The 68,503-nt window shown below is 32.9% G+C and overlaps 1 protein-coding gene across 1 annotated transcript; it reads left to right on the forward strand.

Annotated features, from left to right (window-relative positions):
- The first annotated feature begins 1,268 nt into the window (after positions 1–1,268).
- LOC134718361 (uncharacterized) lies at positions 1,269–46,659 on the forward strand. The gene is made up of 11 exons (XM_063580858.1): positions 1,269–1,512; positions 19,660–20,139; positions 27,071–27,177; positions 29,712–30,165; positions 35,689–36,461; positions 37,635–37,665; positions 40,654–40,925; positions 41,083–41,110; positions 42,414–42,737; positions 43,966–44,256; positions 45,277–46,659. The coding sequence occupies exons 1-11, from the start codon at positions 1,299–1,301 to the stop codon at positions 45,609–45,611; spliced, it is 3,309 nt and encodes a 1,102-aa protein (XP_063436928.1). The 5' UTR covers positions 1,269–1,298; the 3' UTR covers positions 45,612–46,659.
- Positions 46,660–68,503: the final 21,844 nt, after the last annotated feature.

Genomic DNA, 68,503 nt, shown 5'->3' on the forward strand with positions numbered 1-68,503 from the left:
TGAATATCAACATCTTACCAGACTCAAACATAAACACATTGACAGATGAACACATTAACAGACTCATACATTGACACATTGACAGATCTACACATTAACAGACTGAAACATTTGCATATTGACAAATTGACACACTGACAAATCAACACATTAACAGACTAAAATATTCACACGTCGGCATATTGACACATTGACAGGATCATGCATCAATACATAGACATATAGACACTCTTGAACATATTGAGCCACAAACATATTGAAAAACTCATACATTAACACATTGACATATTGACACATTAACAGTCTCTAACATCCACAAGTTGACATTACGACACATTAACAGACTCACACAGCAACACATTTGCATATTGACACACTGACAGATAAACACTATTACAGATTCATAAATCTACACATGACATATCAAAACATCAACATATCAACACATTAACATACTAAAACATCTACACATTGATACATCGACACACTGACAAATCAACCCATTAACACTCATACATCAAAACACTGACAGATCTACATAGAACTAGACTCATACATCAACACAATGACATATTGATACCTTGAGAGACTTAAAAATCAATGCATTGCCATATAAACACACTGACAGATTAACACATTAACAGATTCAAACATCAATGCATTAACACACTGATATATCAATACATTAACACTCATAACTCATACATCGACACATAAACATATTGACACACTGACATATTAACTAAAATTTCAGACTCATACATACACCTTTACATATTGGCACACTAACAGATCAACAAATTAACAGACTTGTACATCAACATGTAGAAATATCAACACACTTATAAATTAACACATTAACAGATAAATTCATCCACACAGAGATATCGACAAACTGACATTTTAACACATTATCATGCAGACTCATACATCGACACAGACATATTGACACACTGAAATTTCAACACATTAAAATATTCATGTATCAACACATTAAAATATTAAAACACTAACAACTTAACACATTAACAGACTTCTACATCATTACACCAATAATTCAATACATAAACAGGCTAATACATCAACACATAGACATACAGACATTGTGACATATTTAACACATTGACATATCGAAAAGATGACATATCAACATATTGACCAACAAATGAGGAGAAATTATCTATGAGCATGATGAGTGTTTGTATGGATACATTTTTTTTTTCACAACATGAACAAATCAAAACTTTCGCATTTTTTTTTTTTTTTTAGATTCCATCGGAAAAGGGCAACAGTCTGCCATGTTAAATCGTTTATTAGGGAAGGGCAGCTATGAATCTTTTGATATGAGATGCATGGTAACTGGCCAATTTTCTGTTGGGAAGTCGACTCTTGTTAAGCTGTTAGCTGGAGAAATTATACCTGATGGTCGACACCCGACAGATGGGATTTCTCTGGTAGAAGGTCGCTGTGGCCTAGATATTCTTACAAAAGAGTGGATTCTTGTTGATCCAGGTGAGAAAGAGGACAAGTACAAACATCTGACCACATTTAAAAAAAACTCTATTGCATGGACTGCACTATCAGCAGAGATGTTATAGCACTGATTTAAATTAGTTTCACATTGTAGGCATTTTTTTGTGCCTTCTATTCACGCACCATATATAAAATCAATATCAAATCTTATTTGTGTATGAAAATTTTAACATCATTACTAATCTCATTAGAAGGATGTTAAGGTTTTTATATTACCGAGAAAATTGATATGTTTTGGTCGTATATCAGTATATTGGTATCACGTTGGTGTCGTTGTTGTCCGTAGTCGTCGTCGTCGTCCGAAGACATTTGGTTTTCGCACTCTAACTTTGGTAAAAGTAATTAGAAATTTATGAAATTTAAACACAAGGTTGATGACTATGATAAAAGAAAGGTTGGGATTGATTTTTTGGTGTTTTGGTCCCAACAGTTTACAAATTAGGGGCCAAAAAATGCCCAAATAAGCATTTATCTAGGTTTTCGCACAATGACTTTAGTATAAGTAAATAGAAATCTATGAAATTTTAACACAAGGTTTATGATCACAAAAGGAAGGTTTGGATTGATTTTGGGAGCAAATTAGGGGCCGAAAGGGTCCAAAGTTAAACTTTGTTTGATTTCATCAAAAAATGAATTATTCAGGTTCTTTGAAATGCCAAATCTAACTGTGTATTCAGATTCTTAATTTTTGGTCCTATTTTCAAATTGGTCTACATTAAGGTCCAAAGGGTTCAAAATTAAACTAAGCTTGATTTTAACAAAAAATGAATTCTTGGGGTCTTTGATATGCTGAATCTAAACATGTACTTAGATTTTGATTATGGGCCCAGTTTTCAAGTTGGTTCAAGCAGGGGTCCAAAATTATTATATTAAGTATTGTGCAATAGCAAGAGATTTTTAAAAGGTACAGTATTGCGCAATAGCAAGAAATTTTCAATTGCACAGTATTGTGCAATAGCAAGAAATGTTCATTGCACAGTATTGCGCAATAGCAAGAAATCTTCAATAGCACAGTATTGTGCAATAGCAAGAAATCTTAAATTGCACAGTATTGCACAACAGCAAAAAATATCTAATTGCCCAATATCTGCAATAGCAAAAATTTTTCAATTGCACAGTTTTTATACGACTGCAAATTTTGAAAAAAATTTCTTCGTATATTGCTATCACGTTGGCGTCGTCGTCTGCGTCGTCGTCGTTGTCGTCGTCAGAATACTTTTAGTTTTCGCACTCTAACTTTTGTAAAAGTGATAGTTAATAGAAATCTTTGAAATTTTAACACAAGGTTTATGACCATAAAAGGAAGGCTGGTATTGATTTTGGGAGTTTTGGTCCCAACTTTTTAGGAATTAGGGGCCAAAAAGGGCCCAAATAAGCATTTTCTTGGTTTTCGCACTATAACTTTAGTTTTAGTGAATAGAAATCTATGAAATTTTGACACAAGGTTTATGACCACAAAAGAAAGGTTGGGATTAATTTTGGGAGTTTTGGTTTCAACAGTTTAGGAATTAGGGGCCAAAAAAGGGCCCAAATAAGCTTTATTCTTGGTTTTTGCACAATAACTTTAGGTTAAGTGAATAGAAATCAATGAAATTATAACACAAAGTTTATGACCACAAAAGGAAGATTGGTATTGATTTTGGGAGTTAAGCTCCCAACAGTTTAGGAATTAGGGGCCAAAAAGGGACCCAAATAAGCATTTTTCTTGGTTTTCGCACCATAACATTAAACATGTTCTTGGATTAATTTGCACTTCTCATAAGTGCAAATTGGAACCACACTTTTTTTTGTCGTAGAATCATCAAATTTGGCAAAAAATGTACCTCTGGGGATAAATAACACAATACCAAAAAAAAATTGGTGTGGCTCGCCCGGTTCGGCAACTGGAGTGAAAATAGTGACAAAATCCTGTAGGATATTTTTTTCTCCCATAGGATTTTTAAAAATCCTACAAGATTTTGAGAAATCCTATAGGATAAAGTCATAATCCCATAGGATATTTTTTATATCCTACAGGATATTTAAATCTATAAATATATAAAAATATCCTATAGGATATAGTTTCTCCCTTAGGATTAAAAAAATCCCTTAGGAAAAATAAAAGCATTTCCTATAGGATATTTTTTATCCTACAGGATATTAGTCTAATAAAATAATCCCATGGGATTAAAAATATCCGATAGGATTAATAAATATCCTAAGGGATTTCATAACAGAAAAAATATCCTGTGGGATAAAAAAGAATCCTAAGGGTAATAAATAAATCCTAAGGGTAATAAATAAATCCTAAGGGAGATTAAAAATCCTAAGGGAAATTAAAAATCCTATGGGAGATCAAAGCAACTCATAAGAGAGAAAAAAATCCTATGGGAGAAAGAAATATCCTATAGGAGAAATAAATATCATATATGAGAAACAAATATCCTATGGGAGAATGAAATATCTTATTAGATAAAAATCTATTTGTGAACAAAACCAAAGAACAGAGAATAGTTTTATATGTTGTTGTAGTAGGTAAGGATATTATTTTATTGGAGCAGACCAAATATTCCCAGATATTATTGTTTAAGAATTGTTAATTTTTCTACCAATGACACAAATTACGGATAATTGTACTTCAAACATGGAGCTTGCATTGAGTTACTGCTACTGGTCCGTTTGTTATTTTATGTTTATTATTGCCATTTGCGTAGTTTCTTCTGTTACCTATTTCTACATCTGACTCTGGCTTCTTTTAAATCGAGTTTTTTCTTGTTAAATGCATTGTGGTTGTTTATTCCTCATTTGCTAAAGGAATAGGGGCCGGTTGAGATATCAAAAGTCATGAGTATACATCCATCGCCTGTCTCAAAGCAGAAACCTTTATCCTTTGGTAATCTCATGTGCTTTTTTTCAATTTAAGTTCAAAAGTGCATTTTAGTGTTTAGTGTAGCAACCATTTCTCTGAACTATTATACATTATTGTTAAGTGACCAAAAGAGGCCCGCCTCTATGTGCGGAATTTTCTTTCTGCATAGAGGACTCATCATTTTGAACTCATCAGGGTTCCTGTACTCAACCGACTTGTTGGGTACTGAGACATGACTGTGACACCATCTGAACAAAAACTGCGAATAAAATCAGAAGCAGTTTTTAAACAACACATGGTGTTAGGGCTAAGAATACCACCAGCTTTTCATTGAAAGTAATGACAAGACAGAAACATGCGTCCAACGGGTATATCCAATACACTACAATTACTTAAACAACTTTGAAAATCGTACATAAGTGTGTTTTTTATTTTTTTATTTAGTATACACGTAGCTTGCTTTCCGTGAAGATATTTTTATTTTGGAGATGCCTGGATAGATTTGCCAGTAACCATACTTCTTCTATTGTGTCCTCAATATGCATGTAGTATTTGCAACTGAACATTAACATTAACTTTCACCAATAGATTCTTCAACAAAATTTGATTATAACTGAAATTTTATGGAACTAAACACTAGATGTAACTAAAGACAGTATTGTTCACCTAGGTCTATGTGCATCTCTGACAACAGACACACCAACACGTTAGGCTAGAATATCACGGTACGTCTAAACACTGTTAAGGACTCCTTAGTGCACTAAGGACTATACAATGCCACTAAGGACTAGAAGGAGTGCTGTTGTGTGTATTATTTTTACATATTATGTTAGAGATTGATATTTCATGCATAAATTTTCAAGTCAAATTTTATAGAAAAATAATCATAAATAAACAAGATATTCAACATTATTTAGGCACGTGCCCGTTTTTCTTTGATATGCCGAAAATCAATGAACCGTTTGACACGTGCCAAATGACAAAACAATTGATTAAACAATCATAATCTTTTTATTTTAGGTAATAAACAATTGTATCTAAAAAATATTTATGCTTAATATTTATAATTAAATGTGTTGTTCTTATGAAAATTGATTTTCAGAACAAATAATTTTGTTTTTGTTTTACTTCTTTCACGACAAAGTTATTTGCCACAGGTGCACGACTTTGATGTGCGCCTACTAAATGACTAATAAGTTCGAATGTGGTCAGCTTCTTATGTAAGAGATATGAAGACAAAATAAATATATATATATTGATAAGTGTTTTGTTTTTATTTTAATTTCGACAAAGATGCGTGTATATATACAAATGGTTTCACTAAAACAATACGATGGAATTGAGAGAGAGAAATTATGTGGCGTTTTTGGTGTTTATCCAAACCACTAGTTTTCAACCAGCTTGATATTTGTTTACAAAGGCTTCATACGGTACTTATTTGTTTGTATATTTCGACATTTTATTATTCTTCTAAAAGTAGAAGAAGTTAAAAAAATCATTTCCCGATTTTAAGTCAGATTAAGTTTCATTTTCAGTTTTTAGTAAAGTATTCACGATTTTTTTTCAGTATGTGTAAATTTAGAGCTAAAGATATAATTCTGACAGAGAAAGAGAATGCTTCGTATGAATGCCTTGAAAATATGCCTTTACCACATGATGTGTAAATAATTATTTTTTGTAATACAATATAATCAGAATATTTAAACCTAAATCTATCACGCGAAAAGAAGAAAAAGCCAACAGAAATATTTTCAACTATAATTTCTTTAAATCTACTTTTCTTAAAGAAGAACAAGTATCACAGGCACTTGTCTCAGAAAAGGTATATAGGAATTTTTTTTCTTAGACAAATGCCTGTGGCAATTATGTCAGAAGGAAATCCGATTTGTATTGTTTTTAACAAATTGTCTGCTTAACATATCGTACGAAATAATTTATGAAATAATGACTATGTGCTATGCGCTTTACTCACTGTTGAAGGCCCGTAATATATTACTCAAACGGGTCATATATGAATTTAGTGTGTTGCATGTAGTAAAAATGCATTATCTTATTGGTTTCGTTTTGTCCAGTTATACATTTCTTAAAATGTCTTCATATATGAAAATAATTTTTGAACTGTGCACCATAAGAAACAAACTAAAGTGTTCCAGCTCCAAACCAGTCTATTGTTCAAACGCATGTCCGTCGTCGCCTGTCACCACATTAAAGCACGCTTGCAAGAAAAAATAAACAGAATAGAGATACGGGTACAAAACACATTATAGATAATGTGTCCGACCACCTGAAAAATAAAATTGGTTCAAAAGACAAAGAACGCTACGAAATATTAGATTCATTTTTCGGTACTACCGGGCTTATCACAGCCCAATGAATAAAAAGATGAATTTAATGAAAACGCAACAAGCATCTGCCGGTTATCCAAATTTCAACACGTACTTTGAAAAAAAATATAAATGTGAATTAAATATCTATAAAAATTTGTATTTCAGTCACTTATTAATATGAACATCAAATAAAAATCCGACATTAGATATATTTCTCTGGTGACAAATTTATTATTTACAAGAAATATACACTTGATAAAATACTTCTTCATTCAGATTTTTTTGTTAATAAAATTTCAACAACAATTCATTTATAAGTAATCCAATCCAACTTTACCAAAAGGATTCCCGTGTAATCAATTATGTAATTTGACACGTGTCAAACGGTTCATGGATTTTCGGCATATCAAAGAAAAACAGGCACGTGTCTAAATAATGTTGAATATCTCCCATATCTCCTTTATCTATTATTATTTTCCTATAGAATTTGAAATTTATGCAATTATCAATTTCTACCGTAATATGAAAAGGAATTGCATGTAACAGCTCTCCATCTAGTTCTTAGTGGCATGTTATCAGTCCTTAGTGCACTAAGGACTCCTTAGCAGTGTTTAGACACACCCAGAATATCATTCGTAGCTAAAACTTTAAAAAAAAATCATTATTGCTGATAATTTCAGAGATTAAAAGGACAAATCATTTTGCTTTTGTTTTATTTCTCTTCCTATAAATATTTTCATGTGCATGGCTTTGATGGGCGCCAACTCTTAAATAAGAATATGTTCAGCTTGTTAAAATGTTTATACAAAAAAAAAGTCATGTATTTAAAAGTTTTATCAAGAAAATGTAATAGAAATGTCGACAATAACAAACTGAGATATTCTATTCTTAAAATAGATATAAATATAATTAGTGGTATGAGTGCTAATATTACAGTTGATTTGGCAATGGAGAAAAAATGTTCCTATCCATCAAAATTTTTAAAACTTTACACACTCTGTGTTCTCTTTGATTATTTTTTTTTATAAAAACCTATCTCCATTTCCAAGTTGTGGTCCCTTATGCGGAATTTTGTTGAAATTTGAAGATTATTAAAAATTTAATAGGTCAAAGAATTACCTTCAACATTTGAGGCTTTTTATAGCCAAGGCTGCGTTTAGTTTAAACATATTTTATTTAAAAATTGAATAGGCCAAAGCCTGAACAGCCTTCAACACGGATCCTTGGAAATAAAAAAAATTGCAATTAGAGGCCGCAAGAATAGTAACAGGTCTACTAATATTTACAAAACCTGAAACTTTATATTCTGAGGTTGCCTGCTCTTTTTGAAAGAATAAGGATGTAGTCGTAATTGCGTGTCGATATCTTGTCAATCGTACTGTTGTTTTATTCGACTAACTAACTTTTTTATACGGAAAATTTTTGCATTTTTTTAAATTACCATGGTCTGTTGTTTTTAAACTGTTAATATTGGAATTAAGTAAAGAGTCAAAGTTGAAATCATGAATAAGTGTTCCGTGAAAATTGTTTTCGAAAATCTAATTTGTTCATAATTCTTTAAAGTAATAAACTTTTTTCAAATAAATTCTGATCTTCCCTCATCTGATCACCAGCATGCCTAAATGTATTACTTCCAAAGGTATAGTAAGGGTTGTGAGGTGACACGTCCAGGTATTCCAGCGATTTCCTGTCGGGCTTGCAAGTTCATGCATCGTTTCACTTCTGCAGGTAATATTCAGTGTACACGGCCGATAACTTATAACTTTCCATTTTGAACTATCAGATGTATAATATACAACTCTGTCTTACTTGTCATAACTAAACTCATACGCTTGTTTATAAATAACATTTCTGGTGTAAAATAAAAACATAAATAATACCCAAAAAATAAGATTTGATGAAATTACAATCTATTTAAATATTTTTTCCAAGGTTGACTTTGGGAAAATGTAATATATACTCGATGTCAATAGTGAAGGACAGATTGGAACATACCAGAAATATTGATTTAAAAAATGTACGCACTTGTCGATGATTTGTCTATACGACTGGGTATAAAGTTACGGAACTATAGCGCAATTTAAAATATATACATGTATACATTAAACATAAGAAAAAAACATATATTTTGAATAAATTGGGGTAAAAGTTTTGTAAATAGACTAGTCCACGTATGCCAACAGTATGTAATCATCGAATGTCGATAGACTATTGTATACCAAAAGAAGAAGACGAAGAAGAAGAAGAAAACCAATTTGATTTAGATACAGGTCGATGTTTAACTTGCTTTGGTTCCTCGAAGTTGTGGACATAGTAAAATCACAGATTTATATTGACGTTACGCACGGTATTGGTGCCACTTAGCGTTACACGACGTTCCTAATAAAACAATGATTTTGACGTTGTTCCAAAAAATGTACGCACTTGTCGACGATTCGTTTATACGACTGAGTAGAAAGTTACGGAACAAGACTGAAAGTTACGTAACAAGACGGAACAAGACTGAAAGTTATGGAACAAGACGGAACAAGACTGAAAAAGTTTCAAACGTTGACCTTATATTTTACTCATGTGAAAATGCCTCTTAAAGTACAGAGAATTTCGATGTTACTTCTTTATATGTTTTTATTTTTTTCAAGCGGGTGCAAATGCAAAATTCCATTTAATTAAAATAATTTTTAATATTTGAAAAGAATTGTCTGCAACAGTAACACAAAATAACAATTTGATGTCCTGTAAAATGATTTAAATATATAAAAAAGATGTGGTATGATTGCCAATGAGACCACTTATCACAAGAGACCAAATTGTCACAAAAATAAACAACTATAGGTCACTGTACGGCCTTCAACAATGAGCAAAGTCCATACCGCATAGTCTGTTTTACAAGGCCCCGAAATGACAATGTAAAACAATTCAGTCGAGAAAACTTACTGCCTCATTCATGTTACAAAATGAACGAAAAAGTCTGTTTTGTATATTTTTTAACTTTTTTTTTTTTATCTTCGAAATGTTTTAAAACTTTCAAATGTGAGGCTCTTATTTTATCAACACTTTTAATACTTACGTTAATATAATAGTCCCAGAATTTTTTTTTAATTTTTCTTAAACAGTAACTTATATATTGTAGGCAAATAATTAAGAAAATTCAGGTTATCAAGGAATTTTCACATTTTGTACATAAATCAGGCCGTTAATTTTCTCGTTCGAATTGTTTTTAAATTTGTCATTTCGGGGTCTTTTATAGATGACTACAAGGTTAGGGTTTTGCTCATTGTTGATTGCATATTGAAATAAGATTGTTATGTATGCCACTGGACGAACACTAATTGTGAATATTTTGATGGGAAACTATTGAGTATCAAAGTTCCAAATTAATTTCGGGATTTATTTTCTTTCTCGGTATTCAATAACAGAAAAGAAAAAAAAATGGCTTTTCCGCTAAATAGGAGTTTTCTTGTTAAACATCGTTAAAAAGATGTGTGTCTAAGGTGAACACTACAAGAACCCTGTAATACTAGTACGAGAGTATAGCATGTAAACATTCCTTCTTAATGATATGGTTCTGGAAATCTTTTCTTACAACTCATGTCGGCGCTAACATGTCCTTTAGTAGTTATTTTTTTTTCCAAAAATCTAATTTCACGTTTCCTTATTTTTGTGCATTACTTTTCCGAAATAAGTAGCGGCGTTTTTACGTTTCCGCAAATTGGTATTACTTTTCCAGAAAAAGAAATTACTATTCCGGAATAAATTTAATTAAGGTATACCTGTTGATTGAAAAAATAAAAAATAAATATTTATTAAGTTAAAGGTCATCATAATAAAGTCTACAGTAGTACAAATACATTCACCGTTTACTAGTTTTGTATTTTGGTCAAGAAAGAAGTCCATCTTTTCCTTTTCATATTTCTGAACGTTTTTTTTTTTTAAGTTAGAGTTATCATCTTTATGCAAAATTGTATGATTTCGTATACTAGTAGTATTACGTTTTCTGTGTCTCTTAGATTTTTTAAGAATACATTCTCGCATGCTTAAACATGATAAAGAAAGCACGTCAACTGTTGGACTCGTGAAAATATTTTTCAACTTTTTAAAGCTTCAACTGTGTGATCGAAATTGTCGAAAGATTCTGATGAAAATTTTAATAAAAAGTGTTGCAAGTACAAGGGACCAGACGATATGATATAATTGGCACTAGGGAATGAATTATAGAAGTAAACTATTTCAAAATAAATAATTCAATATTTTATATTAAAGTAACATCTTTAAGAATTACAAAATTTAATGTTTTATCGGCACATGCCACGTTCAATATTGATTGCAATCTGTGTAATCGATTGAAATTCATGATCATTCAACCATGGACGCTAATCATGCACGTGTGTACAAAAAAAATATTCCATTTATCATAAAAAGCTTCACAAGTTCCAAGAAATGGTTTGACACGAAATAAAGATATGTATCTGCTTTTAAGCTATTCTATAAAATATATATATTATAACGTTACTTAAAACTGCGAAAAAAAAACCTGAACCATTTTCGATAAAAACGGACGAACGAAATTGTTAAAAATATATATTATCTTTAAAAATTTTTAGTATATTTATTCTAGTTTATTAATCAAAGGTTGATCACCAGCAGTATGTGTGCCTTACTAGTTTATAATGTCGTGGACTGTGATGTATGCTGCCACCTTCGAGACGTATTTCAGAGGCGGATTTAGGGGGGGCGGGGGGCCCGGGCCCCCCCTTTTTGGGAAAAAAATTGGTTGCTTATATAGGGAATCACTGAAGCGTGACTGAAGTGGGCCCCCTCTTAGGTCAGTCAGTGGGCCCCCACTTATGAAAATTCCTGGATCCGCCACTGTATTTGCTAACGGTTCATTAAAAAAGAGGGTCAGGATGGGGTCTATGAATAGAGAATAATGGGTTAAAAGTGCCGAATAAAGGAAAATAAATAATGACTACAGAAACATAGAGAAAAAGATAAGGAATAAAGAATGACGAAGTGCTAATATATATAAAGAACACAGAAAAAGACTGAACAATTATAGAATTAAGGACCCCCGTACAGGTCCTCATAAAATTGACATATCTTATTTTCACACCTAGCAGTTTCTTGGTATATACACATAGTGGTCAGCGTACATCTGCAATGTTCAATTAGGTGTGAAATTTTAATCTGGTAATTGAGATTAAATATAAAAGATGAATATAATGATTATTTCATTATAGTGCCGCACATTTTAATGTTGATGTGCGCCTAACTAATAAGTAAGAGTGTGGTCAGCTTGGTAAAATGTTTATGTGAGAGACATGAAGACAAAATGAATATATATATTTATAACTTTTTTGTTTTTATTTTAATTCCGACAAAGATGCGTTACAAATGGCTTCACTAAAACATGAGTAAATTCCGAAAAAAAAACACCCTATAAATCATGATTTTTATTTGTCCACTTTCTATTATGAATGTTCCACAGTGTTTAGTACATTATTTACGAATAAATTCCTGCATTTGTCAATTTAAAGTTAAAGATATAATGTTGACAGAAAAAGAGAGTGCTTTGTAAAAATTACTCACTGTTGAAGGCTGTATGGGTAACTTAAAGTTATTAATTTCTGTGTCATTTTGTCTCTTGTGAATAGTTGTCTCATCACCAACCCGGTTTTTGGACAATGAATCGAAGTTAAAAGCTACTACATACTTTAAATTTGGAAGTACCCATGCAGCAGCAGTAAGAAAAACAAGTTACAATGCCTGTCCCAAGTCCGAATAAAGGGTAGGGAAGTGATTTTTCTTTTAACTGGCACAATCGTATGTTTTATTTTTGGCGCAATTGATACCATCTAATTTTAAAACATGTGGCGCAAGCGTAACATTTGAGAAAAAAAGTTGTGGCGCAAAAGGACGCATTTTTGGCGCAAACGGATATCTCCCACCAATCCTACCACATCATTTTTTTTATATTGGTTGCAAATTTTTTTTATCGTATTGAACTCGTATTTGTCCAGAAATATATTGCTCAAACGTGTTCTTCATATGATAATAAATTTTGAAAATGAACCATTATAGCATACGCACAAAAAAATAATTTCTGTCTAAATCCGTCTGTTTACTTGTAGCTGGCATTAAATAAGTTTGGTTACATGTAGTAAATTTTTTTTATCAGATGGTTTATTTTTGTCCTGAAATACATTGCTCAAACGTCTTCATATGTAAATTAAAAAACCAGATTTTTTTTTGAAAAAGTACCATAGCAAACGCACAAGGGTGGTTGCATGTAGTAAAAAGTTTATTATCTTATTGATTACGTGTTGTCCAGTAATACATTGCTTAACGTCTCCATATAAGAAAATAAATTTTGAAAAGTGCACCACAAGAAACAAAATAATGTGTTTCGGCTCCATACCTGTGCGAACGCATGTCCGTCGTCGCCCGTATTCTGTCATTTATTAATATGAACATCAAACTAAAAAACCTTCATTAGATATAATATATTGTTCTGGAGACAAATTTATTATTTTCAAGAAATAATTACAAAATACACTTGAGAAAAAAATACTTCTTCATTCTGAAAAAACCCACATTAGGCAGCAACCATTTGATTTTCGGGGGGGGGGGGGGCTATAAAGTTGTTTTTTTTGTTTTGATAAAATCAATTCAATATTTGAGAAGCTATTTACAAAAACGTTAAATACACTTTTCGTTTTGTTTCAACTTTATAATGAAACTCGTCCTCAATTTCACCTAATTTTACATAAAGTATATATGATAAATAAAATGTTCTCTTTAACTATTTTGCCATCTAACAATTTCAATAGACATTTTTTTAATTGTGTTCAAAGTTCTAAATCTACAAAAGAATAACTATTTTTGTATAATTGAATACCAAAGAAAGCTTCGCAAGTTAAACTGTTTTTTGGCATAATTGTTTTATTCCCCCTTTTCTGAAACTCCTGATAGAATAGAACATCACAAAACAACTTACACATGCACATTTGTTTAAAAAAATATTTTTCGCCATTAAAACTCATTCTTGTCCCGTATGACATTTCCTGAACGAGTGAAAATCTGAAATAATTATTTTATTAAGCTTATATTTTTATTGCGGTAGCCTATTATTGAAAAAGGGTATAATTTTAAATTTCATGAAGTAAGATTCATACCACCAGAGACATTCAATATACTAGTAAACAAAAGAAACGACACAAGGCAATACATTAATCATTTTAAATGAAATGTATAGTTGTTAATTTCTATGTCATTCGTCTCTTTGGCAATCATACCACATCTTATTTTTTTTTATATAAATTTGCGTTCATCAGCTTCATGTGGACCTTGGTGGAAAGCAATAGTTAGTTTAAACATATGTATTTAGAGTGGATTCGGAAACAAGTTTTGCAACTTATATTAATCCCTTTCCACTTTGCGGGTGCGAGTGCTGCCTTGTAGCGGCATTAGCCTACTCTTTTTCGAAATCTACAAGGGTGTCTTTAACGTGCAAGAGATATGGCTCTATATTAACACGGGTCAGCCATCTATCGTCCCTTCCGACGGACTATCATCGTTTCCTTAAGACCATACTCGCAAATGGTGTCAAGGGAGAGCCGAAAATTGAGTTCCTGAAATTTTCATCCCAAACGGGAATCGAACCAGGAACCTTTGTGTTAGTATTCCGATGCATTAACCACTACACCACGGCTCTCTTAGCAATAGTTTGAAGTTGTCTCATTCACAATCGAACCACATCTACTTTTTATTCTGTCCAAAACCGGGAATGATAGCTGCAATAGGCAGCGATTAAAAAACAACAGCATAAAGCATCGTAGTGGCCATCTTAGTCTGTTAACTAATTTTCACGTTGGTAGGAATAGGGGGGGGGCTTTACTTTTTCAACAAGGTTAAGTTGAAAGTCGAGCTGACGAAGTCAAGAGTGGACAATATTTCTGTTCTCAAGTCTACCCTTTGGGTTCGAAAAAGGGATTAAGAGTAAATATTGACGAGACAACAACCCAACAACACAGACAATCAAGATATTGAAAGTTTTTTTTACAGTCTTTTGTTTGTTTTTTTTATTATAGAGAGATCCATATACACCTTATCAAGCCAAACAAAAACGTTCCATGTATAAATAAAGTAAGGAGCTAATTTCATATTACCTGCCATTAAAAATATCACAAAAGGCACATACATATTTTGTGAAAAGTTTAACCATACCATTTTTATAATATCAATTAGTGGAAATGAAACCAAGTACATGAAATAAAAATCAGTACAAGGTAAATACTTCTCTATTTATCAACGATTTAGTAGATATATAATGAACGTTGAATATGACTTATATCCAGACCTGTCCAGAGACAAATTCAAGTTCCAAATGTTATACTGAATATGAACCCTGTTCTAGACTGATAGTGTCGAGAAAGATTTTTAACGTGCTAGTTCACAAGGTAACACTCCGCATTTGGACATCATTTAGCCACTCGAGCATACCAGTCTTTTTTTTACAGATATATCATGTAATGGAGGAGAGGTGTAATTAAATTATTAATTCCACTTGCGGAGGAACAGCAATTTTAAATGTTGACGTATTTGGATTGACCAGGCCGGGATTTGAACCCACGATTTCCTGCACTAAGTGCAAAAACATAACCAAGAGAAATCTGAAATATAGTATCATACCAAAAAAACTAAAGTGCTACAAATAATCCAATCTAAAAGAACTCTCCCTTTTATTTAAGCCATCAAAATGCATTTAACCAGTTGATATTATTAAAAACTGTACTTGAAAAACGATGGTCGATTTAAGCATAGATTTCATGCACGGAAGACTTCTGCACATTTGGTACTCTTGCACAATTAATTGAGGCAGTTCTGTTTTTTATTCAATATATCCTCATTTTGCATTACCATTCCAAGTTCCATGTCCATTCTCTCAGTCGACCTTTTATATTTGCTATGAAAAGCCTACCTATTGTGTTCTCGTTATGAACATACATGAAATATTTGCCACTGACGTAAAACAAACAACATTTATTAAACAGACTCATTAATAATTAATATCATGAAAACCATATACGAAGGCAAGATTTGCACAATCCTATAAAGTAATATTTCCATGTATCCGTTTCGATAATTATTGAAACTATAACGACCCTTTTCAGGGTTGCGTTCAATATCGTAGCAGCTACGTAGTGCGACGTAAATTTATGACTATTGAACGAGAAGCTAGCTTAGCTGCTATTAATATCTATGTAGCAACTAGGCTAGCCACCCGTTCAATAGTCATAAATCTACATAGCCCTATATAGCCGATAAGATATTGAACACAACCCAAGGTAGTGTTCAATATCGTAGCGGTTACGTAGATGGGTCGAGTTCAATATCGTAGCAGCTACGAAGTGCTACGTTGATTTTGACTATTGAATATGTAGCTATAGACTAGTTGTTACATAAATATTGATAGCAGCTACGTAGCTACGTAGCTGCTACGATATTGAACCCAACCCTGGTATCAATATCTATGTAGCAGCTAGGCTAAATACAAAGGTTGAGTTCAATATCGTAGTAGCTACGTAGTGATCAATATCTGTGTAGCAACAATTGTTAACGTTTGTAAGATACCAACAAAACTGACGAATCCATCTTAGCTGACAAAACGTATCAAAATTTAATCCTATGGGAGAAAAAATAATCCTATAGGACAGAGTTAATCCTAAGGGAAAACAAAATATCTTACAGGACAAAATTTATCCTAAGGGAGAGAAAAAAATCCGGTAGGAGAAAAAAATATCCTATGGGAGAAAAAACATCCCACAGGACAAAATAACTCCCTTAGGAGAAAAAAATATCCTAAGGGACATTAGTTTCTGTCAAAAAAGTCTTTCATGATTATCCTATAGGATAAAAAAAATCCTATCGGATTTAACACTTTTTAGCTCACCTGACCTGAAAGGTCAAGTGAGCTTTTCTCATCACTTGTCGTCCGTCGTCCGTCGTCCGTCGTCCGTAAACTTTTACAAAAATCTTCTCCTCTGAAACTACTGGGCCAAATGTTACCAAACTTGGCCACAATCATTCTTGGGGTATGTAGTTTAAAAAATGTGTCCGATGACCTGGCCATCCAACCAAGATGGCCGCCATGGCTAAAAATAGAACACAGGGGTAAAATGAATATTTTGGCTTCTATCTTTGAAACCAAAACATTTAGAGCAAATCTGACATGGGGTAAAATTGTTGAACAGGTTAAGATCTATCTGGCTTTATATTTTCAGATGAATTGGACAACCCGTTGTTAGGTTGCTGCCCCTGAATTGGTTATTTTAAGGAAATTTTGCAGTTTTTGGTTATTATCTTGAATACTATTATAGATAGAGATAAACTGTAAACGGCAATAATGTTCAGCAAAGTAAAACCTACAAATAAGTCAACATGACCAAAATTGTCAGTCAACCCCTTAAGGAGTTATTGCCCTTTATAGTCAATTTTTAACAAATTTTCGTCAGTTTTTGTAACTTGTACAAAAATTTTCTTCTCTGAAACTACATGGCCAAATTAAACCAAACTTGGCGATAATTATCATTGTGGTATATAGTTTGAAAAATGTGTCCGATGACACCTCCTACCAAACAAAATGGCCGACATGGCTAAAATTAGAACAAAGTGGTAAAATGCAGTTTTTGATTTATATCTTTAAAACTTAGACATTTAGGGCAAATCTTTCAAGATTTAAATGTCCATCAGAATAAGATCTATCCCCTCGCAAATTTTCAGATGAATCTTACAACTCGTTATTGGGTTGCTGCCCTAAAATTGGTAATTTTAAGGAAATTTTGCAGTTTTTGGTTATTATCTTGAATACTATTATAGATAGAGATAAACTGTAAACAGCAATTTTGTTCAGCAAAGTAGGATCTACAAATAAGTCAACATGATAAAAATTGTAAGAGTACCCCTTAAGGAGTTATTGCCCTTTATAGTCAATTTTGAACAAATTTTCGTCATTTTTGTAACTTGTACAAAACTCTTATTTTCTAAAACTATGGGCCATATTAAACTAAACGTGGCCACAATCATCACTATGCTATCTATTTAAAAAAAAGTGTCTAATGACCCCACCTACCAACCAAGATGACCGACATCAGTAAATACAATAACAGGTGAGCGACACAGGCTCTTGAGAGCCTCTAGTTTTGAAAATCCTACAGGATTTTAAATCCCATAGGATATTAATTTAATCCCATAGGAGATAAATTTTCCTATAGGATAAATAAATCCGATAGGATTTATATATCCCATAGGATATTTAAAATATCCTACGGGATTATGACTTTATCCTATAGGATTTCTCAAAATCCTGTAGGAGTTTTAAAAATCCTATGGGAGAAAAAAAAATCCTACAGGATTTTGTCACTGTTTTCGCTCCAGTTGCCGAACCGGGCGAGCCATATCAAATTTATTTTTGTATTGTGTTATTTATCCCCAGAGGTACATTATTGCAAAATTTGATGATTCTACGACAAAAAAAAGTGTGGTTCCAATTTGCACTTATGAGAAGTGCAAATTAATCCAAGAACATGTTATTAGTATAAGTAAATAGAAATCTATGAAATTTAAACACAAGGTTTATGACCATTAAAGGAAGGTTGGTATTGATTTTGGGAGTTTTGGTCCCAACAGTTTAGAAAAAAGGGGCCCAAAGTGTCCAAAATTAAACTTTGTTTGATTTCATCAAAATTGAATAATTGGGGTTCTTTGATATGCCGAATCTAACTGTGTATGTAGATTCTTCATTTTTGGTCCCGTTTTTAAATTGGCCTACATTAAGGTCCAAAGGGTCCAAAACTAAACTAAGCTTGATTTTAACAAAAATTAAATTCTTGGGCCTCTTTGATATGCTGAATCTAAACATGTACATAGATTTTTGATTATGGGCCCAGTTTTCAAGTTGGTCCAAATCAGGATCTAAAATTATTTTATTAAGTATTGTGCAATAGCAAGTCTTTTCAATTGCACAGTATTGTGCAATGGCAAGAAATATCTAATTTCACAATATTGTGAAATAGCAAATTTTTTTAATTAGAGTTATCTTTCTTTGTCCAGAATAGGAAGCAAGAAATATCTTATTGCAAGATTTTTTTTAATTAGAGTTATCTTTCTTTGTCCAGAATCAACTTAAATCTTTGTTATATAAAATATACAATGTATATTCACTTTTTACTACCAACTGATAAATTTAAATAATCTTTACCATTCAGTGATAACAAGCAGTTTTTTTACATCTTAATATTTTATGATGTATTTAAATGAGTAGTTATTGTTGCAAACTCAATTAGAATATTTTAATTGAGATCAGTTTTTGAATAAGGGAAAGGGGGATGTGAAAAAAATGGGGGGGGCAATGTTTCTCATTTCAGATTTCATAAATAAAAAGAAAATTTTTGTAAACATTTTTTTTGAGAGGATTAATATTCAACAGCATAGTGAATTGCTCAAAGGCAAAAAAAAAACAATTTGAAAGTTCATTAGACCACATTCATTCTGTGTCAGAAACCTATGCTGTGTCAACTATTTAATCACAATCCAAATTTAGAGCCAAATCCAGCTTGAATAATGTGTCCATACTTGCCCCAACCATTCAGGGTTCAACCTCTGCGGTTGTATAAAACTGCACCCTGCAGATCATCTTGTTATATTTTTAAATTGAATTTAAATGTTAAAATTATGCAATGAATTAACATTTATTTTCCATAATCAATAATTTCATCAATCAATCAGTTAAAATATGACTCTCTTTAAAATGTGTTAATAGCATTATATGAATGTTACACCTGATAAGATATGATTCTTATTTTAATTCTGATTTTTCTTACATTCTTCACTTGGTTTTGACAGCCTGCAGCTGTTTTGGATTTGATTTGCCTGATGTATTAAATATAATTTCAGACTCTTACAATGCCCTGGATGTTGTGTACCATAAGGTTTTAATGACCTCTCTGGAAGAAGAGGAGGAGAGTGAACTTACCAACAAAGCTTCAGATACAAGCCCAACTGGTTATGCCAAAGCTGCACTTTCCTCTTTGCCCTCAGAACAGGCTGCAGCAGCACAATCTCTACCATCTACGAAATCCTTCAATGTGCCTCACACGGTAAAACAGATGGAAAAGAAAATGAGAACAAGAATGACTAAAGAAGAAATAAGAAAGAAAATGGAAAAGGTCCTCAAAAGTGGGAAGTATAAGATGAAAGTTGGACGTCTTATTTTCTGGGATTTTGGTGGACAATATGTTTATCTAACAACACATCAGACCTTCATGACATTCCGGGCATTGTTTATTGTAGTATTTGATGGGAGCAAAGATTTGCATGAACAGGTCCCTGATGTGATGTGTTTTCCAGGGCAGCACATGACGCCAACTCCAGCAGGTAATATGCATGTTATTTACACTAAGATAATGAAAACAGGATACATTTCTATAACAGCAAGGTGATAATTCAAAAAAACAATTAAATTTGTCTTTTTAGCTCACCTGGCCCGAAGGGCCAAGTGAGCTTTTCTCATCACTTGGCGTCCGTCGTCCGTCGTCGTCGTCCGTCGTCCGTCGTCGTTAACTTTTACAAAAATCTTCTCCTCTGAAACTGCTGGGCCAAATCAAACCAAACTTGGCCACAATCATCATTGGGGTATCTAGTTTAAAAAATGTATGGCGTGACCCGGTCAACCAACCAAGATGGCCGCCACGGCTAAAAATAGAACATAGGGGTAAAAAGCAGTTTTTGTCTTATAACTCAAAAACCAAAGCATTTAGAGCAAATCTGACATGGGTAAAAATGTTTATCAGGTCAAGATCTATCTGCCCTGAAATTTTCAGATGAATCTGTCAATCGGTTGTTGGGTTGCTGCCCCTGAATTGGTAATTTTGAAGAAATTTTGCTGTTTTTGGTTATTATCTTGAATATTATTATAGTTAGAGATAAATTGTAAACAGCAATAATGTTCAGCAAAGTAAGATCTACAAATAAGTCAACATGACCAAAATGGTCAGTTGACCAGTTTAGGAGTTATTGCCCTTTGTAGTCAATTTTTAACCATTTTTCGTTAATTATAGTTATCTTTAACAAAAATCTTCTCCTCTGAAACTACTTGGCCAAATTAATCCAAACTTGGCCACAATCATCTTTGGGGTATCTAGTTTAAAAAATGTGTGGCGTGACCTGGTCAACCAACCAAGATGGCCGCCACGGCTAAAAATAGAACAAAGGGGTAAAATGCAGTTTTTGGCTTATAAATCAAAAACCAAAGCATTTAGAGCAAATCTGACATGGGTAAAAATGTTTATCAGGTCAAGATCTATCTGCCCTGAAATTTTCAGATGAATCTGTCAATCGGTTGTTGGGTTGCTGCCCCTGAATTGGTAATTTTGAAGAAATTTTGCTGTTTTTGGTTATTATCTTGAATATTATTATAGTTAGAGATAAATTGTAAACAGCAATAATGTTCAGCAAAGTAAGATCTACAAATAAGTCAACATGACCAAAATGGTCAGTTGACCAGTTTAGGAGTTATTGCCCTTTATAGTCAATTTTTAACCATTTTTCGTTAATTATAGTTATCTTTAACAAAAATCTTCTCCTCTGAAACTACTTGGCCAAATTAATCCAAACTTGGCCACAATCATCTTTGGGGTATCTAGTTTAAAAAATGTGTGGCGTGACCTGGTCAACCAACCAAGATGGCCGCCACGGCTAAAAATAGAACAAAGGGGTAAAATGCAGTTTTTGGCTTATAAATCAAAAACCAAAGCATTTAGAGCAAATCTGACATGGGGTAAAAATGTTTATCAGGTCAAGATCTATCTGCCCTGAAATTTTCAGATGAATCTGTCAATCGGTTGTTGGGTTGCTGCCCCTGAATTGGTAATTTTGAAGAAATTTTGCTGTTTTTGGTTATTATCTTGAATATTATTATAGTTAGAGATAAATTGTAAACAGCAATAATGTTCAGCAAAGTAAGATCTACAAATAAGTCAACAGGACCAAAATGGTCAGTTGACCCGTTTAGGAGTTATTGCCCTTTATAGTCAATTTTTAACCATTTTTCGTTAATTATAGTTATCTTTAACAAAAATCTTCTCCTCTGAAACTACTTGGCCAAATTAATCCAAACTTAGACACAATCATCTTTGGGGTATCTAGTTTAAAAAATGTGTGGCTTGACCTGGTCAACCAACCAAGATGGCCGCCACGGCTAAAAATAGAACAAAGGGGTAAAATGCAGTTTTTGGCTTATAAATCAAAAACCAAAGCATTTTGAGGAAATCTGACATGGGGATAAAAATGTTTATCAGGTCAAGATCTATCTGCCCTGAAATTTTCAGATGAATCGGTTAATTGGTTGTTGGGTTGCTGCCCCTGAATTGGTAATTTTGAGGAAATTTTGCTGTTTTTGGTTATTATCTTGAATATTGTTATAGATAGAGATAAACTGTAAACAGAAATAATGTTCAGCAAAGTAAGATCTACAAATAAGTCAACATGACCAAAATGGTCAATTGACCCCTTAAGGAGTTATGGCCCTTTATAGTCAATTTTTAACAATTTTCATTAATTTGGTAAATTTATGTAAATTTTTACCAAATATAGTTCTCTGTTTCTAATGGGCAAAGTTTATGATAGATATAATTGTAAGAAGCAAAATCGTTCAGTAAAGTAAGAACTTCAAACACATCACCATCACCAAAATACAATTTTGTCATGAATCTATTTGTGTCCTTTTTTAATATGCACATAGACCAAGGTGAGCGACACAGGCTCTTTAGAGCCTCTAGTTTAAATATTAAAGCCAACCTAAATGTTTACGTAACTTGTTTACATTTCCACTATAAGCTTGTCACAAACTACCATATTAACCTCAATATGTCTCGCATTTTGAAACATTGATATGAGGTAAGACAATAATATTTATCAAAGATACCAGGTTTAAATTTTTGAACGTCCGAAAGTGTTTTGTATACACAAAAATCATCATTTATTGTGATAAAGCGCTTTCCTGAAAATTTCTTTAGATTTTGAATGAGTGAATTCTCACAAAAAAGGAGCTGATGATTTTTTTGTTGCATTTATTGACAGGCAACATCATATTTTTAAACGACTGCAAAAAGATTTTGAGGTCGTATATTGTTATGACGTTGGTGGTGTTGTTGTCGTCCGAAGACACATTGGTTTTCGCACAATAACTTTAGTTTAAGTAAATGAATCTTTATAAAATTTTACGATCTATACAACAAAAGAAAGATGGGGATAGATTTTGGTACTAACAGTTAAGGAATTAGAGGCCAAACATAAGCATTTTTGTAACTTCCAGACAATAACTTCAATAAACTTGTTTGTTAGTGTATGGATCTCTCTGGCATTGTACCACAAGGTTTTTTTGAAAAGTTTTTAGAATAGATTTTTAAGGTCTTTTACCACATTCATTTTGTGTCAGAAACCTATATTATTTCAAAAATTTGATCACAATCGAAATTCAGACAGCATCAAGCTTAAATATTGTGTCCAACTTTACCCAGATACCATATCACAAAGGGAATGCTGGGATTCATTCTGGGGGTAATTGCCGCAAAACTTTAGGAATTAAGGACCATAAAAGAAGCAAAAAAAAACCAAGCATTTTTCTAGTTTCATGACAATAACTTGTTTGTAAGTGTATGGATCGTTGTGAAATTGTACTACAAGGTTCCTTATCACAAAGAGGAAGCTGGAATTGAGTTTGGGGGTAATTGCCCAAAACGTTTAGGAATGAAGGGCCAAAAAGGGGCCGAAAACATGCATTTTTCTAATTTTCAGACTATAACGTGTGTTCAAGTGTATGGATCTCTCTGAAATTGTACTGCAAGGTACCATACCACAAAGGGAAGGCTGGGATTGATTTTGGGGGTAATTGTCTTAAAATGTTTAGAATTTATTCCAAAATTTTTTGAAAAGTTTTTAGAATAGATTTTAAAGGTCTTTTACCACATTTATTTTGTGTCAGAAACCTATATTATTTCAAAAATTTGATCGCATTCGAAATTCAGACAGCATCAAGCTTAAATATTGACTCCAAATTTGCCCCAACTGTTCACGGTTTGACCTCTGCAGTCGTATCAGAATGCGCTCATCAAGCATTTAATTTGATAAAGTAGGGATTTGGTCCATTTTGAAAAGGCCAAAAATTAGTATATCTGAAGCTGTTGCTGGTTCACTGAATTATAGACCCTCTTAACCTTAAATTGTCCACATTTTGAGTTAGAGCTGATGGATATCTCAATAATTTTGACATAAGTTGTACCAAAAGTAGTACAATGTACACTATACTATACAAATCTTTTTGGATAGAGCAGGTGGGATTTTTTTAAATTGCATTTTTGTGTTTAAAAGAAATGCACTATGATAATTCAAAAAGCAAGATAGCGGTTAGAACAAACACAAAATCCAAGGGCTGTTCCATAAAATCTTACACAGGACCTCAACTTCAACTTTATTTTGGTGGTGTGAAATATGAGTTTGTATAAGTTTAAATTGTATGCAGGTCTTAAGCATTGTTACCTTTTTTAGCTAACCTGACCTGACAGGTCCAGTGAGATTTTCTCATCACTTGGCGTCAATGGTCCCGCGTCTGTCATCTGTAAACTTTTACAAAAATCTTCTTTTCCGAAACTACAGGGCCAAATTTAACCAAACTTGGCCACAATCATCATTGGGGTATCTAGTTTTAAAAATGTGTGGCGTGACGCTGCCAACCAACAAAGATGGCTGCCATGGTTAAAAATACAACATAGGGGTAAAATGTAGATTTTGGCTTATAACTCTGAAACCAAAGCATTTAGAGCAAATCGGAAATGGGGTCTAAAAGTCAATTGGTCAAGATCTATCTGCCTTGCAATTTTCAGACAAATCAGACAACCCGTTGTTGGGTTGCTGCCCCCAAATAAGTAATTTTAAGGAAATTTTGCTGTTTTTGGTTATTATCGTGAATATTATTATAGATAGAGATAAACTGTAAACAGCAATAATGTTCAGCAAAGTCATGAAAGTAAGATCTACAAATAAGTCAACATGACCAAAATTGTCAAGTGATCCATGAAAGATTTATTGCCCGTTATAGTCAATTTTCAACCATTTTTCTAAAATTTTAGTATTCTTTTTAAAAATCTTCTCTGAAACTACCGAGCCAAATTTAACCAAACTTGGCCACAATCATCATTTGGGTATTTAGTTTAAAAATGTGTGGCGTGACCTGCCAACCAACCAAGATGGCCCCATGGCTAATTATAGAACATAGGGATAAAATGTAGATTTTGGCTTACAACTCTGAAACCAAAGCATTTAGAACAAATCTGACAGAGTGGGGGGGGGGGGGGGGGGGGGGGGGTTAAATTGTAGAATTAGTAATTTTAAGGAAATTTTGTAGTTTTTGGTAATTATTATCTTGAATATTATTATAGATAGAGATAATAGCAATAATGTTCAGCAAATTTAAAGTAAGATCTACAAATAAGTCAACATGACAAAATTGTCAGTTGACCCCTTAAAGAGTTATTACCCTTTATAGTAATTTTTTAACAATTTTCATAAATTTTTGTAAATTTTTAGAAAATATTTTCCACTGTAATTACTGGGCCAAGTTCATTATAGATAGAGATAATTGTAGCAGCAAGAATGTTCAGTAAAGTAAGATCTACAAACACATCACGATCACCAAAACACAATTTTGTCATGAATTTATCTGTGTCCATTGTTTATTATGTACCAAGGTGAGCGACACAGGCTCTTGAGAGCCTCTAGTTTTAATATGTCTTCCTTTAACTATGCGCTAAAGAAATAGTCTGAAGAACAAATACAACAATATAGAATAAACATATACACTGAAACAGTTGTCACTTTTTGACAGAGAATCCAACTTAAAGGAAGACTATTATTATGCAGCTGTTTAAAGAAATGAGGTTGATAAAGTACCTGTTTAAAGAAATGAGGTTGATAAAGTACCTGTTTAAATAAATGAGGTTGATAAAGTACCTGTTTAAAAAAATGAGGTTGATAAAGTACCTGTTTAAATAAATGAGGTTGATAAAGAACCTGTTTAAATAAATGAGGTTGATAAAGTACCTGTTTAAATAAATGAGGTTGATAAAGTACCTGTTTAAATAAATGAGGTTGAAAAAGAACCTGTTTAAATAAATGAGGTTGATAAAGTACCTGTTTAAATAAATGAGGTTGATAAAGTACCTGTTTAAATAAATGAGGTTGATAAAGAACCTGTTTAAATAAATGAGGTTGATAAAGTACCTGTTTAAATAAATGAGGTTGATAAAGTACCTGTTTAAATAAATGAGGTTAATAAAGTACCTGTTTAAATAAATGAGGTTGATAAAGTACCTGTTTAAATAAATGAGGTTGATAAAGTACCTGTTTAAATAAATGAGGTTGATAAAGTACCTGTTTAAATAAATGAGGTTGATAAAGTACCTGTTTAAATAAATGAGGTTAATAAAGTACCTGTTTAAATAAATGAGGTTGATAAAGTACCTGTTTAAATAAATGAGGTTGATAAAGTACCTGTTTAAATAAATGAGGTTGATAAAGTACCTGTTTAAATAAATGAGGTTGATAAAGAACCTGTTTAAATAAATGAGGTTGATAAAGTACCTGTTTAAATAAATGAGGTTGATAAAGTACCTGTTTAAATAAATGAGGTTGATAAAGTACCTGTTTAAATAAATGAGGTTAATAAAGTACCTGTTTAAATAAATGAGGTTGATAAAGTACCTGTTTAAATAAATGAGGTTGATAAAGTACCTGTTTAAATAAATGAGGTTAATAAAGTACCTGTTTAAATAAATGAGGTTGATAAAGTACCTGTTTAAAAAAATGAGGTTGATAAAGTACCTGTTTAAATAAATGAGGTTGATAAAGTACCTGTTTACATAAATGAGATTGATAAAGTACCTGTTTAAATAAATGAGGTTGATAAAGTACCTGTTTAAATAAATGAGGTTGATAAAGTACCTGTTTAAATAAATGAGGTTGATAAAGTACCTGTTTAAATAAATGAGGTTGATAAAGTACCTGTTTAAATAAATGAGGTTGATAAAGTATCTGTTTAAATAAATGAGATTGATAAAGTACCTGTTTAAATAAATGAGGTTGATAAAGTACCTGTTTAAATAAATGAGATTGATAAAGAACCTGTTTAAATAAATGAGATTGATAAAGTACCTGTTTGAATAAATGAACGTTATCAACCTCATTTTTTAAACAGCAATTCAGCCTAATTTTTTATACTTTTTTTATGACAGATTTTGATTTTATTTTGTAGTATTCTTGCAATATTGGGTCAATTCCATCCTGACCTATTGTAAGGTTGTATATGCAGGCATTCCAAAGATCTTGTTTGTTGCCACTCACAAGGACAAAGTACCAACGGTGAGTAATCTAATATTAGATATATAGTAGTAAGTCATTGCCATTTGAAAAAACTGCTTCATAAGAGCTATAATGCTTACATATTGATAATATGCCAACATGTCTTAACTTGACCAAACTTCGTATACAGCTACACTTTCGAAAGAACAAGATCCTAATTGATTTGTGGGTAATAGCCTTAAGATCAGATTAAAGGGCCTATAACTAGAGTAGAATATATGAAGAACCACTTATAGATCAGAAAATGATATTGGTTAGCATTTGTATTAATATTCAATTTGATATATCTCATTGTCATGGAGATTCTTTGCCGTGTTACTCTTGGGCATGGTCTATTGAGTTTAAACAGTTGCTCAGTTTAAATGTAAAAGTTTGTATTTTCTTTGCCGTATCACTCACGGGCATTGTCTATTGACTATAACAATTGCTCAGTTTAAATGTTAAAGTTTGTATTTTCTTTGCCGTGTCACTCTCGTGCATGGTTTATTGAATATAACAATTGCTCAGTTTAAATGTTAAAGTTTGTATTTTCTTTGCCGTGTCACTCTCGGGCATTGTCTATTGACTATAACAATTGCTCAGTTTAAATGTTAAAGTTTGTATTTTCTTTCCCGTGTCACTCTCGGGCATTGTCAATTGACTATAACAATTGCTCAGTTTAAATGTTAAAGTTTGTATTTTCTTTGCCGTGTCACTTTGGGCATTGTCTATTGACTATAACAATTGCTCAGTTTAAATGGTAAAGTTTGTATTTTCTTTGCCGTGTCACTCTCGGGCATTGTCTATTGACTATAACAATTGCTCAGTTTAAATGTTAAAAGTTGTATTTGAGTCAGTTTTTAGAAAGTTTAGCATTTAGTGGTACTGCACCAGATGAAGGTCTTAACAATAAATGTATCTTCAGTGATGTTAGAGGCCAAAATATTTGAAATTCCAAAACGTAATACAAATGTTGATGAGTTGGTGAAATCAAAAATCGGGACAGGGAATGCATGGGGACGATTCATGCTAAGTTCAATTTTTGTCGAGCCTTCGACTTTAGTCGAAAAAGCGAGACTAAGCGATCCTACTTTCCGTCGGCGTCGGCGTCGTCGTCGGCGGCGTCCACAAATATTCACTCTGTGGTTAAAGTTTTTGAAATTTTAATAACTTTCTTAAACTATACTGGATTTCTACCAAACTTGGACTAAAGCTTGTTTATGATCATATGATAGTATCAAGAAGTAAATTTTGTAAAAATAAAATTCCATTTTTCCGTATTTTACTTATAAATGAACATAGTTTTTCTGCAGGGAAACATTACATTCACTCTGTGGTTAAAGTTTTTAGAATTTTAATAACTTTCTTAAACTATCCTTGGTTTGTACCAAACTTAGACAGAAGCTTGTTTATGATGATAAGATAGTATCCAGAAGTAAATTTTGTAAAAATAAAATTCCATTTTTTCCGTATTTTACTTATAAATGGACATAGTATTTTTCTGCGGGGAAACATAACATTCACTCTGTGGTTAAAGTTTTTTAGAATTTTAATAACTTTCTTAAACTATCCTTTGTTTGTACCAAACTTGGACAGAAGCTTGTTTATGATCATAAGATAGTATCCAGAAGTAAATTTTGTAAAAATAAAATTCCATTTTTTCCGAATTTTACTTTTAAATTGACTTAGTTTTTCTGCGGGGAAACATTTACATTCACTCTGTGGTTAAAGTTTTTAAAATTTTAATAACTTTCTTTTACTATCCTGGGTTTGTACCATACTTGGACAGAAGCTTATTTATGATCATAAGATTGTTTCCAGAAGTAAATTTTGTAAAAAGATAACTCCATTTTTCTGTATTTTACTTTTTAAATGGACTTAGATTTTCTTCCAGTTAACATTACATACAGTCTGCAGTTCAAGTTTTCAAAACATTTATTAGATTCAATAACTATCCTAGATTTTTACCAAATTTGGACAGAAGCTTCTTACAATCAAAAGATAGTATCAAGAGGAATATTTTTATTGATTTTTTTCCTCATTTTTGTTGAGCCTGTGATTTACAGCAATAGTAGGCGAGACACTGGGTTCCGCGGAACTCTTACAAATTTTTATCAACAAAAAATTGAACTTTAACAATATTCATATGTTCATGCAAATACACTCTCGACCTGTTTTAGATTGATTGCCAACTTATTAAATGTGACTTATTTTGTTAACTTGTGTTTCTTTACTAGGTAGGTAAAGTGAATTACCAAACAAAAATATCAATAGCAAGTTTTTCTTTCAAAAGACCCTTTTCATTTTATTCCCCTTGGAATGTAAGATTGAACAACTGATAACAGTTTCAGTCTGTTATCTTTGAAAGTATAAGATCTAGGTAAAAAGTGTAAAATTGACCTGTAAGAGAAGATGTATGTCATTTGAAAATTTGAGATAAATCAAATTGTAGTATGCGTTGGAATATTCCACCATTGAAGATGCATATAAATCATCAGGTGTGCGATACAGTATCTTTACAGTGTATTATTCTGTCAACTTTTAATGTTTAACAGGAGAATATTGAGACCAGACGTGAAGAGCTTTACAGAGGAATTGAGGAGTTGTTTAAAGACCACGAGGGAAAACATCATCTGGTCCTTAGACCTCTAATATTTGTCAATGCCAAAGATCAAGCTGACCCAGAAATAGAAGTTCTGAAGAAAACAATAACAGAACTTACATTCGACCACCCATGCTGGGGTGAAAGAATGCCCAATGCTTGTGTTCCATTAGAGCTAGAGATCGCTGAACTAGTGGCAGAAGGAAAACAAATAATGTCATTGGCTGAAGTTAAAGAATTAAATGCTATCAGCGAGGTGTCTGTCCTGTCCCCTGAGCAGTTGACTGATTTCCTACATTTTCATCATTCTCTGGGGAAGATTGTTTATTTCGATACCCCCCAGCTGAGAGATAATGTAATGATCAACCCTCTTCTTATGGTGGAAGTTATGAGATCTTTTATCACAGGTGTGTATGTATATTCATTGTGTGGTGATGGAATCAATGCAGAATTTTTCGTTTCTGTTCTCTTTCTTAAGTTTATTTCATAAAAATTTTATGAAACTTAAATATAATATATTTTTTTCAATTTAAACTGAAACAGATATTTATTTAGTACAAAGGTATCGGTATAACTATAGAACTACATGGTTTCAAAATATAAAATATATTTGAACAATGCTAAAAAAAACTTTGAGAATGCAAGTAGTTCTATCTCGTTTTGAGTTGATTAACAACACAATTATGTTTTGAGACAATGTGTAGTTGTTATATATTTTTAAACTGAAACTCTTATGCTAAGCTTTATATAGAAGGTGAATGTAGATGTGGTTAGTGTGACATTCAGTTTTACTAAACTAACATACATTATTGTTTAGGGACAAGCTGATGCACCCCTAGGGTTGCGAGATTTTTTCGATGTGTTGGTGTCCTTTGACTGTTTTCTGCATTTTGGTCAGGTAGTTGTCTCTTTAGCGTATTCCATGTTTTTATTTTCAATTTTGTTGCAGGATCAATGCATTTTGACCACAAATGAAACACAATTGCAAAATGGTATAAGTGCCCATATTGATGCCTAGTGTTATAAATTATTCATTGGTTCCCATTTTTGTCGAGCCTTCAACTTTAGTCGAAAAAGCGAGACTAAGTGATCCTACATTCCGTTGCGTCGTCGGCGGCGGTGGCGTCCACAAATATTGACTCTGTGGTTAAAGTTTTTGAAATTTTAACAACTTCCTTAAACCATACTGGATTTCTACCAAACTTGGACAGAAGCTTGTTTATGATCATAAGATAGTATCCAGTAGTAAATTTTGTGAAAATAAAATTCCATTTTTTCCGTATTTTACTTATAAATGGACTTAGTTTTTCTGCGGGAAAACATTACATACACTCTGTGGTTAAAGTTTTTAAAATTCAAATAACTTTCTTAAACTATCCTGGATTTCTACCAAACTTCTACAGAAGCTTATTTATGATCAGAAGATAGTATCCAGAAGTAAATTTTGTGAAAATAAAATTCAATTTTTTCCGTATTTTACTGATAAATGCACTTAGTTTTTCTGCTGGAAAACATTACATCACTCTGTGGTTGTAGTTTTTTAAATTTTAATAACTTTCTTAAACTATCCTTGGTTTGTACCAAACTTGGACAGAAGCTTGTTTATAATCATAAGATAGTATCCAGAAGTAAATTTTGTAAAATGACAAATCTATTTTTTCCATATTTTACTTTAAATGGACTTTTTTTCTGCCAGGAAACAACACATTCACTCTGTGGTTAAATTTTTAAAAATTTTGATAACTTTCTTATACTATTTTTTATTTGTACCAAACTAAGACAGAAGCTTGTTTATGATAGTATCTAGAAGGAAATTTTGTTAATATTTTGTACCTGTGTATCTGTATTTTACTTATAAATGGACTTAGTTTTTCTTCCAGTTAACATTACATCCTGGGTCTGCAGTTAAAGTTTTTAAAACATTTATTAGATTCATAAACTATCCATGATTTTTTACCAAACTTGGACAGAAGCTTCCTACAATCCAAATATGGTATCAAGCGGAATATTTTTATTGATTTTTTCCCTCATTTTTGTTGATCCTGCAATTTACAGCAAAAGTCTGCAGACATTTATTCTTCATAATCATGAAATATCAACTATTAATACTTAGTTCTCCCATCATGTTGTAACTGCGTCACTTTCTATTTATATAAGGGAACACATTTCACCCGGAAATCTGAACCTCACCAATAGAGCAGAAATTCCTGCTAAATTAAACCAATAGTTCCAAACGGTGAAGTTGAAAGTAATGTTTACGGACACCATCACGAGTTGGTTGACTGTTATGAAATATTCGTTTCGCAGATGATAACGGATTATGTCGTATCTATGGCAATGTCAGTTTTTGAATTTGAATGTCCCTCTGGTATATTTCACCCCTATTTCATAATATCATATTTGTCTGTTTGTGTTTTTCTTTGTTAGCCATGGCAATGTCAGTTTATGAGTATGAATGTCCCTCTGTTATATTTGGCCCCTATTTTATAATATCATATTTGTCTGTTTGTCTTTTTCTTTGTTAGCCATGGCAATGTCAGTTTATGAGTATGAATGTCCCTCTGTTATATTTGGCCCCTAATTTATAATATCATATTTGTCTGTTTCTTTTTATAAAACCGCAAAAATTTTAATTTTTCGTCATATATTGCTATCACGTTGGCATCGTCGTCTGCGTCGTCGTCGTTGTCGTCGTCGTTGTCGTCGTCCGAATACTTTTAGTTTTCGCACTCTAACTTTAGTAAAAGTGAATAGAAATCTATGAAATTTTAACACAAGGTTTATGACCACAAAAGGAAGGTTGGGATTGATGTTGGGAGTTATGATCCCAACATTTTAGGATTTAAGGGCCAAAAAGGGCCCAAATAAGCATTTTGTTGGTTTTCACACAATAACTTAAGTTTAAGTAAATAGAAATCTATGAAATTTTGACACAAGGTTTATGACCACAAAAGGAAGGTAGGGATTGATTTTGGGAGTTTTGGTTCTAACAGTTTAGGAATTAGAAGCCAAAAAAGGGCCAAAATAAGCATTATTCTTGGTTTTTGCACAATAACTTTAGTTTAAGTAAATAGAAATCTATGAAATTTAAACACAAGGTTTATGACCACAAAAGGAAGGTTGGTATTGATTTGGGGAGTTGAGATCCCAACAGTTTAGGAATTTGGGGCCCAAAGGGTCCAAAATTAAACTTTGTTTGATTTCATCAAAAATTGAATAATTGGGGTTCTTTGACATGCCGAATCTAGCTGTGTATGTAGATTCTAAATTTTTGGTCCCGATTTCAAACTGGTTTACATTAAGGTCCAAAGGGTCCAAAATTAAACTTTGTTTGATTTTGACAAAAATTGAATCCTTGGGGTTCTTTGATATGCTGAATCTAAAAAAGTACTTAGATTTTTAATAATTGGCCCAGTTTTGAAGTTGGTCCAAATCGGGGTCCAAAATTAAACTTTGTTTGATTTCATCAAAAATTGAATAAATGGGGTTCTTTGATATGCCAAATCTAACTGTGTAATATGTAGATTCTTAATTTTAGGTCCAGTTTTCAAATTGGTCTACATTAAGGTCCAAAGGGTCCAAAATCATAATGTGACATAAACCTATGTTGTGTCAACTATTTAATCACAATCCACATTTATAGCTGTATCAAACTTAAAAGTTGTGTCCATACTTGTCCCATCTGTTCAGGGTTCTACATCTGCGGTCGTATAATGCTGCGCCCTGCGAAGCAACTGGTTTAGCCATGGCATTGTCAGTTTATGAGTTTGAATGTCCCTCTGGTGTATTTCGCTTCTATTTTATAATATATCATATTTGTCTGTTTGTCTTTTTCTTTTTTAGCCATGGTGATGTCAGTTTATGAGATTGAATGTCCCTCTTGTATATTTAGCCCCTATTTTATTATATCATATTTGTCTGTTTGTCTTTTTCTTTTTTAGCCTTGGAGATGTCAGTTTATGAGTTTTATTGTCCCTCTGGTATATTTTGCCCTATTTTATGATATCATATTTGTCTGTTTGTCTTTTTCTTTTTAAGCCATTGCTATGTCAGTTTATGAGTTTCAATGTCCTTCTGGTATATTTCGCTCCTGTTTTATAATATCATATTTGTCTGTTTGTCTTTTTCTTTTTAGCCATGGCTATGTCAGTTTATGAGTTTGAATGTCCCTCTGGTGTATTTCGCTTCTATTTTATAATATATCATATGTGTCTGTTTGTCTTTTTCTTTTTTAGCTATGGTGATATCAGTTTTTGAGTTAAATGTCCATCTGGTGTATTTGGCTTCTATTTTATAATATATCATATTTGTCCGTTTGTCTTTTTTCTTCTTTAGCCATGGTGATGTCAGTTTGTGAGTTTGAATGTCCCTCTTGTATATTTCGCCCCTATTTTATAATATCATATTTTTCTGTTTGTCTTTTTCCTTTATAGCCTTGGCTATGTCAGTTTATGAGTTTCAATGTCCCTCTGGTATATCTTGCTCCTGTTTTATAATATCATATTTGTCTGTTTGTCTTTTTCTTTCTAAGCCATGGCTATGTCAGATTATAAGTTTCAATGTCCCTCTGGTATATCTCGCTCCTGTTTTATAATATCAAATTTGTCTGTTTGCCTTTTTCTTTTTTAGCCATGGCTATGTCAGTTTATGAGTTTGAATGTCCCTCTGGTGTATTTCGCTTCTATTTTATAATATATCATATTTGTCTGTTTGTCTTTTTCTTTTTTAGCTATGGTGATATCAGTTTTTGAGTTAAATGTCCATCTGGTGTATTTCGCTTCTATTTTATAATATATCATATTTGTCCGTTTGTCTTTTTCTTTTTTAGCCATGGTGATGTCAGTTTATGAGTTTTAATGTCCCTCTGGTATATTTTGCCCTATTTTATGATATCATATTTGTCTGTTTGTCTTTTTTCATTTTTAGCCATGGCTATGTCAGTTTATGAGTTTCAATGTCCCTCTGGTATCTCTTGCTCCTGTTTTATAATATCATATTTGTCTGTTTGTCTTTTTCTTTTTAAGCCATGGCTATGTCAGTTTATAAGTTTCAATGTCCCTCTGGTATATCTCGCTCCTGTTTTATAATATCAAATTTGTCTGTTTGTCTTTTTTTCTTTTTAAGCCATGGTGATGTCAGTTTATGAGTTTTAATGTCCCTCTGGTATATCTCGCTCCTGTTTTATAATATCATATTTGTCTGTTTGTCTTTTTCTTTTTTAGCCATGGCTATGTCAGTTTATGAGTTTGAATGTCCCTCTGGTGTATTTCGCTTCTATTTTATAATATATCATATTTGTCTGTTTGTCTTTTTCTTTTTTAACCATGGTGATGTCAGTTTTTGAGTTTGAATGTCCCTTTTGTATATTTCGCCCCTATTTTATAATATCATATTTTTCTGTTTGTCTTTTTCTTTTTAAATCAAGGTAATCATGGTAATAAACATTCAAAATATTTGTTTACTTCCTGTACTTAGAATAAATAGTAACTGAGGAGTAAACTTTATGTGCTAAAAGCTGGAAAATAAAAATTTGAACGACAGTAATTGACTGACAAGATGTCATCATGGATGACTGCCATACATCATTCTTAGTGTTTCTTTAACAGAAAATATGTAGAAACCATGCAAACATTTGAAAACTCACAGTTTTCCCACAGCACATGCAAGCCTTGTTTCAGATTATTTTCTTCCAAATGGGAAATGATTGAACTTTGATCATCAAATCCTGTTAGAACAGACTAAACAAAAAAATAATGTGTTCTGATATAAAAGACATATAATTTAAATATTAGGATAAATTGTTTGTTCCAGTGCTGATCTAAGTGAGCGATACAAATTGTTTTATCATGTAGCTTTTATAGACTGGTATTACCTCATAATATAAACTATATTTTAAGTCTGATAACATCTTCTTCATTTCATTTTTATAGATGTTGCATTTTGGCCCAAAGAAAATAAAACAAGGAAAACCTTCAAAAAAATGTCTGAAAAGGGAATGATACAAAAAGTAGACCTCTACCAGATTTGGGAACAAGAAGAATTCCGTCAGATTTTACCATTTAAAGAGTACATATTTGATATGCTGATACATCTAGATATCGTATCCGAACAACGGAGATATGATACAAAAACAGGAAGTCGTCTACCAATAGAAAACTTCTTTGTACCCTGTATGCTTACACAAAGAAATAATACAGATTACTTGACACAAGAATGTACACCAGAGAGGACTGTAAGTTTGGCCTTTGTTTTCAAAGGAACCATCATACCTCCAGCCTTACCAAACCGTCTAATATGTGCATGTCTGAGTATGTGGACATTAAAAGAATACCAAGGACGGAAACTTATGTTTTCTGGGTTTGTTGGGTTATCATTTGATAAAGAGCATGATATTGTTGTCTGTGTAGAAGGAAATAAGATCTTACTGTACCTTGTCCATAAGCGCTCCAAGGGCCTGATAATACCTGATATAGCCACCAGTGTCCGGGATTGTTTGTTTGTAACTTTAGAGAGAATATCTGAATTTTATCAGTCAACTATCCATTGTAAAGCCAACAACAAGTTACCATTCCACACTGAGTATTCCTGCTCAAAATTAAACTGTTTTACTCCAGAAGAAAATATGGTTGTAGATACAGAGGAATGTCTTTGCGAACATGGTGAAAACATTAAACACAACTGGAGAGTTTGGAATCAGAAACTGGTATGTACTTTACTTTAACTATTTTCATTTTGAATAATTTCTTAGGATGCATAAAAGACAGATATTTTTGGACATCATATAGTTGGTTTGTTTCTTTATAACGAAATAAATAAAAAAAAACAAATACAAAAATACCGAGGAAAATTCGGAATGGAAAGTCCCCTATCAAATCGCAAAATTTAATGCTGAAACATTAAAGAAAAAAAAATACAAGGACAATTGTATTCATCAGTATGATAACAATCATTTGTTTTCAACTCTAGCTTTCCATTTGTTATTTTTTCGTAATTTTTTCGAGTATAATTAACAGCAATGCCAGTGTAGCAATTATTTGATTAAACCCCTAATCAATGTGCTGCAATTCACAGACACAGTGTAATGAATAGTATACATTAGGCGCAGACATATTGAGCAGAATGATGTTTAAATCTCGAAAATTCATTTACAACTTACAAACTGAAGTAAAAAACACAAAACTGAGAGAATCTTTCGAACTACAAAAAGAGACCAGTTGCTATAGATGATGATGTTCTTCTGTTACGCCAACACCAACCACCATGCAAATTTACACTTACTCAAAATGTCATAATAGGTAGGACAACACAATCAGTGTATTAAAAGGTCGCACAACAAACCATACAATCCCTCCAAAAAAGTCACATAAAGGTATATGTGGTAGTCTCATTGGTGTAACTTTGTACTTCCAAATATTATGATTAATATGGAAACAAGACGATGTTGTATGATTGCCAATGAGGAAGCTCTCCACCAGAGATCAATTGACAAATTCGCAATGCTAGCTCATGGCTTTCACTAATCTTTCACTAATTAGAAAAAAGCATACCATATTTTCAACTATAAAGGGCCCTGAACAGACAGATCTATGTAAAACAATTCAAAAATGAAAACTAACGAACTGATTCATGCATAAAACAAAGAACGAAAAAAAGTAGGATGTACACCCAACAAATTACAACAACGAATATACAGGCTCCTGACTTGGGACAGGCACATATAAATTGTGGCTTGATTAAACTTGTTCAGCATAGTTTGGTAATCAACATATAACTTTAAAAGAAGCAGATTCTATGTTTTTGTTTTTTGGTATGTTAGCCGGATTACGTTAGCTTCAAATAATTGTAGAATAATAAAAAGTTTTTTTTTTCCTTATAGGAACAAATGCAGTGTGATCCTAGTTGTCCAGGTAAATGTATTGACTATTTCTTTTTCTGTTAAAAGATCTAAAAAATATCATAATTCCTTTGCGAGTAAAATATGTATCTTAGGAGTATTTTTCATTTCCATTTAAGTTATATTGTGAGCTGATAACATAAATACAAAACATAGGTAAGATTCACAATAATCCTGTTCTAAAAAGGAGTAGGTTCGTTAAGGACTCATTTTGGCCTCAAATTTCAGTTTCATCTAACAAAAGATTTTGACCACTTTTTAAACACTTAAGTGTCTATTTCACTTGATTCAATTAGTTAATGTGAAAGATGTTAACTGATTAAGTCATTAAAATCGATCCGATTGAAGATGAAATATGGAAAATCTCTCAAATATGCCAAAAAAACGTCACTTTATATGTTATATATTATCTTAAAATACAACTTACATTACATATTAAGGATAAACATGAATGCGGCCACTTTCGTTTTACACAGAAAACCGTCTAAAATCTAACTAAAATGATAGAATTTTGAAGATTTCAGTAATATAGCATGACTCAATGGTGCTACAACCCGATATATATGCATTGTATTGTCAAAAGCAGCCCATATTTATGTAGCAGAAACACTCTGTTCAATAAATAACTAAAAGTTTACATTTTAACAATTTTGTAAAACTGTTATATTTTTGGGCCAGAAAGAGGCCTTACCGGACCTACTCCTTTGTGGAATTGAAATGTGTATCAACTATCTTTGTATTGCATTACCACAAACAAATTTCAGCAAATATTCAAGCGTTACTGATGAGTCTTTTGTAGACGAAACACACGTCTGGCGTAAATCCCAAAATAATCCTGGTATTTATGATGAGTTTGTATGCATGATATATATAAGAGTTGACTAGCATACAAACCTTTACTATTTTTGTCATGATTTCACTACTCCATGTTGGTCCAAAGTTGGTTGGCTTGCTTACCAATATTGTAAGGATAAAAATGATAAAGGAAATTGGGAATGTGTCAAAGCGACCACAGAGCAGACAACAGTCGAAGGATGTTAACTATAAAGTAAAATCACAAAAATGCTAAACTCCAGGGAAAATTCCAAACGGAGAGTCTCTAATCAAATGGCAAAATCAAATGTTAAAACTCATCAAACGAATGGACAACAACTGTCATATTCCTGACTTGGTAAGATAAATGTAACTGAAAATTGCTTAGTTATAGAGGTTACACATAAGTCATATTATAAAAGCTGTTTGACGAACACAAGTAATACTATTTACTTAATTCTAACATGCCTTACTCATGTTTTCATAACGATCGTAATAATATATATGAAATGCAGACTCAGTTCATAGATCTCACCAAAACATAGATTATGAACTAACTAGTTTGATAATAAATGAAATACAAATTTAAATGTATCTATTTGAGTATCATAATTTTAAACTCTAAATAAGCACTTTTTGACAAAACCTTCACATGTATTTCATTTATTTGAAAGCAAATTAATTTTTTTTTATTTTTTTATACGACTGCCAAAATATTAAGGGATCGTAAAATGCTATCATGTTCTCATCGATGTCATTGTCTGCGTCGTCGTCATCCGACGACATTTCGTTTCTCAATAACTTAAGTTAAAGTGTATGGATCTCTTTGAAATTGAAGCAATAGGTTTAATACTACAACAGGAAAGTTGAGATGGTTTTTGGAGGCGATGGTCCCAACTGTTTAGAAATTAGAGTTGAAAATTGTCCCCAAACAAGCATTTTTCTAGTTTCAGAACAATAACTTGTGTATAAGTATTTTGATTGCTCTAAAATTGTACCCGAAGGTTCCATACCACAAGTTGAAGATTGGGATTCATGTTGGGGGATATTGCCCAATCTGTTCTCGAATTTAGGGTCAACAGGGTCTAAAGCAAGCATTTTTCTAGTTTTCAGACAATAATGCTTGTTTTAGTACATTGATGTCTCTTAAACTGTACCACATTTTATAAAAAGTTTTTTTTTTTAAATATTTATTTTTCTGGAATTAAAAAAATCTTTTTGAAAACAACTGGGTCAATTTGAATCAAACCTGGCCATACTTATCATTGGGTATCTAGTTAAAACACATTATATGTGGTTATCTTCCATTCATAAAGTAATCGTACAAAATCACTACGCACGTTATAGAAATGTTACTAACCATGCTTTTAATACTTGGAGAAAATTACGGACTCTGTTATGTATTAGGGCCTTTTTTAATTGCTGATTGTTACTTACAAACTCAACTCTGTAAACGGATTGCATAATAGTCAATATGATGCAAAATGATCAAGGTGACTTCTCTAGACAGTGTCAACTATAATTAAGACCCTTTGCGTTATTAAAAATAATGACCGGTAATTCTCAGTTTAGTATAAGTAAATAGACCTTTTGCTGGAATTATTTTATGTAGACTCATGTCAGGTTTAATTCTTTTACATATGGATGTTCGAAAAAAGTTACAAAAACATTTACTAGGCAGCAAATGCTTTCAAAGCCTTACATGCTTTGATAACCAGTTTGATGTGGTATTGCCTATCATTTTGAGTATAAAATGGATAGAGAAAAAACTTCATGCTGGCTAACAAATTGGAACTCATTATTTTAGGTGTATAAATACTGGTAAAACAGCAAGGCATGGCCATAGAGATGTAGATAATTATTCTGTATTACAATTTCATAAGACGGCCTTGTTCTTAATGGTAGAATATTCTAAAAACAGCCAAACACGGTCATAAACATATAGCTTATATTAAAACAGCCAGACAAGGCCATATAGATCATGTAGATATTGTTCATAAAATAGCCAGACAGGACCATAGAAACATTATGAAAATAGATATTTATTCTTGGTGGTAGACAGTTTTGAAATATAATTACTATCTATATTTGTTGCCAATATTGACTCATAGTGTTCTAGTAATGTATTGTCACATTTACATAATTATTACCATCTTTTCACAATGTTTACGTTTTATACAACTTGTAGGTTTGAGTGAATATTCTTTAGATCAAATTCCAAGTAACCCCGAGTTGCTTCGTCTTTCCTGTAATTGTGAGGAAGACTTGATACATGAATTAGCACTTCGTCTTGGAATGGAAGAGATAGATTGGAGAGATATTGGCAAGAATTACACAGGAAATACACAGATGGTCAAGTTTTTGACACTTATTCACATGAAAGAGAATTATTCAATATGTTTTGGAGATCTAGATAAAAGTTTGCAAGAAATGAAAATAACAACACACACATTATGCATGGTAAGCTATATAGAGATAAAGTGTATTTTTTTGCAATTATTATCTCCCTTTCAATTATGGTCACTTCAAAGTATATTAACTACGATTTTGACAACTTCTCCTAAGATTGCAGATCTCATCATAAATGCTTATACAGTTTATACGACTTTATTTTCAGGTCAGGAGAAGAAAGCAAGTTAAATCTAGTGAGTAAACTGTATCTAAAGATATTCATCAACTTAAAACGAAATCTAGTATTTTTGTTTTACTGTACTTTTAAAAGAAATCATGCTTAACAGTGACTTTATTAACCCATGGTCAAACGTAGTGTGGGCCTGGCTAAAGTGCTGTGTCCGTTTATTCATTCTTCTTATTAACTAATGTCTTTCATTCAGTTTACAATCATAGAAACTGCATATATTGTCAAGTAATAAACATATTCTCATAGAAATTAAGTTGACAGAAGCATAAACATGAATTGTGTTTGTTAATTGTTGTGTTTAGGAAAAACACAAACAGGGTTGATATTGAAAGTGATGTTTTGTCAATAAATGGGCAGTTTTTTTTCTTATTTATAATCACTTTGTCATTATTTTTTATTCTTACTAGACCAATGATTTGGCTAGTGATCATGTATGCCCCTTTGCTTTCTTGTCATTCACTGAGATAACACATGGTAGTGTCCACTTGTGAGTCTATTTGTGAAGAAAGTAAATTTTCAGAGGCTGTTTACAAGGGAAGTAAGATGACTAAAAAGGACCTAGACAAATCCTTGAAAGGTCCATTTTGCCTGAGGGAACTTTATTTCCATAATAATTTCTAAACATATCAACAAATACTTGTAATAGAAAAAACGTTTGATTTGAATCATGCCAGCTAAAAAGTTAACTGAGCTGATAATAATTGTGTATTCTGTGATCAGCATTTTACAAACAGACCTTTCAAAAAGAGGGGCTATAGATACCAGAGGGACATTCAAACTCATAATTCGAAAATAAACTGACCATTATGTGGCTAATAAGACAAGGTCAAACAGAAACACACTAGTATACAAAACAAAACACAGAAAACTAAAGACTAAGCAACACAAACCCCGCTAACCATTGGGTGTGATCTCAGGTGCACCAGAAGGGTAGGCAGAACCTGCTCCACACGAGGCACCCATTGTGTTGTTCATGTCAGCTAAAACCAGTCCTAGAAAATATAATGATTGTTTAAAACATCATTTGAAGGAAAAGATTTTCTGGATTTCTGGCAGTGTGAGTAACGGCCTGATTGAATAGAAATTAATGTATAATTTGCAAAAAGTTTGAATGCGAATACAAGAAAAACTCATGTTCAGAATCGAGTCAGTAAACATGGTAAATACCATTTGACACTAAAAGTTATTTGAGATTCAGAAAAATCTTGTTGTTTTAATAAAGCAAGGACAAGGTGTTTAAACATGTCCATGAGTCTATGTAAAATTATTCACGTACATGTATTATTTAAATCTGAATACTCTTATAGGAATTCAAGACGATAAATTAGATTGTATCCCTACGGATGAAATTTTAGACAAGCTAGCACCACAGATTGGAAAAATGGTTTTTCAACTTGGAACAGAACTCGGATTGTCCATAGCGGATTTAGAAAACATCGACAAATGTAGTCCCGATTTGACAGCCCAAAATAAGGAAGTGTTATTTACTTGGAGAAAAGACAGATCAGTAAAACCTACAATACGGGTCATTAAACAAGCTTTAGTTAATATAAGAAAAGGTGTACGTTGTTTAGAGGAAGTTGTGGAGAACATAGATGCAAAAACATTAAGAGCTGTGGAAATAGTTACAGGTAATAATATGCTGCGACGGAAAACAGGCATGGAAACTTTTCAGTAGCTTTTTATTAACGGAATAGGTAGCATTCGTAAATGAATCCTATACTGAAATTTGATTATTCCCTCATGTTCAGTCTCCCAGTCAATTTTCAGCCATATCCACTGCGGTTCATTCAGTTATGTTAAAACAATTCACTTGCAGTCAACTCAGTAGCTTTTCAGACAGTATATGGTTGCTTCTAATTGTTAAGGTTTTTATTTTGGTTTTTAATTTAATTTCTTTGAAATGTTTTAGCAGTATTGGTATACTACTCTTGTGAAGTAATGCACTCCAATTTTTCTTTCATTTGTTATGACCTGCGTTTCCTTTGTTTAGTGTTGGTTCATGTCAATTCAATGCATACATATGTGTCAGAAAATATTTGGATATTTTAAGTTCTATATTTAGAACCAATCTTGAAAACTAATCTTTCTTTAACCTGTGACAGTTGTGTAAAAGGAACATATAAAAACCAAATATAAAAGGCACTTTGTGCTTTACTCGTCAGATTGATACCAAATAGTCCGTTTCTATGTATGCAGACATTTGTTTTTTGAGCATTTCAGTGTTTCTGTTGTTCCATTGTTTTCCCCATATAGTTGATGTGTTTCCCTCGGTTTTGGTTTGTGACCTGGATTTGTTTTCGCTTAATCGATTTATGACTATTGAACAGCGGTTTACTACTGTTTATGACACAAAGCAAACACATAATTAACAGAAACACATAAGCATAAAGTACTGATAAGCTAGTTAACAAATTATTAAAGAAAAATGTACCTGAGACAAAATATCAATCAATACACATCAAATGAATTTAGTTTCATTACGGCATAAACACTTTAGGAAAACTTAACATAACATATCTATTTTACTGTGAATATCACTTTATATATCTATGTACATTTTCGGGAGTTAGCTTCTTATACAGGAATATCATATCTGTGAGCTACAGATGAAGGTTCTTCCATAGAATTAGATACTGTCTTGAGAGTTTGAGCTGTGCTCAACTTTTATATTCCATATTTTGTATGCATGCAATTTCAAAACTTTAACTAATGTTCAGACCTTTCGCTTGCTTGACAATACATATTTTGAAAAGAAATCAGTAAATGCAGTATGCTAACTGAATACAAAATATAATCATTTTGATATTTTAAGTCAACTTACATGCTAAACGAAATTTTGTATTACCACAATTACAGATAAAATCAGAGATAATGCAGACAGAATCATACAGGACATACAAACCAGTCAAATTTTAGACCATATGATGACACATCTGGTGATATCAGCAGACGACAGACTTGATATTGAACATTATCCTCGACATGATGACCAGAACAAAGCATTGCTGGATATTGTGATTAAAAGGAGAGAACCAGCTTACAGTGTGTTTGTTGGTGGATTACGTATTTATGGATACGAAGATATCGCTAATGATTTGAAATGTGAGTTCAGTCCAAGTCCAACATCAACATCTGCTGAAACTAAAGGTATGTCTGAAGGGTTTATTATAAACACGAACAAAGAAGGATTTTTACTGAAAATATTTCTAAATCTTGTTATACATTTATTCAAAATAGATATAATGTATTTGATTCTAAAGACTATCTTCCACATCAATTGTGTCGTATTTGTTTTATCATAAATACACTACTTTTCTGGCATACCAAAGTAGGTCACTGGTATATATGATGAGTTTTTCAGGACGAATTTCAGTTTGTGTGAAGTAAATATGATCTCAGACATTGAGATCAAGATTATTTTCTACAGTTATAATGAAGTCACAGTTCATTTAATACCTGTTACGAATCAGGCAAATATGACCTCAGATGAATTTCGCTTCTTAGATCCAACTGTAGAAAAAAATAGTGAACATATATAATGCAAAAGCATTAGCTTGGTCAACTATAAAAGAAAATCAATGTGAGAGAAAATAGAATAATAAACACATTGGTAATTAACTATGAATTGGGAATATGTATGTTTACCAGCTCTCTTTAAAATATCAAACGCTTATCATATGTGTTTGATAAATTCAGAGCATACATCTCAATTTATTTGAAGAAATGTAAAATCTATCAACACTACATTCTATGTGGGTATTCAATTTATTCATGAGACATTTGATTTAAGAAAAAGGTGAATAAAACTAAAACAGTAGAAGGGCTACATACCTGAAAGTACTGAAAAATGGCCAAATCCATCTAATGCCAACTTTGCCCGAATGAGTTGAAACGTTAGTTTCTGCATAATTTAAAAAAATTATAAACGGTAAATTTAAGAAGGGTTTGTTTAAAATAATGTGAGTAGCAAATTACTGAATACTGAGCTAATAATACTTTAGGGCATGTATAATCCACCAGAAGAGGTATCGACCAAGTGATGTAAAACAATAAAAACGTTATAAATTTCATGTGGTCCAAATATCTTTTCTGGATTTAACCTCGTCTTTAGTCATAAAAGGTCAATAGCATTATCTGAAGAAAAAAAAATCTTTTTGTATTTTGTAGGCTTATCAGTTTGTAATGTTCCATTATATAAAGTTCGTCTACAAAAGAACTACCTCAAGGTCATCACTGATATACAACACGAGAACATAGTCGATCATCTAATATCAAGAGAGGTAGTGTCAGTTGATGATGGGAAGAAGATAGAATCTGGTAAAACACCACAGGAAAAGAACAGGAATTTAATGGACATGCTGTTGCGTAAAAATGAACAGGGATTTAATGAATTTCTCAAAGCCCTACGAAAAGACTCAATTTATGCAGATTTAGCAGATCAAATAGAGAAGACAGAAGTTACTAGCACAGATATGGCAACTCTTCATAAATGCTTCAAATAAAATAAAAGTAATTTCTTTCAGAAAAAACAGCTAGGAAAACCATCAGTTAACAATTAATAGAAGGAAGTATTGTCAATCCAAGGCATTACGATTTGGTCACTTCAATAATCCACTGTAAATTCAAAAATTATTGCGTGCATTTATTATTGCCTTTTTTTTAAATGGGACAAAAAAGCGATAGTAATTATTACAATGTCAAAAGAATCTTTATACTAATATATGTATCAGTTAAAGAATTTGTGTTCTTAGTAATGCAATACTCACTCAGTCACATTTTTCGCATTAATAAAAACCTCAAAATAATTTCTGAATTTACAATATGTGAATGAATCACAATGTAATAGTGATAACAATCTTTTATCTTAAACATATTTCATGTGTGAGTGTCATGCATGGCAAGTAAAAAGCTAAAATATGTACTAACCCCTTTTATGAGAGTTGATTCCTACAATCCCAATATCCATTTGACGTGGCTCAGTAGTTATACAGCCCGTCATTTTGTTATTGTGCTATGGTAAATTTTTGTATTCTCGCTTTCGTTTTTGCCAATATGCTTTGTCTATATGCCTTTTTTATTTTTTTATAATGATTTAGACTATAACACAATGTTTACTGCTGTATCCTTATTTTTGACAATTTTACCTATTATGTCTATTTACTTTGTTCACACACTGGCGTCAATTTAATGGAATTCAATGCAACTTTTATACAAGTGAGAGGTTTAACTAGCTATAAACCAGGTTCAGTATACCATTTTCGACATAAGCAAATGTTTGTACAAAAATAGGAATTTAAAAGTTGTTATCCATTCATGTAGCGTGTTTGAGCACATACGTCTAGATGAACAAACCTTCGTGTTTTTGATAATACATAATTTTGTAAACAGATAATTTGCACACGTGATATGTCATAACTACTGGGCTGGTTATACCCGTTAGAATGTAACAACCGCCAGTAGTTGCATCAACCCGTTGATTGTAAAAACTCGTAAAGTATACTTAATTTGTTATGCTGGTGGGTAAACCAGCTGTGTCTAGAAATCAATTAAATTTAAACTTATCATCATTTGTAAAGTTACTTTTTTTTTGTATAGTTAAATAATACCATTTACATGTTGGACAGAGATCAACTGATGAACTGCTACATAGATGCCAACCATTACGATTTTTCCGTAGTTTTTCCGATTTTGCAATAAAAACTACGCTATTACGGTCAAAGTCGAAAAGTTACGGATTCCCAATCCTCGCCGTTCAATTTTGTAAAACGCGGATTTTTATCATTACTGTTCCGTCCTGGTCCAGTATTTAGAAAAGCCCAATGTAATGTTTCCGGTTTCTCTGGAGTTATCGACCTATCGTTGGGAACTAACTGACTTCCGAAGACGCAAACTTGCATTTTATGTAGTAGCTTTCCCCCTTTCTCTACTTCTCCTTGACAAAACGAAAATGTATGAGTCGAAAACATCTGAACAATAAATGAATGGAATACATACTACAGACAACATGTTGAACAACAAATTTTAGTTCAAATCATTTTGCAACCACTCGTCAGTAATTTTTATTGGTAAATGCAAGTTTATGAATGATTACTGAAAACTTTTCAAAAATACGGAAAATTTGATAGTTTGTTACTGACTGTGTCAAAAGGGGTTGGCATCTATGCTGCTAGATTGAAATAAATGGCTATTATTATGTCTTTTTTTCTGTAATGTGTATACAAGTATCAGTCTATATTTGTAATTCCCCATTTACAAAGGTTGCATTTCTGTAAATATAAACAGTGCAATTTATCAGTAAACAGGACAGTGTAATTTCTCAGTAAGCAGAACAGTGTGATTTCTCAGTAAACAGGACAGTGTAATTTCTCATTAAACAGGACAGTGTGATTTCTCAGTAAACAGGACAGTGTGATTTCTCAGTAAACAGGACAGTGTAATTTCTCAGCTGCTTTTACAGCTTTAACTGTACCATGTTTACAGTGAAGTTTCGCACGAATTTGTATCCAAGAATGGAAAGTTCATTAGCACTTTTATTTTTCAAAGGTCAAAACGTAAGTCTGTGCAGCATGTTTTCAACAATTATATTCCACAAACTTATAAGAGTTTAAACTGATACACACATTATGTACTTTCTCACCCTTCACGTTTGGTCATACTCAGAATTTAGTTTGGCAGCTACACATGTGTATTTATACTAGTTAAAATTCCCCAGGTGTGTAGCTGAACTATGGAGATGATACCAGTAAATAAACTAAACATAAAATATATAAATATCTCCCCTAGATACAATATTTAATATATATTTTTTTTAATAAATTTTGAAAAAAACCTACATAGCTACAATTACGAGTTTCATTTTATTCGTAACTTTGTATATCAATAACTTAAAGCTGTTCAATAATACCTTAATAGTTTATTTAGTTCTAAATTTAAGTCTAATGGATACTAAAGTATGCACATATGAAATAACTAAATCAAAGACCGAATCTTGTCCTTCATGCATTTCTTATGGGGGTGTCCGAGTGATTATATAGTCTAATGGATACTAAAGTATGCACATATAAAATAACTAAATCAGAGACCGAATCTTGTCCTTCGTGCATTTCTAAAAACATGACAGCAGCTAATTTAAATGTAAATAAAGGCAACAGTAGTATACCGCTGTTCAAAACTCATAAATCCATGGACAAAAAACAAAATCGGGGTAAGCTTGTAAATAAAAATGTCTCTTCATCAATAAGGTTTTGAACAAAAATGCATTTAATGCATATTCACCATTTCCTTTCTCAATTTCATCTGTTCTATCAAATGAAATAAGGGCTATTCCATTTAAACATAGATCAACCCCCAGGAAGGCATTTTGAAATCACTTCTAGTGGTGGGTGTCCTTTTCAAAGTTTTGATGAGGACAATCCTTAAAAATTTGTAAAAATGCTTCTCTGGGTGGCTGCCCTATTGTCATAGTGCCTTCCTGGGGGTTGATCTATGTTTAAATGGAATAGCCCTAATGGTAATGCCCCACGTACGATAGTAGAGGGCCATTATGTGTTCTGGTCTGTGTCTTCATTCGTTCGTTTGTTCGTTCGTCCGTCTGTGCGTCCGTTCGCTTCAGGTTAAAGTTTTTGGTGAAGATAGTTTTTGAAGAAGTTGAAGTCCAATTAACTTGACACTTAGTAGACATGTTCCCCATGATATGCTATTTCTAATTTGCATGTCAAATTATAGTTTTGACCCCAATGTCATGGTCCACTGAACATAGAAAATAGTGTAAAGTTCAGGTTAAATTTTTTGGTCAAGGTAGTTTTTCATGAAGTTAAAGTTACATTAATTTGAAACTTAGTACACATGTTCCCTTTGATATGATCTTTCTAATTTTAATGCCAAATTAAAGTTTTGACCCTATTTTCACGGTCCACTGAACATGGACTATGGACACATTCTTGTTCATTCATCAGAAAAACGGAATTTGAATTCAAATAGATCAGTGATAATTGTTTGGTTATATTATATAATCAAATATTTGAAAGTGTTTGAGAACATATCACAAAACATTTATGGACTTAAAAATTGTGCGTCTCTACGGTTATCTACACCATGTGTTGTTTCTTTGTGTTTAAGCGTAATGCTATACAACTTTCTGTTTGATTCGCCCTTTTAACATTTTTATTATACTCAATAATATTCAAGAATTAGATTTTGTGAGGCCCCTCATGGGGGTGTCCGAGTGATCATATAATCATATTTTTTTTAACAATATAATCACAGAATCATTAATTGTTTTTTTAAATAAGATAATCAAATAATCAAAAATACAGTTCTAGATAATTAAATAATCATAAAATATTTGGTCTTGTAACCGAATAACCAAATAACCATTATTAAAACAGCTGAATAAAGAAATACTCAATAACCCCACGAGGAGGCTTTATGTCGGATATGATTTTACAATAATAATAATAGTATGATTTCATGCTTGATAATTTTTTCCTTGCACTCAATCACCCCAAATGTGTACTATAAAATGTAATGCCAGATGTGTCATCAATTTGTCAGCCTTTTTCAATGCTTATACATTTTGCCTTCAAACAGTAAGCTATAAATTAATACAACTGTTTTATTTTAAATATATAGAAACTTTGTTATTTACAAATAATTATGATATGATACAGTTGTGTTTTGTTGTTGATGTTATTATTGTAGCACGTTGTGTGTAAGAACTGTATATATGTATAAACTGTTTGTGCATTCCACTACCCTTAAAGGTAAAATCAAAAGTAAATAAAGGTTTTTGTTCTTATTTGTTGTGCCCCAAAATGAAAGAAGCATCTACACAGTGATCATGATAGTTCAACCATTAATAAAACAGAAACTAGTTAAAAGATACCAAAGTTTTATTCAAACCCATAAGTCACATATAAAAAGAAGCTGTGGTATGACTGCCAATGAGACAACTGTCCACAAGAGACCAAAATGACACAGACATTAACAACTATAGGTCACCGTACGGCCTTCAACAATGAACAATGCCCATACCGCATAGTCGGCTATAAAAGACCCCGATAAGACAATGTAAAACAATTCAAACGATAAAAACTGACGAAGACAAACTGAAAATGCCATGGCAAAAAATTAATGCGACCAAAATATAAACAACAGTTTACAAATTGCAACATAAAAAAATAGACTTAGAAGCACAAAGACTTAAAAAAAACTGGAAGCTGGAAGCCGGAAACACTTTTTTCAAAAAATGAAAGGTACATACTTTGGTTACCCCATGTTTTATCAGTAGAAACATTCATTCAAAGATGAATAACACATGATGTAAATAAAAGATCATTTGCGGTGACAAAATATCATTGTATATTTTTACAAGTCACTAATCAAACAATCGTTCCAGGTAGCACATGTTTACCTGTCACTAATCAAACAATCGTTCTAGGTAGCACATGTTTACCAGTCACTCATCAAACAATCGTTCCAAGTAGCACGTGTTTACCTGTCACTAATCAAACAATCGTTCCAGGTAGCACATGTTTACCAGTCACTAATCAAACAATCGTACCAGGTAGCACATGTTTACCAATCACTAATCAAACAATCGTTCCAGGTAGTACATGTTTACAGGTCACTAATCAAACAATCGTTCCAGGTAGCACATGTTTACAAGTCACTAATCAAACAATCGTACCAGGTAGCACATGTTTACCAGTCACTAATCAAACAATCGTTCCAGGTAGAACATGTTTACCAGTCACTAATCAAACAATCGTTCCAGGTAGCACATGTTTACCAGTCACTAATCAAACAATCGTACCAGGAAGCACATGTTTACCAGTCACTAATCAAACAATCGTTCCAGGTAGCACATGTTTACAAGTCACTAATCAAACAATCGTACCAGGTAGCACATGTTTACCAGTGACTAATCAAACAATCGTACCAGGTAGCACATGTTTACCAGTCACTAATCAAACAATCGTACCAGGTAGCAGATGTTTACCAGTCACTAATCAAACAATCGTTCTAGGGAGCACATGTTTACAGGTCACTAATCAAACAATCGTTTCAGGTAGAACATGTTTACCAATCACTAATCAAACAATCGTACCAGGTAGCACATGTTTACCAGTCACTAATCAAACAATCGTTTCAGGTAGAACATGTTTACCAGTCACTAATCAAACAATCGTACCAGGTAGCACATGTTTACCAGTCACTAATCAAACAATCGTTTCAGGTAGAACATGTTTACCAGTCACTAAACAAACAATCGTACCAGGTAGCACATGTTTACCAGTCACTAATCAAACAATCGTTCCAGGTAGCACATGTTTACAAGTCACTAATCAAACAATCGTTCCAGGTAGCACATGTTTACCAGTCACTAATCAAACAATCGTTCCAGGTAGCACATGTTTACAAGTCACTAATCAAACAATCGTTCCAGGTAGCACATGTTTACCAGTCACTAATCAAACAATCGTTCCAGGTAGCACATGTTTACAAGTCACTAATCAAACAATCGTTCCAGGTAAAACATGTTTACAAGTCACTAATCAAACAATCGTTCAAAGTAGCACATGTTTACCAGTCACTAATCAAACAATCGTTCCAGGTAGCACATGTTTACAAGTCACTAATCAAACAATCGTTCCAGGTAGCACATGTTTACCAGTCACTAATAAAACAATCATTCCAGGTAGCACATGTTTACAAGTCACTAATCAAACAATCGTACCAGGTAGCACATGTTTACCAGTCACTAATCAAACAATCGTTCCAGGTAGCACATGTTTACCAGTCACTAATCAAACAATCGTACCAGGTAGCACATGTGTACCAGTCACTAATCAAACAATCGTTCCAGGTAGCACATGTTTACCAGTCACTAATCAAACAATCGTTCCAGGTAGCACATGTTTACCAGTCACTAATCAAACAATCGTACCAGGTAGCACATGTTTACCAGTCACTAATCAAACAATCGTTCCAGGTAGCACATGTTTACCAGTCACTAATCAAACAATCATTCCAGTAGCACATGTTTACAAGTCACTAATCAAACAATCGTTCCAGGTAGCACATGTTTACAAGTCACTAATCAAACAATCGTTCCAGGTAGCACATGTTTACCAGTCACTAATCAAACAATCGTTTCAGGTAGCACATGTTTACAAGTCACTAATCAAACAATCGTTCCAGGTAGAACATGTTTACCAGTCACTAATCAAACAATCGTTCCAGGTAGCACATGTTTACAATCCACTAATCAAACAATCGTACCAGGTAGCACATGTTTACAAGTCACTAATCAAACAATCGTTCCAGGTAGCACATGTTTACAAGTCACTAATCAAACAATCGTTCCAGGTAGCACATGTTTACAAGTCACTAATCAAACAATCGTTCCAGGTAGCACATGTTTACAAGTCACTAATCAAACAATCGTTCAAAGTAGCACATGTTTACCAGTCACTAATCAAACAATCGTTCAAAGTAGCACATGTTTACCAGTCACTAATCAAACAAACGTTCCAGGTAGCACAGGTTTAAAATCATCAGTCACAACGTGAGCAAATGTGCAAAATGATTTCCAGAATATTTTCAAACGGCAATCTTTTAAAAAGGGGGGGCGAAACTCATCAATCCATAATATAAACTGAAAACGCCATGGCTAAAAAAAATATTATGACAAACAGATAAATAAATAATAGTACAAAAAAAGTAAAATCACTAAAAACTCCGAGGAAAATTCAAAACGGAGAGTCCCTTATCAAATGACAAAATCAGATGATAAAACACATCAAACGAATGGACAACAACTGTCATATTCCTGATTTGGTACAGGCATTTTTAAATGTAGAAAATGGTGGATTGAACCTGGTTTTATAGCGCTAAGCCTCTCACTTGTATGACCGTCGAATCAAATTCCATTATATTTACAACGATGCATGAACAATACAGACATAACAGGTAAAATTGTCAAAATAGGATTACAGCAATCATCACTGTGTCACAATCTCAATTAAAACAAACGCAAACAAATATTTAACAAAGAAGCACAAAAAGCATCTATCAAATTTAACAACCACATTCATTGCTAACTTATATATGTATTTTAAATCACCCCATAAAGAATTGAAATAATAAGTCCTGTAACTGTAACTGTAACTGGATTCACATCAACTCGAGGGTATATTCGCGTGTTTGACGACAGAATGTAAATGTCACACAGGAAGAAATATAAAATAATTTAAGTATTTTCAAAATTCAAATTTCACATGGGGAATGGTGGTATACAGGGTTGAAAATTTAAAAGTTGCGTTAGAACTAATTTCAGAAAAAACACAGAGATTTAAAATTATCTTTAGAATTTTTAAAAATCCACATATGGTTAATACCACTACGCAAAAAAAATAATTTGGTTCAAAGTATTTTCAAAATTATATTGAAAAATTTATTTAATGGCATTATGATAGAATAGTTACATAATGACAGGTTTTTTTAAAGTACAGAGCCACGTTATGTGTACCAAAGAACACAAAAAATCACACAAAAAAACCCCAACAAAAATAAAAGATCATACAAACAACACATTGACGGGATGTGTAAGTACCGAGCCATGTCAAATAGAGTTTACAGAAAACAGACCAAAAAATTAAAGTAATAATAATAAAAGAACAAACACAAATAAAAGAACACTATAACACGTTATAAAGATGATAAACAACGTCAGTACGCATAATCTATACATCAAGACCATCATGCATTATTTGTGAAGTTGATACGAAATATTAATCAACAAGGTCTGGTACATTACGATGAAATTGTTTGTGCATTCTGCTACCCTGAATAATACTTATATATATGTCTAAACTGTTGTGAATTCTACAACCCTTTAAGGTAAAAACAAAACTACATGCATTTTCTTTTTATTGATGTGCCAAGATATCAAAGCAGCATCGACACTGTGAGATTGAAAGTCCAAACATCCACAAAATCACACAGAGGTGAAAGATACCAAAGGCATTTTCAAACTCATAATTTGAAGACGAGCTGACATCGCCATGGCAAAAATATATGCGACCAAAAGACAAACAACAGTTTACAAAATGCAAAATATAAAACTAAACTGAGCATCAAAAACTGGTAGCTGGAAGATTTTTTCGAACAATGAAAACGATTTACTCTTCTTCAACCTCATGTAGTGACTCTGCAGCTTTTGCTAATTTAACAGAAGATGATTATTTGTGTCACCAATTTGAAGCATACGTATTGCCTGGTAAAAAAATGACATTATTTTTTGTCATCGGTACGGCAGATTTTTGTTAACGGCATTATCTCCCCCTTTGGCGCGTTTTCTTACCTGGAGGAATCTGCTCTTTTCGATCACTGAACATACATGTAGAAAATGATAGTGTGAGTGAGCATCCATGTAAATTTTGACACATTCTTTTTAGATTTGTATTGTTTAATTACTGGTGTATTATATCATTTAACCCATTATTGATTATTTTTCTTCTATTTTTATATGGTTATTTTTGTGGCCTGTATATGAGAACACACACAATCATGCACAGAAAAAAACCTTCATATACATTTTTGAAAGTCATTTGATACATATAAATAATTTCAATTGATTATTTTTTTTTATTTTTTAAGTAGACGTCGGCATTTCTATCATGTCAGTAGAGACTGGTCAACTAGGCAAGGATAATTCTCCATTCTACTTAGAAAATAAAAAAAATAAGAATTGTATACCTTTTCCTTTTATAACATTTGTTTGCGGCAAACTAAAGTAAGAAAACTGAAACTCAGCATTTTTTTTATTTAACTTGTGCTGTAGATAAAGATTGTATTTTTTTCTATGACACATTGTTGTGCAACTGTTTCATTGCAATTGGTTTCATTGGCCAAATGGTCTTAAGTAAATAACTTCTCTATCAATATCCTGTCAACACAAAGGTTGTGAATTTCAAAAAATTTCAGTTTGACTATAATCTTAATCGACTTAGTTAGCCTGTCAGTTTTACTATCTAGGATCTTGGTTCTCTTCAAGCATTATTTTCTCACTCAACCAATAACCAGTTGCTTCGCAGGGCGCAGAATTATACGACCGCAGATGTATAACCCTGAACAGATGGGACAAGTATGGACACAACTTTTAAGTTTGATGCAGCTTTAAATGTGGATTGTGATTCAATAGTTGACACAACATAGGTTTATGTCACATTATGATTTGGACCCTTTGGACCTTAATGTAGACCAATTTGAAAACTGAACCAAAAATTAAGAAACTGCATACACAGTTAGATTTGGAATATCAAAGAACCCCATTTATTAAATTTTTGATGAAATCAAACAAATTTAATTTTGGATCCCGATTTGGACCAACTTGAAAACTGGGCCAATAATTAAAAATCTAAGTACATTTTTAGATTCAGCATTTTAAAGAATCCCAAGGATTCATTTTTTGTCAAAATCAAACAAAGTTTAAGTTTGGACCCTTTGAACCTTAATATCAACCAATTTGAAAACGGGACCAAAAATTAAGAATCTACATACACAGTTAGATTTGGCATATCAAAGAACCCCAATTATTCATTTTTTTCTGAAATCAAACAAAGTTTTATTTTGGACCCTTTGGGCCCCAAATTCCTAAACTGTTAAGACCAAAACTCCCAAAATCAATACCAACCTTCCTTTTATGGTCATAAACCTTGTGTTTAAATTTCATAGATTTCTATTCACTTATACTAAAGTTATAATGTACTGATTTCAATTCAAATTTCTAATGAAGTTTGCAACAATAACTGCTGATTTAAATGCATCATACAATATTAAAATGTAATAAAAAGTGCTTGTTATCAATGAATGGTAAAGATTGTTTTAATTTATTAGGTGGTAGTAAAAATGAAAATACATTGTATATTGTATAAAACTATGATTAAAGTTGATTCAACTACTATTCTATACAAAGAAAGATAACTCCAATTGAAAACAAATAATTGGTATTTCACAATAGTGTGCAATTAGATATTTCTTGCTATTGTGCAATACTGTGCAATTGAAAATTTCTTGCTATTGCACAATACTTAATATGATAATTTTGAATCCTGATTTGTTTAATTTTGGACCCTTTAAACCTTAATGTAGACCAATTTGAAAATTGGACCAAAAATTAAGAATATACATACACAGTTAGATTTGGAATATCAAAGAACCCCATTTATTCAATTTTTGATGAAATCAAACAAAGTTTAATTTTGGACCCCAATTTGGACCAACTTGAAAACTGGGCCAATAATTAAAAATCTAAGTACATTTTTAGATTCAGCATATAAAAGAACCCCAAGGATTCAATTTTTGTCAAAATCAAACAAAGTTTAAGTTTGGACCCTTTGGACCTCAATGTAAACCAATATGAAAACGGGACCAAAAATTAAGAATCTACATACACAGTTAGATTCGGCATATCAAAGAACCCCAACTATTCAATTTTTGATGAAATCAAACAAAGTTTAATTTTGGACCCTTTGGGCCCCAAATTCCTAAACTGTTGGGACCAAAACTCCCAAAATCAATACCAACCTTCTTTTTATGGTCATAAACCTTGTGTTTAAATTTCATAGATTTCTATTCACTTATACTAAAGTTATGATGTGAAGACCAAGAAAAATGTTTATTTGGGCCCAAATTCCTAAACTGTTGGGATCTCAACTCCCCAAATCAATACCAACCTTCCTTTTGGTGTCAAAAACCTGGTGTTAAAATTTCATAGATTTCTATTAACTTAAACTAAAGTTATTGTGCAAAAACCAAGAATAATGCTTATTTTGACCCTTGTTTGGCCCCTAATTCCTAAACTGTTAGAACCAAAATTCCCAAAATCAATCTCAACATTCCTTTTTGTGGTCACAAACCTTGTGTCAAAATTTCATAGATTTCTTTTTACTTAAACTAAAGTTACTGTGCGAAAACCAAGAAAATGCTTATTTGGGCCCTTTTTGGCCCCTTTTTCCTAAAATGTTGGGATCAAAACTCCCAGAATCAATCCCAACCTTCCTTTTGTGGTCATTAACCTTGTGTTAAAATTTCATAGATTTCTATTCACTTTTACTAAAGTTAGAGTGCGAAAACTAAAAGTATTCGGACGACGACGACGACGACGACGCAGACGACGACGCAGACGACGACGCCAACATGATAGCAATATACGACGATTTTTTTTTTCAAATTTTGCGGTCGTATAAAAACCAACTACTACGAAATAGTACATAATGCTGAAAGTGGCTTAAACACCAATTAACAATTGTCACAAATCCCACATGTGACACAGGGGCAGATTCAGCCATTTTAAAAAGGGGGATTTCTAACCCAGGACAAAGGGGGTTCCAACTACACGTCCCATTCTAATGCATATAGCGTAAAAAAGGGGGTTCCAACCCCATGAACCCCCCTCTGGGTCCGCGCTTGTGACAAAATAATCTAAAAAAATGACACCTTTAAATGTTGTTTTTTGCACTCAGAGACTTACTTTTAATAAAGTAAATATTTGATACATGTACATGCATTGACAACAAGTGAAACTGCGAGCTACTGCTCACTGATGATACCCCCGCTGCAAGTGGATAATATTAATAGTGTAAGAATATGCAAGTGTTCGGTAAACAGGAAGTTGGTGAGTGATGAATCTGAAAACGCATCACCCGGTATAGCTGACTTATATAAATCCTGAAACCAAATTTCAGAAATCCTTGTATTGTAGTTCCTGAGAAAAATGTGACGAAAAATATTCATGGGACGGACGGACTGACTGACGGACTGACGGAAGGACAGACAGGGGTAAAACAGTATACCCCCCCTTTTTTTAAAGCGGGGGTATAAACATATTTATATAAAGCATATAAATATATTAAAAATAACTAAAAAATCAAAAAGTATCATCATATTTTCTTAATTCTTCTGTGTTTTGTACAGCGGCTGGTATTACATCTAAACAGAAATTATACTAATTTCATCTCCAGATAAGATTGATAGCATATGTTATAAAAAAAATAAAAGCCCACATTTTCTTGTATAAAATATATAAAATATTTAAACTTGGCCTTTATTTTCACTTGCTAAGAGCTCTATTTTGTTAGGTTGCTGTTCATGTCCAATAATCATACTACCAATATCTACTGGCTTATTGACAGATCATTAGAGTATCATTATACATTAAATGAAGTATTTTTTTCTGTAGCAGTATTTTTGTTTATTTGGTCATTTTATAATGTAGTTGTTTTTGTGGTCTCTTTTAAAAAGTGATCATGTTTTTAAAATATATATTCTTTAATCTTAGCAATACATCTAAAATCTATAAATCAAATACTTGTTTATTTAAAAAAAAAAAAAAGGAGAACACTTCATGAAAACGAATTTATTAAACAAATACAGCTGTGTCAATTCTGAGTCTGATGATGTTTTCTTAAAGCAAAAAAAAAATCCCATCAAACTATTTTTTTATATATATTGTTTGTTGGTAGTTCTATCTGTATTATATACCCGAGGGTATCACCAGCCCAGTAGCCAGTACTTCGGTACTGGCATGAAAATACTGATTTTTTTGTGTTATTAAATTTGCTGTTACAAAATATTAGAAATTATTATAAATTAAGGAATGTATCTCCCACATGCAAAGCTCTGATTCCTTTCTAGAATTTTACTATACTTTTTGGAACTTTTGGACTATATATAGCTCTTCATCCTTTATATAAGCTTTGGATTTCAAATATTTTGGCCACGAGCATCACTGAAGAAACATGTTTTGTCGAAATGCGCATCTGGTGCAACAAAATTGGTACCGTTGATTTTATTACTTCCACTGGGTCGATGCCTCTGCTGGTGGACTATTAGTCCCCGAGGGTATCACCAGCCAAGTAGCCAGTACTTCTGTACTGGCATGAACATACGGATTTTTTTTGTGTTATTAAATTTGCTGTTACAAAATATTAGAAATTATTATAAATTAAGGAATGTATCTCCCTCATGCAAAGCTCTGATTCCTTACTAGAATTTTACTATACTTTTTGGAACTTTTGGACTATAGCTCTTCATCCTTTATATAAGCTTTGGATTTCAAATATTTTGGCCACGAGCATCACTGAAGAGACATGTTTTGTCGAAATGCGCATCTGGTGCAACAAAATTGGTACCGTTGATTTTATTAATAGGGACTTTTTTGCAGGTAGAGTTCTGTTATTTCCATGTGGTCGAAATATAACTACTGTTGTTATATGCTAACTATCAAACAGGGATGACGGTTCACACTCACCAAAACCCCTGATGAATTCAATGTTTGAGACGATTTTTCACTCAACGAAACCACAGTGTCAGAATCAATACCAATTTTGATAGGAACTATTTTTGGAGAGAGCGGTCTTGTGAAACCATCTGTTCATGTCGGCATGATTTTACTACCATGTTTTATATGATCCCTATCATTGACGGATGGATATTTACACTAATTAAAACCCCTGGTAAATTTAATTTTCAACCTCTACTGTCTAGGATGATTGTTTGATTAGGGAATTGTACAAATGACCAATGCATTTGTTTCGCCACAAAGGAAGCTTTATTTTCATCAGGTCTTCTTTCTACTGATGAACATAAGGTTGAAGAAAAGTACATCCCTTTCTTTGTCCGAAAAAAATCTTCCAGCTACCAGTTTTTGGTGCTCAGTTTAGTTTTTTATGTTGCATTTTGTAAACTGTTGTTTGTCTTTTGGTCGCATATATTTTTGCCATGGCTTTGTCAGCTCGTCTACAAAGCATGAGTTTGAATATGCCTTTAGTATCTTTCACCTCTGTATGATTTTGTGGATGGTTGGACTGTCAGTCTCACAGTGTCGATGCTGCTTTGATTTCTTGGCACATAAATAAAAAGAAAATGCATGTAGTTTTGTTTTTACCTTTAAGGGTAGTAGAATGCACAACAGTTTAGACATATATATAAGTATTATTCAGGGTAGAAGAATGCACTAACAAGTTCATCGTAATGTTCCAAGACCTTGTTGATTAATATTCCGTATCAACTTCACAAATAATGCATGATGATCTTGATGTATATATTCTGCGTACTGACGTTGTTTATCAACTTTACAACGTGTAATATTGTTCTTTTATTTGTGTTTGTTCTTTTATTATTGTTACTTTCACTTTTTGGTCTGTTTTCTGTAATATCTATTTGACATGGCTCGGTACTTACACATCCCGTCAATGTGTTGTTTGTATAATCTTTTGTTTTTGTTGGTTTGGACGTGTGACTTTTTGTGTTTCTTTGGTACATATAACGTGGCTCTGTACTTGTAAACATTCTGTCATTCTATCATAATGCCATGAAATTATTTTTCTATCATAGTTTTGAAAGTACTTTCAACCAAATTGTTTTACTTGCGTTGTGGTATTAACCATATGTGGATTTTTCAAAATTCTAAAGAACTTCCTGATAATTTTAAATGTCGATGTATTTTGTGAAATTAGTTCTAACATTTTTTTTAAATTTTTCAACCCTGTATACCACCATTTCCCATGTAAAATTTTCATTTTGAAAATACTTAAATTATTTTATATTTCTTCCTGTGTGACATTTACATTCTGCCGTCAAACACGCGAATATACCCTAGAGTTGATGTGAATCTTCAATGTAGTTACATGACTTTAATTATTTCATTTCTTTATGAGATGATTTAAAATACATATAGAAGTTTGCAATGAATGTGGTTGTTAAATTTGATAGATGCTTTTTGTGCTTCTTTGTTAAATATTTGTTTGCGTTTGTTTTAATTGAGATTGTGACACAGTGATGATTGATGTAATCCTATTTTGACAAATACAGTTCCAGCATCGTTGTAAAAATAATGAAATTTGATTCGAGGTCATACAAGTGTGAGGCTTAGCGCTATAAAACCAGGTTCAATCAACCATTTTTTTCCTTTAAAAATGTCTCTACCAAGTCAGGAATATGACAGTTGTCGTCCATTTCGTTTGCTATGTTTTATCTTCTGATTTTGCCATTTGATAAGGGACTCTCCGTTTTGAATTTTCCTCGGAGTTTTTTGTGATTTTACTTTCTTTGTACTATTATTTCTCTGTTTGTCATTATATTTTTTTTCGCCTTTGTGTTTTCAGTTTATTATCGATTGATGAGTTTGACTGTCCCTCTGGTATATTTCGCCCCCCTTTTCAAAAGATTGTTGTTTGAAAATATTTTGGAAACCATTTTGTACATTTGCTCACGTTTTGACTGATGATTTTAAACATGTGCTACCTGGAACGATTGTTTGATTAGTGACTGGTAAATATGTGCTACCTGGAACGATTGTTTGATTAGTGACTTTTAAACATGTGCTACTTTGAACGATTGTTTGATTAGTGACTTGTAAACATGTGCTACCTGGTACGATTGTTTGATTAGTGACTTGTAAACATGTGCTACCTAGAACGATTGTTTGATTAGTGACTTGTAAACATGTGCTACCTGGAACGATTGCTTGATTAGTGACTTGTAAACATGTGCTACCTGGTACGATTGTTTGATTAGTGACTGGTAAACATGTGCTACTGGAACGATTGTTTGATTAGTGACTGGTAAACATGTGCTACCTGGAACGATTGTTTGATTAGTGACTTGTAAACATGTGCTACCTGGTACGATTGTTTGATTAGTGACTTGTAAACATGTTCTACTTTGAACGATTGCTTGATTAGTGACTTGTTAACATGTTCTACCTGGTACGATTGTTTGATTAGTGACAGGTAAACATGTGCTACCTGGAACGATTGTTTGATTAGTGACTGGTAAACATGTGCTACTTGGAACGATTGTTTGATTACTGGCTTGTAAACATGTGCTACTGGAACGATTGTTTGATTATTGACTGGTAAACATGTGCTACTTGGAACGATTGTTTGATTAGTGACTGGTAAACATGTGCTACCTGGAACGATTGTTTGATTAGTGACTGGTAAACATGTGCTACCTGGAACGATTGTTTGATTAGTGACTGGTAAACATGTTCTACCTGGAACGATTGTTTGACTAGTGACTTGTAAACATGTGCTACGGGAACGATTGTTTGATTAGTGACTGATAAACATGCTCTACCTGGAACGATTGTTTGATTAGTGACTGGTAAACATGTTCTACCTGGAACGATTGTTTGATTAGTGGCTTGTAAACATGTGCTACCTGGAACGATTGTTTGATTAGTGACTGGTAAACATGTGCTACCTGGAACGATTGTTTGATTAGTGACTGGTAAACATGTTCTACATGGAACGATTGTTTGATTAGTGACTTGTAAACATGTGCTACTTGGAACGATTGTTTGATTAGTGGCTTGTAAACATGTGCTACTGGAACGATTGTTTGATTAGTGACTGGTAAACATGTGCTACCTGGAACGATTGTTTGATTAGTGGCTTGTAAACATGTGCTACCTGGAACGATTGTTTGATTAGTGACTGGTAAACATGTGCTACTTGGAACGATTGTTTGATTAGTGGCTTGTAAACATGTGCTACTTGGAACGATTGTTTGATTAGTGGCTGATAAACATGTTCTACCTTGAACGATTGTTTGATTAATGACTGGTAAACATGTTCTACATGGAACGATTGTTTGATTAGTGACTTGTAAACATGTGCTACTTGGAACGATTGTTTGATTAGTGACTGATAAACATGTTCTACCTGGAACGATTGTTTGATTAGTGACTTGTAAACATGTGTTACCTGTAACGATTGTTTGATTAGTGGCTTGTAAACATGTGCTACCTGGAACGATTGTTTGATTAGTGACTGGTAAACATGTGCTACCTAGAACGATTGTTTGATTAGTGGCTTGTAAACATGTGCTACTGGAACGATTGTTTGATTTGTGACTGATAAACATGTTCTACCCGGAACGATTGTTTGATTAGTGACTGGTAAACATGTGCTACCTGGAACGATTGTTTGATTAGTGACTTGTAAACATGTGCTACCTGGAACGATTGTTTGATTAGTGACTGGTAAACATGTGCTACCTGGAACGATTGTTTGATTAGTGACTGGTAAACATGTGCTACCTGGAACGATTGTTTGATTAGTGACTTGTAAACATGTGCTACCTGGAACGATTGTTTGATTAGTGACTGGTAAACATGTGCTACCTGGAACGATTGTTTGATTAGTGACTGGTAAACATGTGCTACCTGGAACGATTGTTTGATTAGTATCTGGTAAACATGTGCTACCTGGAACGATTGTTTGATTAGTGACTGGTAAACATGTGCTACCTGGAACGATTGTTTGATTAGTATCTGGTAAACATGTGCTACCTGGAACGATTGTTTGATTAGTATCTGGTAAACATGTGTTACCTGGAACGATTGTTTGATTAGTGACTGGTAAACATGTGCTACCTGGAACGATTGTTTGATTAGTGACTGGTAAACATGTGCTACCTTGAACGATTGTTTGATTAGTATCTGGTAAACATGTGCTACTGGATCGATTGTTTGATTAGTGACTGGTAAACATGTGCTACCTGGAACGATTGTTTGATTAGTGACTTGTAAACATGTGCTACCTTGAACGATTGTTTGATTAGTGACTTGTTAACATGTGCTACCTTGAACGACTGTTTGATTAGTGACAGGTAAACATGTGCTACCTGGAACGATTGTTTGATAAGGGACTTGTAAACATGTGCTTCCTGGAACGATTGTTTGATTAGTGACAGGTAAACATGTGCTACCTGGAACGATTGTTTGATTAGTGGCTTGTAAACATGTGCTACATGGAACCATTGTTTGATTAGTGACTGGTAAACATGTGCTACCTGGAACGATTGTTTGATTAGTGACTGGTAAACATGTGCTACCTGGAACGATTGTTTGATTAGTGACTTGTAAACATGTGCTACCTGGTACGATTGTTTGATTAGTGACTTGTAAACATGTGCTACCTGGTACGATTGTTTGATTAGTGACTGGTAAACATGTGCTGCCTGGAACGATTGTTTGATTAGTGACTGGTAAACATGTGCTACCTGGAATGATTGTTTGATTAGTGACTTGTAAACATGTGCTACCTGGAACGATTGTTTGATTAGTGACTTGTAAACATGTTCTACTTGGAACAATTGTTTGATTAGTGACTTGTAAACATGTGCTACCTGGTACGATTGTTTGATTAGTGACTTGTAAACATGTGCTACCTGGTACGATTGTTTGATTAGTGACTTGTAAACATGTTCTACTTGGAACGATTGTTTGATTAGTGACTTGTAAACATGTGCTTCCTGGTACGATTGTTTGATTAGTGACTTGTAAACATGTTCTACTTGGAACGATTGTTTGATTAGTGACTTGTAAACATGTTCTACTTGGAACGATTGTTTGATTAGTGACTGGTAAACATGTGCTACCTGGAACGATTGTTTGATTAGTATCTGGTAAATTTGTGCTACCTGGAACGATTGTTTGATTAGTATCAGGTAAACATGTGCTACCTGGAACGATTGTTTGATTAGTGACTGGTAAACATGTGCTACCTGGAACGATTGTTTGATTAGTGACTGGTAAACATGTGCTACCTTGAACGATTGTTTGATTAGTATCTGGTAAACATGTGCTACTGGATCGATTGTTTGATTAGTGACTGGTAAACATGTGCTACCTGGAACGATTGTTTGATTAGTGACTTGTAAACATGTGCTACCTTGAACGATTGTTTGATTAGTGACTTGTTAACATGTGCTACCTTGAACGACTGTTTGATTAGTGACAGGTAAACATGTGCTACCTGGAACGATTGTTTGATTAGTGACAGGTAAACATGTGCTACCTGGTACGATTGTTTGATTAGTGACATGTAAACATGTGCTGCCTTAAACGATCGTTTGATTAGTGACTTGTAAACATGTGCTACCTGGAACGATTGTTTGATTAGTGGCTTGTAAACATGTGCTACCTGGAACGATTGTTTGATTAGTGACTTGTAAACATGTGCTACCTGGTACGATTGTTTGATTAGTGACTTGTAAACATGTGCTACCTGGAACGATTGTTTGATTAGTGACAGGTAAGTATGTGCTACCTGGAACGATTGTTTGATTAGTGGTTTGTAAACATGTGCTACCTGGAACGATTGTTTGATTAGTGACTTGTAAACATGTGCTACCTGGTACGATTGTTTGATTAGTGACTTGTAAACATGTGCTACCTGGTACGATTGTTTGATTAGTGACTGGTAAACATGTGCTGCCTGGAACGATTGTTTGATTAGTGAATGGTAAACATGTGCTACCTGGAACGATTGTTTGATTAGTATCTGGTAAACATGTGCTACCTGGAACAATTGTTTAATTAGTGACTTGTAAACATGTGCTACCTGGAACGATTGTTTGATTAGTGACTTGTAAACATGTGCTACCTGGAATGATTGTTTGATTAGTGACTTGTAAACATGTGCTACCTGGAACGATTGTTTGATTAGTGACTTGTAAACATGTTCTACTTGGAACGATTGTTTGATTAGTGACTTGTAAACATGTGCTACCTGGTACGATTGTTTGATTAGTGACTTGTAAACATGTGCTACCTGGTACGATTGTTTGATTAGTGACTTGTAAACATGTTCTACTTGGAACGATTGTTTGATTAGTGACTTGTAAACATGTGCTTCCTGGTACGATTGTTTGATTAGTGACTTGTAAACATGTTCTACTTGGAACGATTGTTTGATTAGTGACTTGTAAACATGTGCTACCTAGAACGATTGTTTGATTAGTGACTGGTAAACATGTGCTACCTTGAACGATTGTTTGATTAGTATCTGGTAAACATGTGCTACTGGATCGATTGTTTGATTAGTGACTTGTAAACATGTTCTACTTGGAACGATTGTTTGATTAGTGACTTGTAAACATGTGCTACCTGGTACGATTGTTTGATTAGTGACTTGTAAACATGTGCTACCTAGAACGATTGTTTGATTAGTGACAGATAAACATGTTCTACCTGGAACGATTGTTTGATTAGTGACTGGTAAACATGTGCTACCTGGAACGATTGTTTGATTAGTGACTTGTAAACATGTGCTACCTGGAACGATTGTTTGATTAGTGACAGGTAAACATGTTCTACCTGGAACGATTGTTTGATTAGTGACTTGTAAACATGTGCTACCTGGAACGATTGTTTGATTAGTGACAGGTGAACATGTGCTTCCTGGTACGATTGTTTGATTAGTGACAGGTAAACATGTGCTGCCTTAAACGATCGTTTGATTAGTGACTTGTAAACATGTGCTACCTGGAACGATTGTTTGATTAGTGGCTTGTAAACATGTGCTACCTGGAACGATTGTTTGATTAGTGACTTGTAAACATGTGCTACCTGGTACGATTGTTTGATTAGTGACTTGTAAACATGTGCTACCTGGAACGATTGTTTGATTAGTGACTTGTAAACATGTGCTACTTGGAACGATTGTTTGATTAGTGACTTGTAAACATGTGCTACCTGGAACGATTGTTTGATTAGTGGCTGGTAAACATGTGCTACCTGGAACGATTGTTTGATTAGTGACTTGTAAACATGTGCTACCTGGAACGATTGTTTGATTAGTGACTTGTAAACATGTGCTACTTGGAACGATTGTTTGATTAGTGGCTTGTAAACATGTGCTACTTGGAACGATTGTTTGATTAGTGGCTTGTAAACATGTTCTACCTGGAACGATTGTTTGATTAGTGACTGGTAAACATGTTCTACCTGGAACGATTGTTTGATTAGTGACTTGTAAACATGTGCTACTTGGAACGATTGTTTGATCATTGGCTTGTAAACATGTGCTACTGGAACGATGGTTTGATTAGTGACTGATAAACATGTTCTACCTGGAACGATGGTTTGATTAGTGACTGATAAACATGTTCTACCTGGAACGATTGTTTGATTAGTGACCGGTAAACATGTTCTACCTGGAACGATTGTTTGATTAGTGACTGGTAAACATGTTCTACCTGGAACGATTGTTTGATTAGTGACTTGTAAACATGTGCTACTGGAACGATTGTTTGATTAGTGACTGATAAACATGTTCTACCTGGAACGATTGTTTGATTAGTGAAAGATAAACATGTTCTACCTGGAACGATTGTTTGATTAGTGACTGGTAAACATGTTCTACCTGGAACGATTGTTTGATTAGTGACTGATAAACATGTTCTACCTGGAACGATTGTTTGATTAGTGACTAGTAAACATGTTCTACCTGGAACGATTATTGATTAGTGACTGGTAAACATGTTCTACCTGGAACGATTGTTTGATTAGTGACTTGTAAACATGTGCTACTGGAACGATTGTTTGATTAGTGACTGATACACATGTTCTACCTGGAACGATTGTTTGATTAGTGGCTTGTAAACATGTGCTTTTTGGAACGATTGTTTGATTAGTGACTGATAAACATGTTCTACCTTGAACGATTGTTTGATTAGTGACCGGTAAACATGTTCTACCTGGAACGATTGTTTGATTAGTGACTGATAAACATGTTCTACCTGGAACGATTGTTTGATTAGTGACTGGTAAACATGTTCTACCTGGAACGATTGTTTGATTAGTGACTTGTAAACATGTGCTACTGGAACGATTGTTTGATTAGTGACTTATAAACATGTTCTACCTGGAACGATTGTTTGATTAGTGGCTTGTAAACATGTGCTACCTGGAACGATTGTTTGATTAGTGACTGGTAAACATGTGCTACCTGGAACGATTGTTTGATTAGTGACTTGTAAACATGTGCTACCTGGAACGATTGTTTGATTAGTGACTGGTAAACATGTGCTACCTGGAACGATTGTTTGATTAGTATCTGGTAAACATGTGCTACTGGAACGATTGTTTGATTAGTGACTTGTAAACATGTGTTACCTGGAACGATTGTTTGATTATTGACTGGTAAACATGTGCTACCTGGAACGATTGTTTGATTAGTATCTGGTAAACATGTGCTACCTGGAATGATTGTTTGATTAGTGACTGGTAAACATGTTCTACCTGGAACGATTGTTTGATTAGTGACAGGTAAACATGTGCTACTTTGAACGATTGTTTGATTAGTGACTTGTAAAAATATACAATGATATTTTGTCACCGCAAATGAACCTTTATTTACATCAGGTGTTATTTATCTTTGAAAGAATGTTTCTACTGATAAACATGGGTAACCAAAGTATATACCTTTCATTTGACGAAAAAGGGTTTCCAGCTTCCAGTTTTTTGAAGTCTTTGTGCTTCTCGGTCTTTTTTTTTATGTTGCATTTTGTAAACTTTGTATTTTGGTCGCATTTA

This window comes from Mytilus trossulus, chromosome 5, assembly GCF_036588685.1.
Source record: "Mytilus trossulus isolate FHL-02 chromosome 5, PNRI_Mtr1.1.1.hap1, whole genome shotgun sequence".
NCBI classification, from domain to species: Eukaryota; Metazoa; Mollusca; class Bivalvia; order Mytilida; family Mytilidae; genus Mytilus; species Mytilus trossulus.

Excerpts from the sequence above, each read along its gene's own strand:
- LOC134718361 (XM_063580858.1), top strand. The coding sequence starts at position 1,299 with ATGTTAAATCGTTTATTAGGGAAGGGCAGCTATGAATCTTTTGATATG. Across the intron at positions 37,666-40,653 it reads GTGTGATCCTAGTTGTCCAG|GTTTGAGTGAATATTCTTTA; the intron begins GTAAATGTATTG and ends TACAACTTGTAG. Across the intron at positions 42,738-43,965 it reads AGCTGTGGAAATAGTTACAG|ATAAAATCAGAGATAATGCA; the intron begins GTAATAATATGC and ends CCACAATTACAG.